This window comes from Protopterus annectens, chromosome 13.part0 (genome assembly GCF_019279795.1).
Source record: "Protopterus annectens isolate FY-2018-M chromosome 13.part0, PAN1.0, whole genome shotgun sequence".
Taxonomy (NCBI): domain Eukaryota; kingdom Metazoa; phylum Chordata; order Ceratodontiformes; family Protopteridae; genus Protopterus; species Protopterus annectens.
In genome coordinates this window covers 1029651064-1029723152 of record NC_056747.1, presented here as the reverse complement: position 1 = coordinate 1029723152, position 72089 = coordinate 1029651064, and positions in this window count along the sequence as shown.

The following is a 72089-nucleotide window of genomic DNA, read 5'->3' as shown; positions in this document are numbered from 1 at the left end:
ACACGACCTATCAGCACTACTTGAATCACTATCTAACCATAGCCTGCATACAAGCTTCATGACACATGAATGGAGCACTGCAACGGTCATCCCTCTGCACAAAGGTGGGCCATCTACAGACCCTAGTAACTACAAACCCACCTGGCTAATCTCATATGCAAAGCCATGTAAAGAATTATCATGAAAGCAATTAACAATGACATAGGAAACCTTTAGACACTGGAGCCCACTCAGTTTGGTTTCATTATGTGCAGACCATGACTAGTCAACCTGGTGAACATTTTTGAAAAGGTCACCAAAGCAGTGGATGAGGGCAAAATGGTGTGCATCCCAACCTTGACCTGGCCAAGGCACTTGACAAACTAATCCACTCAGAAATTTGTAGACAAACTCATGGAATTAGGTATAAACTCCCATGTCACTTACTGGATAGCCATCTGGGTCTCAGACAACACCAAATAAGTTAGGATTGAGGAGTCCACCTCCACAAATAGGCTGGTCACTCATGGAGTTCCTCAAGGCTCTGTGCTGGGTCTGCTCCTTTTGGTATGTACTTCACAAAAGTCAAGGTCAATGTCAAGGACCTCTGGCTGACCAGGTTTGCAGATTACTGCAAACTAGGTGCAGTCATAGAATTCCCACAAGACACTTATAACCTCCAAGAAGGAATGACACTTACAAATAACTGCTACCAGAGCTGCAGTTTAAAACTCAGCATTGGGAAATGCATAATAGTATTCTTTAGGGAACTGGCTACCCCTGGAAATTAGTGTATTGATAACACACCCTTAAGAGTAGACCCAGGAGTCAGGGATTTGGGAATGCATATAGACAGCAATCTGGCCTTCAACCATCATGTGACTATATTTGTAAGGAATCATTCTATGCTGTACAATTTATAAGCATGATTATAGCATATAGGTCCAAGGAAGTCATCGTTCCACTTTAGTCAGTCCTCAACAGAATAATAATTGCGCACAATACTGCTTTTGGCATGTACATGACCAAGCACATGCAACAAATGGAATGTCTACACAGGTTCCTCACAAAAGGAATACAGAGCATAATTAACATGTCTTACAAGGATCACCTCAAAGCCTTATCCCTCTACTCTGTCTCAAACAGACTGCTGAGAGTCGATCTATGTCTGGCAAACAAAACATCCTTGGATTCCATTATGATGGCCCTTTTGCATACCCACAAAACAAATTGCATTAGAATGACCTGATCTAGTGACCTAAGCCATGACTGCATCATTAATAGGACATGTTGGAGAGACAGGTATCACAGAGACTACTCTTTCTCTGAAGAAGGCTTCCCATCCACCTGAAGCAGAATTCTGCCATGATCCTATTCAAGCATAACCTTGACCAGTGTATGGGAAATTGGAAATTCATCCTGGTCTGGCATGTACGTCTCTAATGGAGAGAGACAGCCTATAAATGCTTGACCTCCCAAGTCCTAGCCTGCATATACCCCTTAAAATAACCATAGGGTATCAAAAGTTGTCAGATACCTTTGGGATGCATGGCTAGGCTTAAAGAGGCCTTTATGGTTATTTGTGCACTATACACATATATACCTATGAAACTATATTCCACACCTCTAAACTGTTGAGCTGCATTAACTGCAATAGCATATCTCTTTAATAGGCATTTCCATTCCTCCATATTTCCTAATGCTTTAAGTATGTCTATATCCTATTCTTTTCCCATAAAAAGTATATTGCAATTAAAAACTACAAACCAATTTAACATAACCTATTCTCTAAGCACAATAATGCTCTCTACAGTGGACATTATCAGGGAATTGACAGCCTTCCTGAGGTGGTAAGATCCCACTCCTGATGCATTAGGCCTCACAACACCATTAGGCATGCGTTAATTCCTTGATATCACTCAGACTTTTGGGCATTATTGCTTATGTAAAAGTAAGGACAAAATAACATGTTAAAGAGTGTATGAAGAACAACATGAATACTATAGTGCAACATTGTAATTTGTTATAATATTTCAGAAGTTAAGATGGATTCCATGTTATATTTCAGAATATATGAACAACTGTTGAGGGGAAAAAGGAAATATCTGACATTTTAAAGTGTAGTACTGTTACACCAAATGTTTAAATGACATAATGCCATGAAAGCTGTTAGCAGGTGATGTTTAAATATTTTCTTATGGAATTTCTCAAATTATTCTTTCCTGGGCCATGTACAATAATGTGTTCACCAACTGGTATGTTTAAAGTGGACTTCTTATATAAATTAAATGTGTATTATGGGTATATGATCCCTATAAAGATTTCATCCAGAGAATTAGAATGCATGCATTTTTTGCCCATAATAATTCAAATTTTCCTATCATGCATTTGGTTTATTTGAATTCTGGAGTATTCTTTTTAATGGCAACAGTAGTCATCTATCAAGGTAGCAATGTTAAAAAGTGATCATTTTGAATCAACAGGGAAATAGTTAAGACAATGACTCAGGCCCGTGGTGACTCTGGGAATAAAAAATAATTTTAGTGTTGACAGTAGCAGGGGGTTGGATAAAGTAAAGTCTTCTGTGAGTGTCAAAAGGGTATTACTTCAAGGAAAGTAAAACTTAAGGATCTGCCATGATTTCGTTTCCGTGTACATCTAGATATTGAAAAGGCATGATGTGGAAAACTCAGAAGCAGTATTAAAAAAAATAATTCAACCCCTCATGGATTTACTGCACATTCAAAGATCTTTACACTTTACCTCTAACAATTATAACATTAATTTAATTTGGTTTTATGACTGTTTGCCTACCTGCACTGTTAATTAAAGCAAGTCTTCTTGTATCTACATATACCCCCGATTTACTATTCTTCCCTGCAGGACTAGCTTAGTCCTGCATAGAAGCGGCCGTTTAGGAGCAGGATGGCAGCACGCTATGCATATTAATGAGGTATGCTGCCTGAGCTCCTAATCTTACACGGAGCATGTAAGAGTGCAGGGGGTGTGTCTGAGAGCAGAGCATTCAGAATATACATGCCCTCACAATGAAGAACAGCAGAAAGGCCAAAGGAATGAGCGAGACCGCTCATAGGTGTCCGCGTATCCCCCAGCAACACCCTCCCCATGTGTACAACAGCAATAGTAAATATAAACCAAATAAACAAACCTTTTTTTTATTATGAATCCGATTAAAGCTAACTGTAGGTGTGCAGGTTTGCCCATTGCTTAGCTACGGTTAATGCAGCTTAAATGGCTGAAGAGGATAACAAGGACGATCTATGCAAATGAAGCCGATAGTGTAGTGTAGTGTAGAGCATTTGCATTACAAACAGGCATTCCCGGTTCAAGTCCCACTGTAGCACATTCCATTTTCCATGTCGAATCACTTTATGACCAATATTTTAGTTGCATAACCTACTAAATAATATATATTTATGAACTGGAGTACTGCATTAAATGCAGATGTGAGGTGTCAGTGTCATAATGTTGCAAAGTCCACAGATAATCACATGTACCCCATACAGTATATGTACACAGGAATCATGGATACAAATGGAAAGTAAAATGTGTAATGAATGATAACCCCATACAGCTTCCAAATCCTCCTCCTTCCCAAGAACCATTAGATATTATTGTCTAAATCAGTGCAGTTGTAAGCGGGAGTAAGCACTAGTGAGCAAGTGTAAGCACCAATAAGCAGTAGTAAGCATATTTAAGCACTAGTAAGTGAGTTTAAGCCTGTTTGTGTGGGGGTAAGCAATGCACACACAGGTTGTGCAATACTGTAGCTAACACTCTGTAAGCACATTTAACCAGAGGTTAGCATTGCTTACCCTTGTGCAAACCCATGCAAACCCACTTACAACTGCTCAAAAGTGCCTTAATCACTCTGCATCCAATGGCCCTTGTTCTGCCCAGCAACAAAATAAACAGCCTTGCAGGTCTTGAACCCAGAACCCTATACATCATAGTCATAGTAGTTAACCACCAAGCCATCACAGCAGTACAGAAAAATGAGGTATCACCAAACAAATCCTCACTATAGTAAAATCAAACTGAACCTGTGAAAGGAATCAGTATGCAGTCATATGTTCTATAACCCACTACATAGCATAAATATGTGAATTGGAGTAAAGCAGTAAGCCCAGATGTGAGGTGTAATTGTGATAGAGTGTATGAAGTCCCCAATAAAACACAAGGACCCCATACAGTGTATGTACACATGAATCATGGATACCAGACATACATATAAGATGTAATGAATAATAAATCAATGCCATAAAGAAAATATAATGCAAAGTCAATTGTAAGCAATGCTAAGCATTGCACAGGCCAGCTTAGGAGGTGTAAGCAATGTGTAAGCCAGCTAACTCAATGTGCCCAATGGTATACCCCTTTAAACAATGCCAACCTTAGGTAAGCAGGTTTGCCCATAGCTTAGCCTTTTCAAAATTGGCCAATCATGGCAAAGTATGGGAAATTGGCCCTACTTAAACCCAACAGGTGGGAATACATCTTATAACTGGTTGTAGCTTCCCCTTGCAGGCACCATGGCAGAAAGGGAGAGGGTGTGCACTTCCGGGCACAGCACTGGGACATCCAGGAGTCCAGAGTCATGGCAGACTCCCTGTCAAAGACCATGAGCAGAGACTGCTGCAGGGCAATACCAGGGTTCCCAATATAAGGCAGAAGCCTGGGACTGTCTTGCCTGTGACCTCACCAGTGCCACTGGCACACCCCGAACTGGTGAGCAGGTCAGGCATCACTATACCGACCTGAAGCGGCATAAGGTGGACCTCTTGGAGCAATAGATCCAAGAGGCTAGAACAGCAGGGCCTGTCCCAGCTGTGTGTAAGTATCACTCCACTATGTGTGTTATAATTGCCAGCTCATGTATATCATGGATAGGTATGGCTAAGTATTCCTGTTATGTCCTTCACAACTGCAAGTGAGTGGGCCGAGCACCAGGAAGCCTATGGCTGTCACATGGAGAGGTTGTGACGTGAGGCAGGTTAGTAATACTCTTGCAAGTAAAATCATAGGAAATAAATCTAAATGTATTAGTAAATTAATTGCCAGTATAAAACCTATATTGTTTAAGGCAAGTACTGCATACACCGGAGAATATAGCAGGAAGAGTCTCATATAGTTTATATGTAAATAAAAGCATAATAACCTGACAATAAAGGTCTAACTGCTGGACTGCATGTGTACTCTGGTATCATATGGTAATGTAGATTTGCAATCACGTAATAGTACTGTTGTATTAAGCACTGTTACCCACACTGTACATCAAAAATAAAATGTGTAGGAATGCCTGTATATTACTGGTGTAATCCCAAAAGGTCATTTAGTACAACTGAGAGACACATGGAAAAGAGTGAAAAGGCAGACAACAAAATCCAAATGCAACTGAGATGTGAACTGTTGCATTTTAGCACACACAGCCATGGTTCAAATCCTGGCAGTAGTAGTAGTCTGCATACAAAATCATACCCCACAACTCTACAGATATATCCAGAATGTCCAGTAAAGTAGCCCATATCTGTTGCCTATCACCCTGTCCCCCTGGGAAGTCAGTGGGATGATCCCAGATGTTTAGGCAGCAAACAGGGAATGCAACTGATTGTCACACATCTATGAGAACAAACTTGTCACTCTAGCAACTCCTGAAACTGTTATGAGAGTAATAAGCCAAGCATGTCCTATCTACACCCCCATGTTGTCAAGCTGTGACCAGAGTGTGTACAGTAACAAAGAGAGATGTATGTGCATAATACTAATTTGTAATCTAATACTTTGTGTGGCAACATTCAGGTAGTGGTAACAAACATTGCTCCCACAGGTACGTCGGATATGAACACTGTGCCAAGAAATAAAAAGCTTAATACACTGTACTGGTACTGTTCACTCTGGTATTGTATGGAATTGTGAGTGTTGCAGTTGCTCTGAATAATAAGGTATCACTGATCACTGTCCCCCACACTGAGCTACATAATATAACTGTGTAGGAAAGCCTGTATAAGAGTGTGGTAAGTCACTAGAGGTTGAAGAGGGCAATAGTCTAGATATGTCATGGTTTACCTGTATTTGGTCAAGACATGGCCAGAGTCTGTGCAGAAAGAGATGGACAGGTATGTGCACAACATCAACCTGGAATCTGGGAATATGTGTAGAAACAGTCAGTGTTAACAAACATTCCCTTCACAGGTATACCAGGTAAGAGGTGTATACTGCAGGTAAAACCAGTTCATGTATAAAGATGGCGACACCCATATCACTGTCCAGACTAAGGCTATAGGGTAGTGTAGTAATTCTTGTAATGTACAGATAACAGCACTGACTAGGAACATAATGTGAACTACAGGAATATACTAGTTGTTAATTGACATCTTTCTCCCCCCCCACCATATCTCCAACAATAAACTAAATACCCTCCTCAACTGGTATGTAATGACTTCACTGTTCTGCTGGGACATATACCATATTGGTTGATAATTATTTAAATCTGTTTCCATGCCTGTGCTAGGTTGAAATACTCCAACATTGGTGGCATGGTGCCATCAATGTACATGCATGCTGTTGTTATTACCACTGTGGTCCCATATATGCATGTGTTCTGTTTGCTATGCAACTGTTCCGTATCTGGTGTCTGGGTTAATGGGAATATCTATGCATGCTGTTATACCTAACCCTGGAATGTGTTGACTATTACTAACCCACATATGTTGATACATCATAAACACCATAGCACGTATAGGAATGCGGGTCCCAGCGGACCCACCTGTCCCACCTCAGCTGGCCGTGGTACCAGGCACCAGCATGTCTGGGGCCCAACCCGGGACCTCCACGTCCATTGATCCTGCACCACCTTTGGGTGGAACCACCTCAGGGGATGAGGCTTACCCCCCTGGGAGCAGGCATGGACAGGAAGCTGTCACCCCTCGCCAGGTCTGGGTTGTGGTGCGTTGAGAGATTGATCAGCAGTTTGGAGATCTTCTACACCAGCTCGAGGGATGCATGTCATGACTAGAGGGTCAGCTTGGCTCTCTAACTCAGCCTCCAGCACAGCCACCTTCCAGGCTGCGAAGGAACAGTAGTGACTGCCCATGGGTGGGGATCTCAGTCCCACCATTTCAACTAGGGGGCTCATGGGCTTTCGATTTCCCAACACCCATCCCCATCAAGGTGTTTTCCCCCACATATGTCATATACCACCCCTGTATGAATCTTGTTTGTCTTGTCTGTTAATCTACCCAACCTACCTCCCAAATATACCTACTATCCCTCCCCAATAATCCACTCTCACCTGAAAAAAAAAGGGCAATCTGTTCCTCAAAAAAATATCATGCCATACACAGCTGTCCATTTGGCACACGTGCTCACTGGACACATGTAATCTGGTCTAATTTGCATCACAACATATTCATGTTGTCCTCACACCTTTCTCAGGGGTTTGAGTGTCCAAATCAACCTCCAACGTCAGTGCATATGCACAGCTGTTGCTGTAGAAGAAATGGGCAGCTATGGACATTCCTTACACCCTCTTGCACATCCCTAGGTTTTTTTCCTACTGTCTTTCCCTCTGTGTCCCTTCTTCTCCACTTTCCTATCAACCCTTTTTTTCTTTTCTTTTAAAGAAATTAGCATGGGGGTAAGCAGGAGTAAGCACTTTTAAGCAGCAATAAGCAGGTTTAAGCCAGTTTGCACGGGGGTAAGCAATGCCTACACAGGTTATGCAATTTAGAAGCTAACTGAGTATAAGAAACAGTAACCAGAAGTTAGCAGTGCTTACCTCCATGCAAACCTGCACAAATCCACTTAAAGCTGCTTAAAAGTGCCTTAATCACTCTGAATGCAACAGCCCTTGTTCTGCCCAGCAACAAAATAAACAGCCTCTGCAAGGCTCGAACCCAGGACCCTGCATGCCATAGCGATTTACCACTAAGCCATGTCAGATATACTTAACCCTGATGTTTTCACGAACATATCATCCAACACAGTCATTCAACAGTACAGGGAATGTGTTTAAACATGTAGATGTATGTGTGTCTGCAAAAGTAATGTCTATCAGCTTTTCTTGGTTAGGGGTCACCACAGTGGAACTTCGGTCTGCTAATGATTGGCAGTGCATTTTTACAGTGCAGAGTTTCCAGCCCGATCCCCAACCTTCATGGAAGGCACACCCATTCATGCACGCACCTACCTGCATATCTTTAAATGTCACTTGACCACGGGGAGGACATGCAGACTCCACACAGAAGGAGCTCCAGCCCAGAATTGAACGGGAGAACCTCTTGCTGTGAGGCAACAACGCTAACCACTGTACCACCACGGTCTGAATATATATATTTATATCTAAATAGATATAACATATCTACATATGTAGATATAGATATATAGATATATAAATAACTATATATATATATATATATATATATATATATATATATATATATATATATATATACACACTCACACACACACACACACACACACATATATATATAAATATATATATATATATATATATATATATATATATATATATATATATATATATATATATATATATATATATATATATATATATATGTGTATATATATATATATATATATATAGGGTCTATGTTAAATGTTCGAACATCCAAAATGTCGAACATTACATGGTTGAGACCAAATGTTCGACATTTGGATGTTTGAACATAAAAAAAGTAGAAAACACAGAAAAAAAACACTGTTCACCCCCTACACACCCCCTACTTACATATACCAACTTCGAGATCGCACTTTAGTGCAGAAAAGGGAAATTCTCCCTATTTGCACCATATGGTGCCATTGAAAGTCTATCTTCGAGCACTCAAAATTTTGAACGTTTGGTCTCGACGATGTAACGTTCGAAATTTTTAGCGTTCAAATATTTGACAGGTACCATGTGTGTGTGTGTGTGTGTGTGTGTGTGTGTGTGTGTGTGTGTGTATATATATATATATATATATAAAACATATATACATATCTATACATATGCATACATCTATAGATATATATGTCTACAGCTATATGTCTATATATACAGCGATATATATATATCTATATATATCTATATATATATTTGTAAACTTAAATATATATCTATATATGTATATACAGACATATATCTATAGATATATAAGAGAACATAACAAAAACATATATGTCCAGATGCACCATTAATGGGTGTGAGGCGGCCCAAACAACATACGCCTTGCATGTACAGATATTGTCCCCCCCACAGCCAAACACGTCTGCCCTGCAACACAATATCAACTGTTGCAAATCCCATAACCAGGACCTGCCACAACATGGGAGTACTCCATCCTACCTGTATGATGTCAGGCTAGTATAAGTAACATATCATGCAGTACAGCCTGGCTATCATAAGGGATGTACAATGTGGAAGCAATCAACATTCCTAAGATACATATAGACAGAGACATATATGCAGATATATATATATATATATATATATATATATATATATATATATATATATATATATATATATATATATATACATAGATATATATGTAACTACACATACACACACACTGAGATATGTATAGGAATATACATATGTAGAAGGTGCGCACAATATGGAATACCCACTATGCCTACAGTTGGCACCTTACCAACTGGACACTGTATGAGCCACCCATACAAATGACAATTGTTGCCTACAACATATACCCACAGAGAGGTCAAAGGATATAACACCACACACAGGTTTGCATACATGGGAAATCTTTATTTGTGTACTATTGCAGTTGTATATGCCATGTCATATAGCTGTATAGACTCTGACATACAGTTATATTAATACAGTATTCTGGAAAGGTTTACATATGCTGCTGTCCAGACTGAGGCCTTCAAGTAGTACAATAGTAAAGACAGACTGGGCCACAAGATAACAATCAATCAACAGTAAGTAATGCAGATGTATAGTCCAGCAGCCTCTATACTCTGTACACAATCTCTAGGGGGTAAGGACCTCAGCTGACAAAATGGGATGTATCTGTTACATAACAAGGCATAACTGATACCATCACAATCACAGTGAGAAACAGAACCATCTGTATGGCAGGAAGCAGTAGGCCATTATTTACCCAAGGTGAATTGTATGGTAATGTACATCCAGATACCTTAAGACAGCGTACACCTGATACCTCCACATGTTGTGACAGCCTAGGTTAGTTATGGTGCACCCCCCATAGACTGACGTACAGGGCCATATACCACTGTTACATACACTGGCCTCTGGAATACATAAGGGCACACATGTATTGTGTAGATGAAGGCCGCAAAATGTGTTGGGACCAGAGAAGCAATGGACTGATGGCAGAAATGGCAGCATGACATACTCACAGCCCACTGCATAACAACCCCTGACAGCATGTCATATGGACAAAGTCTAGTATGTAGGTGGAGGACAGAGGCTGGAACACAGACCCATATGTGAAATACTGTTGTCATACACTAAGCAAGTCGCTGGTGTTACAGGATAGTCTGCAACATGACCTTAGTCAGCATATGAAGTTAGAAACACAAATGGATTTAGCCATGTAATGATAGCACTCAAGACACATACACTGCCAGTGATATATCTGACACAAGATCTGTGTGGTGGAAAGACAAAAAATAATGGACACACCTCTGTCCATCAAGTGGATTGACTGACAGTTGAGACCTATGCAGACAGACTGCATTCCATGTTAAACTAGTATGTGCACACAAACCCTGTAACACCAGTGCTATACTATGCAAACAACACTACTCACACTCTGTCTTTATTTCTGGAACCTCATACAAATATGTAGCTGGCTCGAGTGTGCAAGTTCTCTTGTAAGAGGTATTGCTACCTGCTGTCTGTAACACTGCTGCTCACACACAGGAAAGATGTCCACCATACAGGAAAGGTAAAGGGACCACGCCCACATGATGTAGGGATTCATAGTAGTGGGTTACCATGACAATGGTAATTGGGAGTACTACACAGCATGCTGCATGTAGGTAGGAAGTGGAGGACACAGATTGGTGCAGAGGCCATAACCTGATCATGTGCATCACCTACAAAAGCCATGCTTCAATCTATCCAAAGCAGCTCAATCCATTTACTGGAGAGAGAGAGAGAGAGAGAGAGAGAGAGAGAGAGAGAGAGAGAGTGAAAGGCAACAACAACAAAAAAAAAAGAAAACAACAGAAAAGAAAAAACATCCATCCACCAAACTATGCAGAAGAGACGGCATTCCCACAACAGGTATGTGAAGTATATATGCATGTAATTGACAGTAGTACTTGGTCCATAATAATGGGATAGATGATGTGGAATGATTTATATGTGCCATCAGGTGTTGTTGTAATGATGTACAGCTGAACAGCTGCTAAGGACAATAGAGTCTGTCCCTGTGGGTAGTGGGCCATACCCATCAACTGTGCAGAGCAGCACTGACTGATAAGATGTAAGCCATCATACTGTGTGTTGTGTAATGGGAAGCATGTATATTACTGTGGCCAATAGCTGGTGGTGGAAGTAATGCCATAATGATGGACACATGGGTTCCACAGCCCACCATTTGCAGGATACCCAGGTTAACCTGTATTGTAGCATGCATTAATGCCATAGGTGTGTAATAGCAATCTGGCCCTACATATACCCCCTAATGTCAGGCTGTGTCCATATGTGGCACCTGCCTGTGTTGTAGCAAGGCAAAACAATGCAGCTGTGCAGGAAGTTGTTGTGAGATTGTGGACCTGATGTCTGAATGTACCCCATATATTGGTATGTATATGTGTACACACACACATACACATACACACACACACACACACACACACACACACACACACACACACACACACACACACACACACACACACACATATATATATATATGGTTCTACCTTACATAGTCGACTGTGCAGAACTCCGACAACGCAATCATCGACACCACATAATCGACAGTGCATAAACACAACACCTCACATGCCCGACAACGAAATAACCGACGGTTCACAAACACGAAACCTCATACGCTGCACACACCACAATAACAACAATCAACAAACAAAACACATCCCCTGTCCAAATATCACACACACAACACAAGCACACCAAAATCCTTACAAACCCACACTAAACCTCACATACACAACTATCTACAACCCTAACCCAAACCCTAACCCTAAGGTCCGTCACTATTGCACACTCAGCTAACACGCGCCCTAACCCTAACTCACTTAACCCGCCCCTAACCCAAAGACTTTCACTACCGTACACTTACCTAACCCATGCCCTAACCCTAACTCACTTAACCCACCCCTAACCCAAAGACTTTCACTACCGCACACTTACCTAACCCGCGCCCTAACCCTAACTCACTTAACCCACCCCTATCCCCACAGACCATCAATATCCACACTTACCTTACTCGCACCCTAACGTCCGTCACTACCGCATACTTATACAGCCTTTTCTCATGTCGGTATCCTCGGCATCGGTGTTTTCATCCATTGGTCTTCTGCATTTTCGATCTTCTGGCGATCGCGATTGCGTTGTCGATGTTCTGCACTGTCGACTATGTAAGGTAGAACCATATATATATATATATATATATATATATATATATATATATATATATATATATGTATTTGTGTGTGCATATCTATATGTATGTCCACAAATATACAGATACCCATGTGTAGACATATATATATATATATATATATATATATATATATATATATATATATATATATATATATATATATATATATAGATATATATATAGATATATGTATATATATACATCATATATATCTACACATAAATAGATATATACCTATATGCACATGTCTACATATATATAAACACACATATATATGTATGTAACTATATGTCCCCTATATTACCACCACAGTGCTGCATGCTATTTGTGAGGGAACAGCATACATAACAATACACACAGATATCTACAGCTGTCAGTGTGTGCAACATGGACGGGTATGTCATATGTGAACCCCTTGTTGGGACCACATTGTCCTTGTCAGTGAAGTATGGAATGGGAATATGGGGAAGTATGGCAGGTATAGTTGTGGAGGTGGTCAGGGTTGGTAGATATAGAGGACAGCCTACAAGGGTGGTATGTGACACATGTGGTGGGTAAACACCCTGGATGGTGTGTGTGGTCTGTGATGTGAAAGCCGCATGGGCCCCAATATGGACACAATGGGAACAAGCCTCCCACCCACTGCTACTCACAACAGCAGTCCTTGTCCCAAAGTTGCCTGGCCTGGATGCTGAGCAGGAGGAGCATGTGGACCCTGTGAATGTGTACTGGGTGCCTCAAGGTGATGTAGCACATCCCGCATGTGTCTGTGGAGCCCGCTATGGAGCATACCCTGGACCTGACCTTGAGGGACAAGATCATGTCTGTGTGTGCTCCCCCAGTGGGGGACAACATCCCTTCAGTTGGTTCCACCTGAAGGTATTGCTGGACCAGTACATGAGGAGGCCCCAGGGTGGGTCCGTCATGTGATGTGGCCTGGTAACATGGGCAGATGAGCTTGGAGAGGTGGTTCTGCTGGCTAATAGTCCATAAACATGCTATTGTGTCACTGTTATAGAACATATGTGGGTAGTAATAGTCTACACAATCCTAGAACATATCCAACATCATGCATAGATATCCCCAGTAACACAGAATTTCAGATGTGCAGCAATCACATAGCAAGCATACCACAGGCATATATGGAACTGTAGTGGCCCTGACAATGGCATGCAGGTGAATAGTCTGGAACAGGACAGCAATGATAGTGTCCACACAGGGAGCATGACTACAAACACATTGCACAAAGTGTGGTACAATACAATATCTGTCCCACTGGTAGGTAAGCGGTAGCCATACCTGTTGAGTTGTGTGTACTGTTTGTTGTTACTGATATGGTGGGGGGGTGACAGTGATGTGTATTATGAACTGTGGTAACCTTGCTGTATCACTTGCTCACACCTGTTTCCATCTTCATGTCTTTCAGGCAAGATGTCACATGGATGGCTCCCGGCTTACTCTGCTGCTGAGAATGACATTGTGGTAAATCACCTAATCAAGCACTACCCTGTCTTGTTTGACCAGGCTGCCCATGAGCAGCAGGACTGAACCGCCCTCTGGAACAACCTAATCCACAGGGTCAGTGATGTTGGACTGCACAACTGCAGTTATGAGCAGGTCTGGCATCATTGTTCTGACCTGCTTCGCAATGCCCTTCAGCGTGCTGCTGCAGACCGCGGGGATCAACTCACAACCATCCCCCTGACACGTGTTGAGGAGCTCCTAGCCAGCCTCATGGCATCTGCCCATTCCACATAGCTAACAACTGCCGGACACCAATGTGGAGGTGGGTGCTACCCACACACCAGCTGAGGAGCATGCATGTAAGGCCACAGGGCACATCATTAGACCACTGTTGTGTATACATCTGCATCTGTACAGGTAGATCAGGCATATCAGACATGTCATGGATATAGTTTGTTACTGCATAGTAGTGATAAACAGATGTGCATAGGTGGTAGTATTGTGGACATGTACTGCTGATGTATTGTAATGCTGCACCCACCCTGTAGCAATGCCACAGGTGTGGCCACTGACTTTGCATCTCTCACCCTCTTATGTAGGTCCCTCCAGTGTACCAGCAAGGCAGCAGCCTGTAGCTGGTAAGTATGGTTTATGCTGATGCTTGCCAATACACTGGGCATGTAATGGCTATGGCATATTCCATGCACACCTCTAACACACCTACCCAAAATTCATACTGTACATGTGCACATATTGTTGCTGTTAAATGCATGGCAAAGCAGTGGTGACCATGAAGGGGTATTGGAAGGGTATGCCAGACACCTGCAAGACAACTAACATCCTGTCATAGCAGAATGTGTCCAGAGGGAGTAACATAATGGTGGGAGACATGGCCTACAGTAGGGACATGTTAGAAAAATCACCTGTATACAGTGCAACTCCAGTGTATATACCATAGTACAATGGCAACTGTTGCAGAGTTACACTATGGCATAACGTATTATTGTCATCCACATTACCAGCTGGGACTAGGCTGTAACATGTGGTGTTCAGTGTATGGGACACTGCAAACTGACACAAGTGTAGGCCTTTCTTGTCAAGTATCTGCAAAAAGGCTGAAGGTGAGGGGTGTCAGCATGATGCACCACTGCAGCAGGGATGCTAAGGATGCTAAGAATGTCTGTATCTGCACACAGTCAGGTTCAGGAACTGTGGCAGATGTAACCCTAACCCCACAGCAGTAGTGACAGCATTGTGTGATCACCAAGGGATGTGCACATGAGTAGACCTTGCAATCATGCAAATTTGGGGGACATGTGTAGCACAGACTGAACATACACTGGCAAATGCAGATGGCCCATGCTAGTATACCCCTACAAGGAGTAGTGACTGCTGTACATATAACAATAGGTGCAACAAACTGTCAAGATAAGGGTGTGCACACATATGCACACACGGAGTGTATGCATTGCGGTCAACATCCCCACACTTAACACATTCCATAGACACTGCATGTAAATGTACAGGACATATGTCACATATCGGGCACATGTACTGTTAATATATGTGGTGATGTGGTTCCATGGCAGATTAAGGAAGGTTGTGTCATATCAATAAGGGTGTGTACACTGCCCATAGCCATGGTATGTTCTGATGGTTGTCAGTGTAATAGTATTGGACTGGTCATACATGGTCCACTGATGTTGAGAGCTGTAAACCAGACATCAGGCATTCACAAATTACATCTGTCCATATATCATCCCAGGTATGTGTTGCTGAAAAACATAGGGGCTGTGAGCATTAAAGCTGACATAAATGACACAGTACTACACATTCAGCAATGGGTTGTATACTGTGAGGTGCTGTGCACAGTACATGGCAGGGCGCAGAACAGGTGCAAGGCAATACAGTGTACATCAGTGCAGTGGTATCCAGGGGAAGGGGCATCACCTAATAACACAGCACATACATCACACACATGTATACTGTTGCTAGCATGGATTGACTATAGCTGCACTGCATGCTATTGTGTACCATATGTTATGCATGTTGACAGATGGGTAATAGGAGGACTGTGTGCACTATCATTGTTCAACCTCACCTGTATGTGTGTGTATGTGTCTCGGTGGGTGGTTAGTTTGTCTGTAAGGTCACTCTGGTGAAGTGGAGGGAGGTTGAGGCATGCAAAATGCATGTGTGCATGTGTTTGTGTTTGTGCAGGTGTCCATATATGCACATGTGTGATTGTTTGGTTGTTCATACAGCAGTACTTCCCTTTGGGATCGTGCAGTACATGGACATGGACTGACTCATGACACATCAGGAATACTTGTCATGTATGTAATCACAGGGTAGCTGATAGTATAATAAGGTCTGTAGCATGGAACAGGCATTGAGAGGGAAGGTAGACACCAGGTATACCCTTCATTTCACATTCAGCAGAGAGGTGACTGACAACCCATGTATGCAGCACTACAGATGCATTGGGGAATTACTAGACAACACCAGGGAGTGTATCCCTATATTACAGTTGTCACATGATAAGCTGATTGAGCAGCATATCTGGCATGTACTGAGCAATACATACACATGAACTCCAATGCGCGATATTATGGAGTGAACATAGTAGCCCCTCACATATAGGGGACATGCTCATGATGTCCAGACATACACAGGCTGAACACTGAATTACAGCAATGAGGCTATGTAAAACCACTCCACTCAGGTCAGGGAGGTAATGGACTAACAGGTCTTGTGTTGTGATCACTTGTCTAGGCATTTAGAGGAATAATACGTTAATGAGTGGTATTAATGAGTTTCTGTTACCAAGTGTGATGCAAGATGGAGAATGCATGGGAATATATGTGGGACTGTCTGTAAAGTCACGGACAGGTAGGTATTAAGGTGGTGTGTGTGTGTGTGTGTGTGTGTGTGTGTGTGTGTGTGTGTGCACTGTTATGCAATGCTGTACAGGTTTTAAAGTGTGTTTGTTGTTTTCCCACACAGTTGGCGAGGTGGGTCAGGGTCCTTCCTGCATACAATCTGATGTTGGTGTCCATACAGACACCAAAGATGATGATAGTACTGTTGAGGCATAGGTGGGGTTGTCAGGGGCTGAAACAGTGCCATCATTTGACATCTCCATTTTAGCCACCCCAACCCCGCACACAGTTTCAGTGCCTGTACATACCCCATCACCAGTAGCCATAGCGGAAGAACAGCTGGCATTTGGTGGCAGTGCACAGGAGAGTGTGGTAACTATGCTTCCTCTGTCTGGTCACAGCAGGCATAGCCAGATATCCAGCAGGGCACCACATAGGCAGATGTCCCAGGGCTCTTGTGGTAGGGCTGCTGGTCATCATGCCCCTGGCAGACATGACACAACTGGTACCAGCAGGTGCATGTTTCAGGCTGTCATGGTGGTGCAGATATGAATGGAACATTACACCAGACAGGGCCTGGAGCTGCAGAGGGCTGGTCTCACATTTGCAAGCAACAACTTCCGTAAACAGTCTGGTGCCATCTGTGCTTATACCGAGCTCATGGACAAAATGCCTGGTGAGATGATGGCTCTCATCGACCGTGGTTTGTCTGTGCTTGAACGTGTGGTGGGAGTGCGGCAATGGCCGCGTGGACATAGGCCAGCAACACCAATAGCTGGTAGCGAACATGGACATGCTAAGACACCAAAGTGCTCCTGTAGGGGCACTACTAGCCCCGGCACTGTGGTTGGGCACTGTCCACATCACACCACAGCAGGCCATGAGCACATGGTCCTGGCCAGTCCCAGGAGTGACCTAGTTCCAGCGGACATCTGTCATCATCAGGGGAGAGTAGCACATCGAGGCCTGTACCTGGACGTGCCCATTGAACCCCTGGCAGGTACAGTCCACGTGTCCATGGTCAGAGTCAGTGAACTACCTACGCTGCCAGGTATGGTCTGCAGCTGTCCATAAACATCTGTGTAGGGCAGTCACGTGGCAGAACTGTGTGCATGCATGCTCACACACTATACGAAAACACCTAGGGCAACCCCATACCTACACACATCACATCACCACACCCAGTTCACCTCATTATGCCCCTCACCCACACAGATGGTGTCAATTGTATGGCCCACCATCGACCTCTGACAAACCAACAACACACCCCTGTGCATATGATGATACCTGTGCCACATCCCTGTCATCCATAACATTGATGCAGGGACAGGCTATTATGGTTCTGATTCACATGGTGACTGTACTAGAGTGTACCAAAGTACTGCAGTGTAACATGTTGTCAGGAGTAAAGATTAATGCATATATGTCAGGGTAGTGTAGCCATCCAGCAATGATGCATTATAGATGCTAGTAATATTGGTTGATTGTGGTCTCTATAATGTTATCCATTTGTGTCATAGGTGTACATGTGTCAACACAGGGATGGTCTGCAGTCATATTCCACAACGGGGTATGGCACTGTGGTGACACCATGGCTGTGACATATCTGGGGTACAGTTGAACACATGTCACAGGTTTGTATAACAGTTATTGCCTGTGTCACATGAACAGGTGACCCACTGGGATGTGTATAATCTGCAACCTGATGTAGACCCATTCACATACACACACACTCTTACAAGACAACACTGGGATTAGACCCCCTACCTAGGTATGTAGTGTTACTGAAGTGTGTGGCTTTCATTGCACACACCACACAGCATTTAGGGTGAGGTGTGTTCCAGGTTACATGTTATATGCAGAACATCCCCAGACATGTACAGTATGCTAATGGGGATTTAATGGGTGTATATGGACAATACATAGTGTGACATACGTTCATATACACATTAACAGACACATAACAGGCCGACACACATCTGAGAGACCTGGGCCTATCGCTGTTAACTAACTTGACCATGTGTCCAATGTGTTACAGGTAAGCTGCACACAGCACATGCATAACTGGCCTGGATTGTGGTATCAGTTACCGGTATGGTTGATGGTGACAGTGGTAACCATAAAGTGGTACATAGGACATATACTGGATGTACCTTGGTGTAACAACAGCGTACACAGCATACACATCCCCCAGTGGATATTGTACACCCTGAAACCCATGATGACACTCTGACATACCCACTATCACATATTGCCCATGACTGCGGTACAACCCATTGTATATCCCAACAGTTGTACTACAGAGATATGCGTCTAATGCACATGCCACAGGCATAGTAGGGTGTTGCATTGTCATGCCTCACCTATGGGCAGCAACAACACTATCTGTACTACTGTGTAGCAATCGGTATTGTAATAGGAGTATATGGCCTCAGAATGCTGTACTCTACAGATATACAGACATGCACACATACACACACTTGCCAGAACTCAACGGGTATCTCATGCCTATCAACCCATTTGTACAACACTGTTGTGCTGGTACTGCAAGGCTCATGTAGCTGGTATGGAGAGGAGCATAACAGGGTACATGCAATGTCCCCTACAGCAGTAGCCACAACTGACTATGGCAATGGGTGTTGCAGTGGTTGTGAAGGCCCACGTGGAATTCCCAAGTGCAGGTGTGCTAACACACAGACACTGCTATCCTCAGTAATGCACATGTACACATGTGTCAGTACTGGGATGCATCACTGCAGGTGGTCATAGCTCTCTACCTAGCTATTGTCCATGGAGAGATGGATTGTGTATGGTATGTGTGTACAGTGGTATCCTGCCACCTGCCATGTGACAGAAGGCAATCTATCGACATACACTACTGTGGTGACCCTCAGGGTGAGAGTGACAAGCATCAGCAAACAATCTGGGTGCCTCCTGCACATGGCCACTGAGTTGATCAAGTTGACATGTATGAAACATGCATTACAACACATGGTTAGTGTCTGTGATGGAGACCTGTACCCAAGCATGTTCTGTTGACTGTGGTAGTGTAGTGGAGGTACCCATGACATGTGGTGCATACAGGGTCTTGTCTTCTATATGTGCCAGTTCTTACACAGCTGGGCAGACATGTCAGTGTCAATCAAGCTTTGGTTGCCTGTACATAAACCAGCTGGATACCTGCCATCTGCACATCGCACAGGGAGTGACAGTCATCATTTTGGCAAGTAGCTATGCAGTAGGATGAATGTGTTGACAGACAGATGTTTGACAACAATATGTATACCATAACTATATGTCAGAAGCCCTCACTAACATGTACTGTACAGATGCTAGTCTACAGTTGCATTCCACATGTCGGATCATTATCCAGTAGGGGTTATATACTGTGACACAGCTCACACAAAAGGGATACAACAGGTAGGCCTCAGGGTGCAGGTATGCCTGCAGGTATGCCTGTTTTCAGTACTACATTTAGCACTCTACTCTTGCCTGAGTAAGCACTGTCAACAGTAGTACCATCATGATACACTACATGCCAGTGTGACAGCACATACCCTGGGCTACTACCCCTGTATGTAACACATTCACATGGATAACAGTGCTGTACAGGCCTCATATATGTCTATGTCCCAGACATGACACTCATACCCCTTGTTAATGTAAGTGCATTTATAGTACATGGCATTACATACACTTATTATAGATGTCATTACCCTGCTATGTTATCAGACTGGGTGGTGTGAACTGGTTACCAGGGCTAAGCCATGCTTAGCAGGTATCAACATTGTTGCAATATAACAACTAAGTTAATTTGTGCACTGGTAAGTGAAGTCTACACTCTGTAAGTGCCCATACATTTACCTGTAGCTTAGCACTGCTTAGCTTTGCGCAAACCCAGGGAAACATGCTTAAAGCTGCTCAAAACTGCCTTAACCACTCTGTATCCAACAGCCCTTCTTCTGCCCAGCAACAAAATGAACAGCACTTGCAGGTCTTGAACCCAGGACCCGGTACACGGTAGTCACAACACTTAACCACTATGCCATGACCACTGTGAAAACAGCTGCTGTTTTTCCAATATATCTGTCAATACACATATTGATTAGTATTGAACAATTGCCTTTACTTACACAATTGTATAGTACTTGTTATTAATATTACTGTTGCATCACATATGTTGTTTTATCATAAGGTACACATATCAGATACATATGGTGAGATACATCTGAGAGGGTATACACAACCATGAGGTTTACACATGACAGGAATATGGATATTTACATATAATATGTTGATATATGTCTACATGTATATACACATGTATATTCATGCACGTCTGTATACACATCTGTATACTGCATCACATATATGGCCATGTGTAGATCTCTTTGTATATACATATAGCTATATATATATATATATATATATATATATATATATATATATCTGTATTTATATACAGATATATGTATATATTACTATATATGTATGCATATCCTATGTGTACAGATACGCCGATTTATGTAGATATATATGTAGATATCTATAACTATATGTGCATACATATCTATTCTGATATATCTATTACTGTCAATATATATGTAGATATCCATAAGTATATGTGCATATGTATCTCTATCTGTATATGTGTAGACATATATTGCTGTGTATATGTATATATCTGAGTGTTTATATGTATATATATATATATATATATATATATATATATATATATATATGTATATATATATATATATATATATATATATATATATGTACATATACATATCCACCTATTTATGTCGATATGTATATGTGTATATCTCTATATAGATATATGGATAATTATATATACATATATGTTCAACATATGTCCAGAAAATGGAGTGGAGTCCTACCTCAGCCCCAATAGTCCCAACCTCTTAGTGCAAGGGAATGTCAGGTATGTATTGCAGGTATATATGTAGACTGTTGCTACTGTAATAGGGGTTGACTTAACAGACATGTTGTATGTGGAAGGTCACATCTGCACCATTGGCTACTGATAGACATCCTAAAGACATCATAGTACAGTACCACTGCTAGCACAGTAATGATCCTGTGGTCTACAGCAGAGATATGGCCAATACATGTGGACAGTCTGACACACTCTGGTCAGTCCCGAGGTATACACAGAATCCCTAGTGCAAGACATGTGGACCAAGCCTGACAATGTGGATGTTAACAGCCATGTAGATGGGTATATCACGTAAATACTGGTATACATTTGCCCTCATAGGTTATGCATTCACACACCCCTGTCTGTCCTGACACATAATAACCACTGGTACAGTGGTGACATGGCCACATACTACCCACTAGTTAGTGATATACATGTGTACAGCTTCCCACTGCTTTGTCAGAAATACCTGACTGTTATGGTGGCCCGGCATCAGTACATCTGGCAAATATCTGGATATAACATCACACTGCGTAAGTACACTAAGCTGCTAGGCATGTAACAAAGTACTGTTCAGGCTACAGGCAGACTGCTGCAACACTGGCCTACATTTCTTATGGGGGAATACACATGTACCTGCATATATAGCAGGCTCTACAGGCATGTCACAGCACAGAGTAACAGACACCTGTGTGAAAGTGCATAACCACAACCAATGTCAACACAGCCACAGCCACATATGGTAAGTTAGCTTAATATTACAGTATACGGACTATCTGATCAACATCACCCTCATATGTGCCACTCACACACTAACCCTACATATACTGGGCCACCACAGAGTGTGGTCCGATGCTTTCTGTGGTATGGGACATGTGTGTGTTTGGCCCTACAAACATGTAAGCAGATAGGGTAACATACACTGGAGCAGCATGTGACATCAGATAGAACGGGACCAAGAACAATGATATCTACCACAGTCTGTACACAGGCCAAGGTACATATTCACAATACACACACTGTCGACAATCACCATAAGTACACAGACCTCAGTACTGTACACACAACCAGAGAATGCCCAGGTTATGTCCTCAAATATAATCCCTACTATACATAACATGTGTAGCAGTCTGATATCTCACTGGCTTGTTATCAGATATAATGTCAATAAATAGTGGTGTACAAAACATATGCACCTCTTACTGCATGACATATGTACAAAGGTTGACAGAGTTGTGACTGGAGACACAAATACAGGGCCAATATTGACATGTTGCTGTGATAACCTCATACATTTACCGTTGTAACATGGTTTGTTGTGACATATGTCCTGTGAGGGATATGAAATCAGTAACTCTCATGGCTGTCACCATGTACTGACTGCAATCCTCACACTATGCTTCTGCAGTTCTCAGATAGGTGCTCTGTGAGTAATATGAGAAACAAAAGGCACCACACACTGCCCAGTATGCAGATGACCCTACAGATTGGGTTTCTTCAAAAACATAGCACTGTCATGACAGGTATTAAAACATGTAGACCAGCCGTATTCACACACACCCTGTTAAACCATTACTCCAAAAGCAGAATAGCAACACTTACATTCTGTAGTCATGTCAGGCACATCCCCTTCTGTGTGTTGGCTTGTTTCCACAGTGTATGTTGTTAGAGGTAAATTCCCAATCCATCTGTGATGCTGTTTGCCAAACACCAGATCTAGGTACTGCTTACAGTGAATGAAAAGGCCCAACACCAACATGATGTTCCTAGATATTGGAGTGTGTTTCCATGCAATTGGCTATGGGAATGTTACCACAGCTGTTCCACATGCAGTCAGCTAGAGGAGGGCTGCAATTCATGCATAGGCCATCAGCTGATCATGAGCATCACTTACAAAAGACATGCTGCTGCCTAAGCAAAGCAGGTGTAGTTCTCCACAAATGCCAGAGAGGGAGTGAGAGAGGCAGACAGAGACAAAGTGAGTCAGGGATGGGGTGGGAAAGTAAGACCTAAGCATGTTTGTATCACACAACTACCATTGCAGGGTATCAAACCCCTGACTGACTATGTATTGCTATCACATGTCTATGCAGTTATTGCATGCACCACATAGCTTACATGTTGAGGAGTTGTCCAAACGTATATGTGATAGTGAGTGACACCTGCAACAGTGATATGGTACCAATACAGTAGGCATAGTACACATGCCTGTCCACATGAACAGGTGTCAACATCAACACAGCCACACTCTCTCAGTGACTCACCACATTGACACACTTGGCAGGATCAGGAATGCACTTCCTAACTAGTTAGTTTGCCATAGTACAGTACTGTGCAGGTATCACATGTACCACAGGGGTTATCCTGAGGTTATATGGGCAAGGGATATGTGAAGGTGTCTGACATCAGACAGCTTGCTTCGGTATGCCAATGGGGGTTGTAGTGAGTGTGAATGTGGTCGAAAGCATCATACACCACACACACAGACACAGGGTGCCAGTACTGACATGCATCTGTTCATTGCTTCATGGGTGTGTAACGGTTGACTGTGCCAGAAGGCTATAGAAGGCTAGGTGAAGGGTATACCTTGGCATCAGGCCACATGACAATGGTCTGCGGTGTGGCTCAGGGGTGTAGTGTCTGGATTGGCCCACACAGGTGGGTATTGTTTTCACCATCCAGTCACCTGGTTAACTATTGTGTGTGGCCATTGTTGTGCTATGCTTGCCATGCATGTGTTCTTGAGTCCATGACATGGATGTTGCCTGGGATGTGTACACATCCCACATGCATGTACAGTGACATGTGGAACTGTACCTGGGATGTCTGGCCCATGTTGTCTACACAGATTGTTATCATCAGATGTGCCTGTCCTGGCCTCATGCTGGGAACAGGTAATGGACAGCAGGTTGACCCTGCACCTACATTGATAGCATGATACAGGTATTCCCCGGTGTCAGTGGCATCTGTCCATACAGGGCATGTGTATAAGGCATGGTATGTCCTTTGTGGGTTACATTTGATGGCACCACAGGTGTTGCAGGCACACTGTCTGCATGTACATGCATATTGTACTGATGGACAGGGTGCCATGCCCTCTGTAGTCCACTGCAATCACACCATGGTTACTATCTGTGGGCAATATGCAGGGTGCTACCAACATAGTGGTTGCTACCCAGGGAAATGTGTTTGTGTATGAGACATGGGTTAAAAGCGTTCTCTGTGTAATACAAGGGTTGCTAACTTTATTCACCAGGCCTTGATGTCACATGTAGGGATATGGATTGCCACCCCAGCCTCTCAGCTATTTCACATCTGTTATCCTTGTAAGGTGGACATTGTGACATATAATAGGGCCACCATATAAGATATTTGCAAAACACAGTCCACAATGAGTCCAGTTGTTACACACTCACAGCCACCTCCACACAGGATATGAATGGCAAACACAGACACACACACACACACACACACACACACACACACACACACACACACACACACACACACACACACACACACACACACACACACCTGCCATGACTGGGATTAGAACTCCTACCTAACTAGTTTATTACACTAGATCATTATACAGTTATAGGAGGTGCTACAGAGATCACTGGAGTACTCCTTCCCCATCAGCAGGCTTGCCAAAGTAGGGCATTTGAATTGTAGTGAGTGTGACTAGCCTAAAAAGCATTGCTCCCTACACAGAGAAAGAAACACATACACACACAAACATCCACACTTGCCATGTGTGGGAATAGAACCCCTACCAAAGTACTATATCACACTACAGCATTACACTGTTACAGGACACACCATGGAGATTACTGGGCTCCTTCTTTCCCAAAGGTGTATTTCACAGTGAATGACATCAGCAGGTTTGCCAAAGTAGGGCATTTGAATTGTAGTGAGTGTGACTAGCCTAAAAAGCATTGCTCCCTACACAGAGAGTGACACACGCACACACACACACACACACACACACACACACACACACACACACACACACACACACACACACACACACACACACACAGTTGCCATGTCTGGGATTAGAATTCCTACCTAACTAGTTTTTCACACTACAGCATTATGCAGTCATAGGACACACCATGGAAATTACTGGGATACACCTTTCCCAAAGGTGTATTTCACACTGAATGACATCAGCAGCCTTGCCAACGTAGGGCATTTTATTGTAGTGAGTGTGACTAGCCTAAAAAAAACATTGCTCCCTACACAGTCATAGACAAACACACACACACACACACACACACACACACACAGAAACACACACACACACACACACACACACACACACACACACACACACACACACATGTATATATGGGTCTACCTGATATTGCCGACACTCCAGAATGCTGACAACTATATGGCCGACACCATATGATCGACATTCGGAATGCTGACAATGTGGAACCAGCATCTCACTATAGTGCGAAATGGAAAAATTTCCATTCCTGCACTGTAGTGCGATCTCGGAGTTGGTATATTAAAGTTACGGGGGGGGTGGATCCCCCCACATGTGATTAGAACTCCTACCTAACTAGCTTATCACACTACATCATTATGCAGTTATAGGATGCCCCACAGAGATTACTGGGCTACTCCATTCCCAAATGTGTATTTCTAAGTGGATGACATCATCAGGCTTGTCATAGTAGGGCTATGGGGATGGCAGTGTGTGTGCATGGACCATAACCCATTCATCTAGAGGCTGACACACCACACACAGGCACATGTAGGTTTATGTTCCGCAGGTACGTGTATACAACTGCTAGATGACTACTGCCTTGTACAGTCATGTTGCACAGCTAGCACTTGCACCACAGAGTCTGTAATGCTGATGGATACCAGTCGCTAATTTCTACAGTGAGTGACATTTACACATCATGTGGTTGTCGCCATTTGACTGTGTGCTGGGTGGAACAGGCCTCATGATGGAAGTTTCTTTGTCACTGTCACTCTCTTCCACACATCTGTGTATGTCTACTTTTGGCATATTATAGTGCATTGTCCTTGGATATATGTCTGTATTCCTATCCAATGTGCGTGCATAGCATGACTGGTGCATGCTGAGGAGTGTATGCACTAACATCTGCAACTGTCAGATATGTATGGTCCACTGTTGTTTGCAGACATGGGCTTCATTTGTTTAAGTGTGTGAGCATGCCCTGTATGACCTTTCAGTATGTTTTTGTCTGACATGTGTGAGCATGCCCAGTATGCCCTTCTGTATTGAATGTGTTGATCCATTCCAGGTAGTTTGTATTCCAGTGCAGACCTTTGTATTGTACACCTATAGGTAGCAAATGTTTTCTGCAGGATATCTTATAGGTTCATAGGTTGGTACTAGGCTATTGGCCCTAGGGCCTATACAAACCTAGCCATAACAATTCCCTGGCTATTTCTTCCCACACTATTTACTTCCCTGGACCGCTGTCTAGCAGGGCAACTGATGTGATCCCTGGGGTGAATTTACTTTCTTCCATCCAATCGTCAAGGTTCCTTTTGAAGAGGGCCAAGGAGGTGCTCTGCTTAACATGTATGGGCAGTCTATTCCAGAGTCTGGGGAGTCTCTATCTGTAGATCATTTGGCAATATGGGGTCAAACTACGCAAGGGATAGTGTGTTCTGTAGGTGACTGTGTCTGTCTGCTTCTGCTACATGGCACATTTGTTAGCAGAGATATTCAGACATATGTACTGTTATACACTATGATGTTTTATGTCCTCAAGTATTATCAGGTGGACATTCTTGCACACAGTGATGTTCTGGGAACAAGGGTGAATGCAGCTGTGTTCAGTATTGTGGGCAAATGCGTACATAGTCATTGAAAGTTATGCCATTCTGGAAGGGGAGCTGCAGACACTTGGTGCTGGGTCTGTGTAACTAGTTCAGCACTTTGGCACAGTGCTGGCAGAGGATTCCATACTTGTGCATCCATCGACATGACTGTATGGCCTTATCTTGCAGTGGCAATACCTCACAGCTGTACAGATTCACACAGGTTACCCAGAGGCAGGGGTCATAAGTCAGGACATTACCCCTATTGGGGTGTATGAGAAGGTTTGTAGCCACCCATTTATGTGTTTGTAGTCTGGGATAGTATGTCCACACAGCTGTGTGTTGGACCTTGCACATTCCATGTTGCCCATGCTCCCACACCACCCCATTAGTCTATCCTCTTCCATACATTATGCATACATTCTGATACTTTGCCTAAGGTTATCACCTCATCACAGCTGTCTTTTGGTGTTGGTCCACAGCTCATGCAGTAGGACATGGTAGACATGTTACTGTGGTTTGTCCACATGGCCTTGCATATGGCTTATGTGGAGTGTGTTATGTTGTTATTTGGGTGTCCTAACAGCAGGGATATGACCAGAGAGGTACCTGTGGGTGGTGTTTGGGTGAGCTGGGTGCATGTGTGCTATGGACATGACTTGCACCTGACTCACAGATATGCATGGGGCATTCCAGTTATGCTGGCATGTGCAGGTATGTCAGCCATTTTCCAATACATCAGTCCTATCACCTTTGTGATCTGCAAGTGTTCGACCAGATAACACCGGTATTCCCTACTACAGGCCCAGATAATGTGATGCATACCTGTATGTACAATTCCAAGGGTGTGTCAATTTCATGGTTACACATTATATACTGTACATCTGAGGTACTTTTCCCTGTGTACTGTTTGTATATCTAGCCCAACAGTCATGCCATGTCCATCTTTCAGATGGCGACACATATTACCACCATACATTTACAATGGCTTTCTGCTAACATGCTTTATATTGGGGGGAATTGTGTTTGGCACTGCAGTTGTGAGGACTTGGCCCTGTCATCGGCAGTAGTGGGCAATGGCCATCAGGTCAAACCTCAACATGCATACATACTGACCACTCTCACACAATATGAAACACACACCAATCTAGCACACACATAGCTGCATATTGTACCAATGCTATAATCTATCCTGCTACCTTGGCCACCTCTGGGAATCTGTGCTCTACTGGTATTATACCTACACATACACATTACTACATTTCTACAAAGGATTGGGGGGAGGGCACACCTGACTGTTACTACATGTCTACATAGGACCTGACTGTTTCTATATTGCTACACAGGATTGACAGGATTGGGGGCACACCTGACACTTGTACACATTTGCTATGACTGTACTGGTAAGTCAGATACTCCATTTCATTCTGTTTTCTAACCTATCATGCTGACTATTGGCACATCAGTGTACTACAGGTCTTAGGTTTGACTGACCTACATATTAGTTTCTGACTTCCTACCTTTCAGAACTAATATCCCACTGCCTGACCTGAAGTAGTCTGTCTGTGTAGGCCAGGGGAGATGTTACCTACAGGCATCATTCAGAGGCCTTAGCACAGCCTTTGTTTGTTTGTTTGTTTGTTTGCTGGCTGAGACTGTTATTGGGTATGTGAACCTCCCTGACTGGCATGTGTGTGTCATATGGACACATGTGACCCAGCACATTTCCTGCAGTGGGTTTTGTCACCATGTGTAGTACTGGCCACTATGGTGACACCAGTATTTGTTACAGATATCATGCTGTCACTCTAGGTGTTTACTATCTGCTGGTGTCCCATTCAGACACTCGATTCCCTTGCATGCTCACATCCATGTATTAGATACAGGTAACAACACATACTACTCCATTCAGCAATTGGTAAGGAGAGTGACTTACCTTGTGGGTGTGCCAGTATTGAGGATGGCGCTGGAGGGCTGCCTATGTCGGATGCACATAGGACACTCCCTTCACATGGCTGAGCACAGGTAGTGTCATGTTTGGCATCCCTTTTACTGTATGGGTGAGTCAGAGAGAGGTGTCATTCCCTGGGTCCCTCCTGTGTCAGTGTATGTGCTATGCATTGCCTCTTTGCCAAGGCCAGGGCATACTGGGCACACCTCCTTCTGCCTACTTGGACAGGCTAAGATTGTTCCTCCTCTGAGTCACTCTGTTCCTATGCAGGCCTTGGCATTGGTGGGAGGCTGTGGGACCCTACCCCATGTTGTTCCTGCTGCAGCTGTTTCCGCAGTATCATATTGTGCAGCATGGCACATACAATGACAATTTGAGTACATGTAGCTGCTGAGTACTTCAAGGCTCCACCAGATGTGTCCAGGCACCGTAACCGTGACTTGAGCATCCCAAACACATGCTCTGTTATAATTCTGGTCTGTGTGTGTGCCTCATTATGGAGTTCTTGTTTGGGTGTGTATGCATTTCTGATGGGAGTCATCAGCCATGGCTCCAGTGCGTAACCAGCATTTCCCACTAGGTGACCATAAGGGATGTCCCCATTGGTAAATCTCTGGTACAGCTGCCAGATGTGGGAATCATGATAGCTTCAGGGCCAGCACACACACACTCATTATTATGCCCTGGGCATCGCACATGACCTGGCAGTTGATGAAGGGGGAGTCCTTGTGGTTGATGTAGACCCTACCCCGCTCACCGGATGATGCTTTGATGCATATGTGCATGCAGTGTATAGCACCCACTACCTCAGGGTATTCTGTTACTTGGTGGAAGATATGCATGTTGCTGGCCAATACCTCATGGGTGTTGGGAAATATACATGCTCACTGGCATGTGCTGACATGGCATCCAGGAACTGGTGGAGTACCCTGGATGCTGATGCCTGTGAGATCCCCATGATATCCCCAGTTGGCCTTTGAAAAGTACCTGTAGCTAGTATTCTTAAGCCTACACATACCTTGGTATCCACTGAGATGGGTTCCCCTCTGTTAGCTCCGTGTGTGAGGAGTGGCCAGCATAGCTCAAGAATTTGTTGTAGGAGGTCCCTGTCCACCCTATAGCAATCCACTATTTCCAGCTCAAATAGCCCCTGGTAGGTTATCCAGGGTCTGTACACTCTTCTCCTGTCTCCTCGCTGTGGGTTGGTCAACAGCATTCTCATCCTCACCACCCTCAGCTTCTTCTACATGTTGTATGATAGCTATTGCAGCCCCTATTATTTTGTTTTTGCTTGTTAAAATTTCCCTACTTGTATACACTGGTGGTGTAGAGTAGTTGGGAAACCCAGAGGGAAAGGTGTTTGAATAGTTTATAGTAGTGTTCTGGGATGGACTGGTCTGCTGCTTGTGTAATTGACTGATTCTGATATATTTCACCTGCCAGGCTTGCACCCAAGCTATTCCTACTCTTTCACTGTTGGAACCTTACTCACATGCTGAGGAAGACTGGGATTCACTATCCTTCCCCACATTTGCATAGGGTTGCCTACTAATGCATAGTTACATATCTCACACTGAGCCTCCCCCCTTAGCAACCACTACTCACTGGCCAGGCTGTCTTCTGCCTGCCATTGACTTGCATGGCAGAATAGTGATTTTAGTTAGACTTCTTATTTTAGGTTTATTTTATTGTTTCCCCCCTGATCCCATTAGCATGCCTCTGTCCTACGCTTAAACAGCCACGATCGGTTAAAAATAATAAGTTGTTTTTTGTATTTTTTTTTGTTTGCAATGCCAATGGCCTTATACTTGGCCATTGGCATGCCTGCTTTATAATATGCAACCTTTATTTGGGGCTATCACTGCTCTGTTTTGGATTTTGCAGAAATGTACTTGGTTACTAACCGAGTACAGTTTTGCAAATAGCACTAGTCCTACACTGACTGTTGCAACTTCCTGGATTGCAAAATCACCTCATTTGCATAGATTTCTCCTGCAAATGGGGTGATTTTCATACCAGGGCTTAGTCTGTGCAGGATTAGTGCAGGAGCGCTCATGCACTCCCCTGCAGGCTGTTCCTGGATCGCACAGCAGACATAATACCTGCTTGAGCTCCTGCACTGATCTTGCACTCCGTGCAAGCTTTTGAGAATCCAGGGGCCTGTATTTTAATGAAAATGGGTGAGTGCTTTCGCAATGCTCAACATTGCTTCATCAGACAAATAAAAATCAATCAACTTCTACTTAAATATGCATTACAAAATTTAAAACAACCAATCAGGTACAAGGAATTCCAATAGCCTTCCTACCATACATTCAAGATCACTCATGCATATGCATCCATACTCATAAATATGCATATAACATATACAATGCAAAGAACTACATGTGCAAGTACATAACAGTAACCTAGCCTATAATTATGTAGACTAACATTTAGACTAATAATAATACTTGAACTTAGAATTATTTCATTTTCCTAGACTTTAAAACTGGTTTAAGGGGAATGGAATCATTTAGACAAAGCCCCATAAGTGCCCCCAACCTCAGGATCCACTGGAGTTCCACACATTCTGTTTGATTTACAAGGTCTACCATCCTGCTATTCGTTGCCTGAACTTATAACACCTGAAACAAAAATGTATGTTGTTCCTTTGTTGACAGGATATGTTTAGCATGGTGGTGCTGCGGTAGCGCTGTCGCCTCACAGTAAGACGCTGTCCAGTTCGATACTCAGCTAGAGCGTCTTCTGCATGGAGACATGCATGAATGGGCATGCCTTCATTGAAGATTTTGTGTCAGGACTGGTAACTCGGCACGTAAAAATCAACTACCAATCATTAATGGACCGGAGTTCCGCTGTGGCGACCCCTAACCGGGAAAAGCCAAAAGACACAACAACATATGTTTAGCCAAAGCACTATACTCCAAACCCCTTCTTGTACAATACAGATGGTCCCTAATTCATTCTCATCATATGTACCCTCCTGGAAGTTATAGATAGATGACCAGATGATTGTGTTTACACCATGTGCAGGGCGCGGTCCACGTACACTGTAGCACACCGTGTCGGATTCAGTAAGCAGCTCTACATAGTGTGTACATACATACATACATTTTTGTTTCAGGTGTTACATGTTCAGGCAATGCATAGCAGGATGGAAAACCTTGTAAATCAAACAGAATGTGTGGAACTCCAGTGGGTCTTGAGGTTGGGGCACATAGGGGTGCTGGTTCTAAATGATTCTGTTCCCTTTAAACCAGTTTTAAAGTCTAGGAAACTGAAATAATTCTAAGTTCAAGTAATATTATTAGTCTAAATGTTAGTCTACATAGTTATAGGCTAGGTTACTGCTATGTGCTTGCACATGTAGTTCTTTGCATTGTATATGTTATATGCATATTTATGAGTATGGACATATATGTATGAGTGATCTTGAATGTATGGTATGAAGGTTATTGGAATTCCTTTTACCTGATCGGTTGTTTTAAATTTTGTAATGCATATTTAAGTAGAAGTTGATTGATTTTTATTTGTCTGATGAAGCAATGTTGAGCATTGCGAATGCGCTCACCCACTTACATTAAAATACAGGATTTTATACATTCGTGGATTTGCTGTCTTTATTCCAGTTACCTTCTGCTTTGGGTATTAATTTCTTTTTGAACTTTTGTCTACCTCACCTTTGGGTCTGTTTGGGAAGATTTATTGTTGTTTACACACACACACATATATATATATATATATATATATATATATATATATATATATATATATATATATCCAGTAGAAAAATGGAACTTTTATCTGTATTCACTTCTTATAGTTCATCGTTGGATTAGGCATTTTTGTAGGCATTTTTGGCAGGAGTTTACATTTCTCAGATAGACAGGTTATTAACTTTCATCACAATTGTTATAATTAAAATTGTTATTTTACAATGTTCTGTTATTGCAGGGAAATGAAATGTACCTTGTCAATGACACAGGTGCTATCTCTTTGAGATGGCCCAGAGAGACACCTCCATGGGAGTTGTGGGCATAGTGAGAGGTGAATGACAATCATATAAAATTGACTTTTTTGTTGTAAATGTGTACACATTGTGAGAATTGTGTTGAAAGCATACATACCAATTGAATTATGTGGTATTCCTTGGTTTGTACAAACCTTCATTAGTTTGTTGCTTTGGGGGGGTGGGGTACCACCTACCATTTGTGTGTTGCCATAAGAAAAATGTGTTACAAGTGCTTTTTTCTTGAAAATGTGTAGTCATCCTGTTATTTCAGCAGGAAACATAATACATTATTACAGTGGTATTCCTTGGTTACAAACATTGGTTCGTGTGGGAGCATGATGTTTTAGAAACACATAACCTTTAGTTTTAATAACTGATATGTGTATTCCCTGTGCTTAATGTTGACAAATATGTGTTTATCAGCAGGAATGTAACCCCCTCTTTCAGTGACTCAGAACATTATATCATAGTGCAGACATTCAGGCACCATGGCACCTTTCTTCTTGAGAGAGGAAGTGAGAGTATGGCTGCCAGAATGCAGAATTGGAACCAGTTAGACAATTATGTCAATATAATAGGGTGTCACCTCATGCCAGGACTTACAAACAGGTGTTTCATAGGGTCACTAATATGATTTCATCAGCCTGGAGGAGAGAAGATGCAGTTACACATGAACATATGGCTATAGGAGAGGCCTGCTACCAAGCCCCCACTGACACCAAATGAAGAGTTCCTGTCCACTGTTAGAGATCCAGAGAGCTCAGTGGAAACTCCATACTGACATCTGATTCATGTTACTGCTGATGTGTCTGGGAGGGCAAATATGTCAAAGGAAGAGCTTCCGGGTAAGCCTACATATGGCAAGTTTTAGATTTGCTTGCATAGTAAAATATATATACAAATTTCAGCAATACTTCCTGGAGATTTTTTATGAACCTACTGATAAATTAATTGATTTTTATGACACACTTATTCATTACATATTGGCTGTGAATGGATGTCAGCCAAGTTTCTGTTAAAGCTATTCTCAATGGACATATAAACAATTGTGTATTCACTGCCCCATGTGTTATTCCCATTGTGATGTTTAATTTGTGTCTTCCCTTGCTTCATTTCTTCCAGGACCATCCTCCCTAGCAATTGTGGAGTCATCTGCACATGGTAAGCATTTTTTTTTATTATTGATGACCATTTGTCAGATATATGCATTTATCTGTATGTGTGAGGTGGGTATAATGAGTGTATTACTGTACCATCTTCGATAGTGTGACCAGTATTAGTTTGTTATCACATACATTGTTTTAAATATTTAGTGCAGTATTAATTTATTTCCTGTGTTTGTTGCTTATTATCACAGGTGATCCTGACAATAGAAGTGTTAGGAATCTTAACACCTGATATCAGAGTATCGGTAGACTCTCACTATGATGGTGGTCAAACAGAGGCACAGTTGGGAGGTGCAGAGGAGGAGTCTGACACTGAGATTGACATTCAGCCATCCTCTGTATTTTCCTTGGGCACGGTCAGTAGGTCTACACACACCTACTCCACTGAGACATCAAATAATGAACAGGTAGAAGTTAAGACACTAGATCAGGGTAGTGTGGTTACTGCAAATTCAGTGCAGATTGACTCTGGCCATAGCCAAAGTGTGGATGAAGTGCCATGCAGGATGGTTTCTGGGGTGCTCAGAGGATGCCTGCTGACCACCATCAATCTGTTCCTGGTGTGTCATTAAATGCGACTCTATGTATGTTTAGGGCCATCATGGAGGCACAAGCATGTTCTACTAGAAACTCCGAGGATATACGTAGGGTTTTAGATGTGGCACAGGCTGACATGCATGCCTGCCTCACTGTGTGACCAGTTCAATGGATCAGGTGAATAATATGATGGAATGGGCAGTGTCTGTGATGGAACATCTGCTGGGAGAGGGACAGCATCCATGTGGACATAGGTCAGCAGCATCATTTACTGCTAACCAACATTGCAGTGCCAATCTCGCTCCTGTATTGGCAGTGCATCTACTGTTCCATCAGTGGTTAAGGTGTCTACACCCAGACATGGTAGGTGATAGGTTCATGGTCCTGGACATACTCGTGAGGAAAACCTATCTAATAGACATCAGTCACATTCAGGTAGCAGCAGCACATCTGACCATGGGCATGGACGTGCCAGTGCAACTACTGGCAGAGCCAGTTCTTGCAGTAAGGGGTGATGACAATGAACTGTTACCTCTGTCATGCATGGCTCATACCTGTCCAACATGCCAGGATGTAGACATAGCACAGAGCTTGTCTGTATTCTTGCAGACACTCACACACATGTTTCATCTTAAATGCCCATACAGACACACACACATAACAGGTACATGGGTCATTTGTCAGGCTTGCAGCTTATTCTTTCTCCTTGACCATTTAATAATTTATCTAAATTTCTGCCTGCCTGTCTTTCTTACTCACATGCACTCATTACCTTTTGTGCCAGCCTTGGCCTCCTGCCCCCCAAATAATACCCTGTGTAAATGATGATAACTGTGCCATATCCTTGATTCTATCTTTTGGATTCAGGGATACATAAGTCTTTTGTCTGATGCACATGGTGCATAGCTGACTGAGTACTTAGTATATATGAGTTTGTGATGCTCTTTTGAAAATTGTACTGCTGTCTTACAGGTTTTTGTATTGTGTGTATCTTTAATGCGTGAGGCCTATTATTTGATAAGCAGCACACATGTGTTGATATAAGTCAGTCCTGTCACATGTTGATGTCATTGCTGTGAAACTCACAGGGTCTATATTATAAGAGCAAATGATCCAAAGATCGAACGCTGTTATATCGACCACAAAAGAACGAAAACAAAAAAGAGCGAATAGCCAGAACAGCAAATTTTTTTCCCAGGGGAAAAATTCACTGTTCCCAAAAAAAAAAAAAAAACACTAAACACACCCCACCCCCACTTAAATATACCAACTCTGAGATTGCTCTACAGTGCTGAAAACGGCAAAGTGACGGAAGCGGCCAAGCATCTTCTTACCCAGGGAAAGAATTCACTTAAAAGCTGCTTCATCATTTTGTGTTTTCGACATTTACAGTTCAACGAAGACGCATTCGACATAATGCGTCTTCGTTCTTCTGACAGGAACCTAAACTCACACACCTTCTACTTAGGTACATTAGCAAGTAAGAGTATGCAAGGATTCTTTTGTGTTCTCAGCCATTTATTGTCCTATTCTAGGTTCCCCACCTGCCTTGATAGTCCAGCAGTGACAAGTGTTTTAATGCAGGGCTGACTCTGTGTGATGTTAGCAGTACACAGCCATTACATGGGTAAGTAAAGGTTGTGAGCATTGCCTTGCATCATATTTACTGTATGTATGTGTACAAGATGAAAGTTGTACCCTCTTAGGTGGTCAGCATGTGTGCTGTTAATTACCTCTTGTCCAGGCCGAGGGCATATTGTGCATTCTTACATCTACCAACACCCACAGTGGCTGAATCATCCAGAAGGAGGCAGCCATGTGCATCAGCCTGTGCCACATCTACAACCCTAAGAATGTCCTCAGAGGCTCTAGTGGGACATGTCTGGCACATAAAGACACACTAGGATCAGGTGGATGGTGGACAGCAGGCATATTCTGAGCACCCCTAAAAACCCTCCTACATTACACTTCGCCCACACTTTGGCTATGGCCAGAGTCAATCTGCACTGAAGCCACAGTAACAACACTACTCTGATCAACTGTATCACCCTCCATCTGTTCAATAACTGAGGACTCAGTGGAATAAGTATGCATAGGCCTACTGATTCTGTATGAGGGAACTACCGGGGATGGTTGAATGTCAATCTCGGTGTCAGATTCATCCTCTGCATCTCCCAGTTGTGCATTTGTTTGGTTACCATCATCATCAGGGTCTGCCAATAACTCTGACATCAGGTGGTAAGAGTCCTACACTTCCACTGTCAGGATCACGTGTGATACGCAACAAATATAAGCATGAAATTAATACTTACACTAAATATTTAAAGCAATTTATATAATAACAAACTAACACTGGTCATGCTATCTCAGATAGGACAACAATAAACACACTCATTACACCCACCTCACACATACAGATAAATATATGACAAATGGTCATCAATAATCAAAGAAAAATGTTTGTCTTACCATGTGCAAATGACTCTACACTTAGTAGGGAGGATGGTCTTGTAAGAAATGAAGTGAGTTAAGGGTGGAAATTGAACATCACAATTGCAATAACACAGGGGGGACAGTAAATACACAATTTTGCTTATAGGTCCATTAGCAATAGTTTTAACTGTAACTAGGCTGACACGTCCACCCACAGTCCATGTATAATGAACAAATATGACATTAAGTCTTTTAATTTATTAGTAGTTTCATAAAAATACAGGAAGTATTAGTAAAATTTTCCTATATTTTACTGTACAAACAAATCTTCAAACTTGCCATATGTAAGCTTACCTGGAAACATCTCTTGGCACATATTTGTCCTCCTAGACATATCAGCATTGACATCAGTCACATGTTGGTGTGCAGTTTCCACCAAGTTCTCTGGATCTCTGACAGTGGACAAGAACTCTTCATTTGGTGTCAGTGCTCGCTTGGTAGCAGCACCCCCCCCCCCATCCAGTTGTTCATGAACAATTGCAGCTGCTCTCTGCTGGGCTGATGAAATCATATCAGTGGCCCTATGATGCACCTGATCATAAGTCTTGTAGTCCTGTTGTGACTCCCTATGGCATTGACATCACTGACTATCTGGTTCCAAATCTGCATTCTATCAGACATATCACCATATCCTTTCTCAAGCAGAAAGGTGCCATGACACCTGAATACCTGCACAATATATTTTCTGACACACTGAAAGGGGGATTACATACATTTTTATGCTTAGGTGGGATAATCCTATGTAACATAAAACAGAGAAAGATACAACATATAAATATCAGACATATAAATTCCTCTTCATATATACATATTTTCAACATTAAATACTGGAGACGCACATTTCACTTATTAAAATTGAAGGTTGTATAGTTGTACCATAGCACACTCACACACAAACCAATGTTTGCTCCAAAACAAAGAATACCACTTTAGTAATGTATAATTTCCCACTAAAATAAGAGGATGACTACACATTTTTGAGAGAAAACCTCTTGAAACACAACTTTTGTTGTGGCAACACACAAATGGTAGTTTTGTCCCCACCCCCAAAACAACAAGGAAATGAAAGTTTGTACATAGCAAAGAATACCACGTAATTCAATTGTTATATATGTTTTCAACCCAATTCTCATAATGTGTACACATTTACAACAGAGAAGTCAATTTTATATGATTGCCAGTCACCTCTCACTGTGCCCTCCACTCCCATGGAAGTGTCTCTGAGCCATCATAGAAGCATAACACTGTGTCATTGACATAGTCCATTACATTTCCCTGAAATAGCAAAAAAGATTGTAAGATGACCAATTTTAACAGTAACATTTGTGATGAAAGTTAATAACCTATGTGAGAAATGTAAATGCCTGTCAAAAATGCCTGTTCCAACAGTGAAATATAAGAAGGGCACATAGAAAAAGTTCAATTTTCTTAATAATAATAATAATAATAATAATAATAATAATAATAATAATAATAATAATAATAATTTTCTTTGTAACACGTTACAAAATCTATAATGTACTTGAACAATACAATCAAACCTTAACAAGATTAGAACCCTTCTCTGCAGATAAACCAAAAGGATTAGCAATCTTCTGTGTTCTCCATATGCACAAATCTCCTCTCCTTCAAGTTCACCTAGCTACATGGTTACCTTTTTATAGTGTAGATTCAGGCCTCTGAGTATGGTGATGATGCAGATGAGGTGTGAACTCATTAGAATTGCTGAAATGAAAACTTTTGAGTTCGTGTTGCTGGGGTAAACATAGTGTAGGCACTACCTCATTGTTAGTTGTTAATGGATCACAACTGTGAATGATTAGTGGAAGGGAGAAGAAAGGCACAACAGCAATTCAGACTACCTTACATGCATTGGGTGTGTCACCCAGGATACACTGGCAATGTGTAGAAGTAACTTTAGTAAGCTTTTAAATGGAAGTGAACAGCACACATTTATCATTTTTGATCACTAACAGCCAAACCCTTCTGCCTTTGCTGAAAACTGCTTTCCAATGTTGTGTAATTTTATTATACTTTTAAAGGACAATGATACAAAATGCACTACTGATGACATGACTGACAGTACAGCACAGATAAAAGAAGAATGAACACAATACAAAGAGAAGACAGAGCTGCTTTGGTGCAAGGAATAGTCATAAATAGTTGTGTGATTACTCATTGCACTAAATATGTAAGCCACACATGTACAAACAAAATGATAGTGTACAAGTTTACATGTTTTGTTAATACTGTGGAGGAAATGGGAATTGCTTAAATGCACATGATTTGATTTTCTGCTGCAAAGTTGTTTCTGTGGCAGAGATAAGACACTCCTAGTGTGTTTTCTAGGTTCATTAATATGATAGTTCAAATCCAGAGTTGTGTAAAAATCTGTAACATATATTAAAATGTATTTTGTAATGTTTTATGTTTTTTATTTTTTTAAAATATTAATATTTGTACAACACACAGCTTAGTGTAAATATGATGAAAGGATAAATACTTTAAAATTAATGGAAGCTGCATCTATGATAAGGACAGCAGAATAAGAGCTGTGAATCAACTGTATGTGTAATACACATGGTTAAAAAACGAAGCACGCAGCACATGGGATATGTAGATCATGGTGCAAGTCCCACATTTTTCTTTTAATGATGAAAACTAATGAACACTTTTTACAATATTAATGCATGTTGAGCTTTGCCTGTCTCATTTGCACATTGCTCACCTCTGCGCAAACATGGTGTAATGCCGCAGACAATAAGCAGACATTGTCAATTTTAAAAAGATACATCGTTGCATCTTTTGCCTCCCATCACACAAACATGCTAAGCAGCATTGTGTGGCAGTCAGCATGCTTCCCCAATAGCTGCAGTTCCCCAACACTTGTAGACAATAAGCAGACATTGTTAATTGCAAAAAAGATACACTAATCAATTTTCTGCAGCTGTCAGCACTCATACACAGCAATGAGTGTAAAAATTACACCTGCTGCTTAGCTGTCCCTGTACCAACAGATGTAAGTTAATGGCCCTGATACAGATAAGCTAGGATTCTAATTCAACAATCTCTAAATTTTATTAATGCTGGTCCACTGTAATTTATATAAAATTGAGAATATAAAAATAATTGTACATAAACATAACTATGTATAGCAGGTGGTTTGAGCATGCACATGATATCATCTATATTATATGTCTAACTGTGGGTTTCAGTACAATTATTGTTGTACAACTAAAAATTAATTTTCTGAACTTTCATGTCACACACATACATGGTTAACAACTCAGCTCTTTAATGTGCATATATAACTAATGAGCATGTCTGACAAACAAATCCTCAGGGCAATGAGCTCTCTGGACAGTAATGAGTGTAAAAAATACAGCCGTTACCCAGCTTTCCCTGTGGCAACTGGTGCAAGCCCATGGCTACAACATAGTTGAGCCAGGGTTCTAATCTACCACAATCCAGATTTTATTAATGCTCTTCCACTCAGTTTTTAAAAATAAAGAACAATATACAGATAATTATACATAATAATTATGTATAGCTGTGGATATCATATAAATTATATGTGTGACTGAGGGTATGCTGACAATTATGTTTCTGTAATTAAAAGTGTATTTTCTGCCCTGGGATGAACTTCAGACTTCAATGATAGTCACATACATATGAATGTATAAACTAGGACATTGTCAGGTCACACACATGCATGGTTAACCACTCACTCTTTATTGTGCCTATATAATTAGTGAACATATGTGACAAGTGCTTCTTCTGTGGCAAGGAGGAAAAAAATGCCTCTGGGAAGAATATGCATTCACTGTTTTACATAGGTTTGAATCCCACATTGTACAAATTACATTTATCAGTGTTTAAAGCCACACAATAAATGTGTCAGGTCATAAAATGTATACCCCAATACATGTCTGAAATGTTAAGTCATCTAACAGGCGCAGCAGCATCCAACCCATAAACTAATGCCAACTGTCACATTACCTTTCCTATTTCATAAAATGCCATCCTCTCTGTTTGGCAATGTTGCTCTCTGCTTAACCATAATCAAACACAGTTGGCATTGTAGTGCAGGTTTGCGCAGTAGCTGTAAAATGCTATAACATGAATTGGTGGGAAAACAATTTAATTGTTGTTGTATAACCTGTACAAACATGGCAGAAGCTAGGAAGGAAGATGTCCAATTTAGGGCTCAATGATGGTGTGTAGAGGAATCCAGAATATTCATTGGACTCTTTGTAAAGCACCACAACCATGGGTCTCAATATAAATCAGAGACTTGGAATAGTCTTGCCAAGGCTGTCTCCAGTGCAACTGGCATTTCACCCACTGGAAAGCAATGCAGGCACCATTACAATGGCTCAAAAAGGCACAGGCAGGAACAACTCAACCAGTGTATGGATGAGTTTAGGACTGCTGACATTCCACAATTGTGCAAGTATACAGACAAAGTTACAGGTATACGCTGCTTAACATCCTTATGCACAGAACAATGTTCAACCACATTTACATCCATACTATACAGACGGATGTAAATGTGGTAAGCTGTTGTGCAGATGGATGTTAAGCGAAGCCCAATACAAAGTATAGGGTGTTCGCTTAATGTCTGCGCACCCTACCGTTCTATGGGATAGAACCTATCTCGGATGTTAAGTGGTGCAAACCTGTACTTTAAATTATATACAAAGTTGGAGATAGCCAAGTGTGGTATGCATAATGCTCTTCTCTTTTTCTCTCCTCTTTATTTTACAACAGCCAGGGGAGAACATGTAGAAAGACTGGAGAAGAAAGGGATATGTAGGCAGCACAGATTAATTATAATTTTATTAAAAGTATTGCTCTTCTATATATTTGCAGCAAATTAAGCATTCATATCTTAACTATAAAAGCAAGCATACATACTTCATTCTGGACCTCAAGGTAATTGTAGGAGTCAATTGTAAATGTGTTTTCAGATGATGTGGATTCTAATTCCACAGGTAACAAATGCATAATAAAACAATTAGAAATATTAATTTCAACAAAATTGGCATAAATACCATGCTGTTAGTTTAACCTGTTTTATTTTTAAAAGCATATGTGCAATGTATGCATATTGCAAAGTATAGCTAACATAAAACTAAAAATTTTATGTGACATATGATGGATCTAATTATCTTTTTCTTTTTTTTTCTCTTACCCCACTCCTTATCTCTCTCTTTTATTTTTATGTGTGTGATCAGAATGTTCTGATGTCATAATTTTCTGACAACTGACAAAATGATTTCCAGCAAAGGGAGGAAGGCCAACTAATGCGTCTCAGCCTGCCATCCCTTCAGTGGATGCCACACCAATACTCATTACATCTGGGACTCAACCTAGCAGTGTTAACTCTGCAGCCCCTGCACTACCTGGGCCCTCAACATCATGTAGCATTTCCTCAGTAGCTGTTGCAGTGGTACCCTCCAGGAGTAATGGTAGAGGTGGGAATTTTGTCACCTGCCTGGAGCTGCTAGGCATGGTGCATGAGGTTGTAGAAAGTACTATTGGTGCATGCTTCAGCTGTCTGGAGAAGATGCTCATTGGAATGCTGAGAAAACAAAAACATCAAGCGCTCAAAGAAGGGGACAGTGATGACAGTTCTGAAGGTGAGGACTAGATTCTCACTGTCCCCATGCTTGACGGACATGGGGCTCTGATGCCCCTTCCCTATCCCCAATCATGGTGTCCCCAACGTTTTGTCTCCCTCACCATCCCTAGCTCTGTTTTGTTTTTTCTGTTTGTCTGCACCCATTTTCTCACCTACCCTACTTACCTGCCCCTGACATACCTATGTCCCATACCCAGCATTCCTCTCTTACTGAAATAAAAATAAAAAAACTTGGCACCTGTCCCACAGAAAAAATGGTGTCCCATACATACCAAGCACTTTGTATATGTGTCTTCTTGACACATTTGATTTGGTCCAATTGGCTACACAACATTATTGCATTGTCATCCATCTGTGTTGTGGTGGCAGTCTAAATTCATCCAATTTTATATACATCCTCATATTACACTGTTGAAGAAGTGGATAGCTATGGTTCTTTCCTAATTCCCTCCTGCAAATTCCTATATTGCTTCCCCTTTGTTCTTCCCCCCACTTGGCCCCATTTCACCACTTTTCTATCTACCCCATTTTCATACCTTTAAGCTGGTAAAGAAAAAATAGAATCACAAGCCGCACACATGACAGAAATCTCCCCTAAAAAGCCCTTCACTTTTTGTCCTCTGGATTTGTGAGGAGTTTCACATTGCACACCACTGCTGAGCTACAGTGAATGGCTTTTCATGTCCTATGGCATGGTGTGGTTGCCTCCACACAGTACTGCTTAAACTCACTGCATTAAGGGAGCACACAGTTACAGGAGAGAAAAGGCACTAATATTAAACATTTACTCTAGCATTCATTTAGACTGTTGAATGTATAAAAATGCAAATCCATATGTGTACTGTTGACATAAATCAATTGACTGATGTTCATTTTTATACTGTACTTCACTGTAGTCTATGCCTCTCATATTTGCAAATAATATCACATTTACTTATGTAATACTGTTCTGACAACATGTGTAAAAAGATTAGATTGAGCTGGATTTGAATCCTGTGTCATCTGTCCTCAAAATATGAGCTCCCTGCTCTTACACCTTCTGCCACAGAGAAAGCTTGGCAGCAAGTGCTTTTCTTACACTCAGTACTGTCTAAAGTGCTGATTGCCTTGCCTCATCATTTGGCATGATTGCATGATTGCATGGAGGAACATGAGCCAATATTGCTATTTTCCCAATTAAGCAGAGACCCGCAGTTGCTTGTTGCTTAACTCTGCACAATCAGGGAAGGCAATAGCAATAGTATTTAATGTCAAAAAAGTTATGATACAACATTTCCACTATTTCTCCCATAGTCTACATGCATAAGTACTTCTCAAGTTCAAGCTGTATTCATTAAATGTGAATCTCACATGCGCAAACATTTTGCTATCATTCAAGCAAACCATTTGCTCAGTGGTGCACTATGAAAAGAGCTGTTTGCCATGTATTACTACATTTACTACCCAGTTAGTCTTCACCCCATTATAATCCACATAAAAACACAAACAAAGAGAAGGCAATTGTTACTGACTGAACACATATTTACTCAGATGTGTGCCCTGCACCCATGCACTTGAAAATGGATATGTTAGTAATAGTTCCCAGATGTCAACTATGCTATAAAAATAAATAGCACAACTGCATTTTTACATCATGTAAAGCTTTATACTGACAATAGACAATGAGAATGTCTTATATGAATCTTAATGTGGATATAAATTCATCACAAATATGAACACATGTACATACACAGCTGCATCCATCTGATCACAAAACATGTTTGTGTGTGTGACTGTAAGTGTGTAAAGTACACAACGTATTGAGAAACAGGTGTGTGAATGTCTCACTTCTTCAACATGCATTCCTGACAGCTTATTGCATCTAGTTTCAGAAGCTGCCTTTTAAATTGTACCTGCACATTGGAAAAAAACAGAAAATCCAAAGTCCACACTTTGCACACCACTCTCATAACAGAATATGTTAACTGCATCATATAATAATTGTCATTGTCTATAAAGACCACTATGGCAAGGAAAAATCAGACTTCAGTGATGGCACAAATATTAACTTCTGTATTCTGCAGATGGGAACAACATAGTTAGGTAGGGGTTAAATTACCACAACAGCCACATTGTTTGTATTTGTATGTGTAAGTGTGTGTGTGTGTGTGTGTGTGTGTGTGTGTGTGTGTGTGTGTGTGTGTGTGTGTTTGTGTGTGTAGTCAGAAGAGCATAAAACTGCATTTGAATGTGAGCAATCGAGTCTCATGAAGAACAACATTTCTATATTCGTATATGCCTACACAGGCATTTTGTCCAGGCCCTCCAATCATCTTGTGATGATGCCATCAGCTATAAAATGTTGTACACCAACCTACAGCTCAGACTTGTGCTGTGGTGCTTGCATTAGGTACTGTGTTCTGTTGATAAATAGGTCTGGGTTTTAGTCTCACTGTGGCCACCTGGAGTATGTGTTTTTGTGCTGACATTCTGAAGACCACAATCCTACCACCTTCTTCTTCTTACCAGAAACTGATGATATTATAGTTATGAGACCTGTGTTTATTATATGTTCAGTGATAACACCAATACTATAAACTGTGTAACTGTGACAAAAAAATAAGATTCATTTATTGTCATTGCACAAATACAATGGAATTTGTAGCAATCCCAATGTATATTCACATGCATGATTGCATAAAAAATAATACAATACGATAAAATACAATGGAATACAATAAAGCAACTAAGTTATGGCACTTGGGTATATTGCACATAAAAAAGAATAAAATAATGTGCAAAATAATGCAAACATGTATCTTATGCTGCAAAAATGGCTATTATTTGTACTGGTCAAAATCACTCAATGTGAGTGTTTAGCATTATTCAATTCTCATATGGTTCTGGGATATAAACTGTTCTGTCTACTAGAAGGCAACAACTCAAATATGTGATATCGAGGATGGGTGGGTGGGGTCTTTCAATATGTTGACTGCCCTGCTGAGGCAGTAAGAGCTGAAAAGTTCCTCCAAAGAGGGCATTGTGCAGCCAATGATTTTCTGGGCAGAGTTAATGATCCTTTGAAGGGCCTTCCTGTCTGCTGCTGAGCTGTTGGCATACCTCGTAGAAATTAAGTCTCTGCTGTGCCTTCCTGACTGCCTCTGTGGTGTTTATGGACCAAGAGAGATCTTCTGCAACATAAATACCCAGAAACCTGAGAACAGAAACCCTTTCCACACAGTCTCCATTGATGTATATTAGGTTGTGGTCTGCATTGTGCCGCCGGAAGTCTATTATAAGTTTTTTGGATTGGCAGAGTTCAGGGCAAGATTGTTCTCAATACACCATGCTGTCAGTCTTTGTACTTCATCCCTATTCGCTGTCTCATCTCTTCCTGAAATTAGTCCAACCACTTTTGTGTCATCCTCAAACATAATGATGGAATTAGTAAAATAGGGGGAGACACAGTCATGGGTGTAAAGATTATACAGAAAGGGGCTCAACACACAGCATCGTGGAATGCCAGTGTTGAGTATGAGCGTGAAAGAGAGGTAAGGGCCTAGTCTAACCATCTGAGGACATAGCTCCCCTGTGCTCAAGATAGTAAAGTGTAGAGTTTAAGGCAGTGGAGATTGCATCTTCTGTAGATCTATTTGCTCTATAAGCATACTGATATGTATCAGGAATGACTGGGACACTGTCTTTGATGTGTCGCAGAACCAGTTGTTTGAAACACTTCATAATGACTTGAGTAAGTGCCACTAGACAGTAGTTATTAAGACTACTGATGACAGGTTTCTTTGTAGTAGACTTCAGGCAAGACTGAATAGTAGCCTTAGACAGATACAGATTGAAGATGTTTGTAAATTGCAACCTTGTTGAATTCATCCTCTGTACAATTATATTGCTCTTCCCAAGGATTATTGTGGTGCCCCCCCAACAGCATTGTGTGACTGACAGCATTTGTATCAGTAACTGTTCTGCATGAGCCACATCCACTTCATTTATAATGTATCCATATATGGCATTAGGGTTCTCACACACAGCTTTACAGTGAAAAACATAGGCATATGATGTGCAACTGATGTAATTAAGTATCATAGGTACAGTTGTATAACTGTGTGAACAGTGCCACTGTGTGACATGTGATGCATACCCAAGGTTGCACTTCAAGATGTTGCCACAAATCATTTTGTAAACAAGTATGAGATGTTAATGGGAATACACAGCTAAGTGCAGAGCTGTTTGTGGATGCCACCAGCCATACTGAAATGGAGAAAATAAACAATCTGCTAGCTGACAGTTTGGCTCAAACATCACCCACCTGTCTCCACTGACTATCAGACAAAGTATACATGCAAACATTACTCATCTTATTTTCTTAGGACAGCAGCATATATGTGCACTCTCTAAGGCTAAAAACACAGCATCAATGAGCCATGACAACATCTCAGGTTGCCTTTTCAATAACTTAAACCCTAACTAGCAGACACAGTTGGATCCCTACTTAAACACAGCCTCCAGACAGCCTATGTTCTGGCAGAAAAGTGTACAGCTAGAGTCATCCATCTGCACAAGGGGGAACCATCACCTGATCCAAGGAATTATAGACTGAAAAACTTGACTCACCTCATATGTGAGGTAGACCAAAGAATCATCATGGATCTTATCAAAAAGGACACAGGTAATCTCCTGACTGCGTAGCCAGCACATGTTTGATTTGTTAAGGCTACATCATGTTTGTTAAATCTGGATGACTTCTTCAGGAAGGTCACCAAGGGCATGGAAAAGGAAAAGACTGTGCACCCCAACTTCCTTGACCTGACCAAGGCATTTGACACAACTCCACACTCAGGTATTACAGAAAAACTGTCTCAAGTGGACATAAAAACCTACATCAACATGTGGGTAGCTAAATGGATCACAGGCAGGACATGTACTGTCAAAGTGTGTGAATTGTGACTTTACCTCTAGCAAGAGGCCATTGACCAGGGCTGTACCTCAGGGCTCCTGTTCAGAATTTCATTCACAGAAGTCAAGACAAACCTAGTCAGCCTTTGTCTGACTCGCTTTGTGGTTGACTGCAAATTGTGGGCAATCTTTGAATCCAAGAACATTATTGATAAACCTCAGAAAGCATTAATGTACAAAAATGATTGTTGCCAGAGTCATGGAGACACACTACAGGAACAAAAAATATAATTATGCCTCTTTTTAGAGCAAATACACAAGCTAATTACAGTAGAGACAGCACACCCCTATGAGTAGACCCAGTGGTATGTGATCTGTGGTAGACAGTAACTGGAATTTCTACCAGCATGTGTCCACAGTGGTGACAAATCCTTTGTATGTAGCACAACTCCTAAGTATGGGCAGGCCATCCACATCAAGGAAATTATAATTCCATTGTTCTTGGACCTCCTCACACCAATAATTGAGTATAATGCACCCTTTTGCATGTACTTCAACACACATCTGCAACAGCTGGAGCAACCCCAGAGTTATTGCACAAAGAAGATACATGGTATAAACAATAAGTCCTATGCAGAGAAATTGAAAGCCCTATGACTGCATTATATATTCTACAGACTACTAAGGGTCGATCTATGTCTGATCTTCAGGGTAGTCTCAAATCTGGCTCTGATAGAAATGTTGCACATTGTTAATGCAAACTGTACAAGGGTCAATTGTTCCATGGATGTTAACTGAGCCTTTGACATAAATCATGTTAGAGAGATAGATACATCTCTCAGATGCTACCCCTTTTCTGGAACTAGCTTCCCAGTCACACAAAGAAAAGGCCTTGCCTGATTCTCTTCAAGTGCAGCCTAGATCAATGGATTGTTAATCATAATTGTACTCCTGTTGTTACAGCCATGTCCCTCATAGATAGAGGCAGTTAGCATGAGGTAACATAACATAGGCACATACTTGTGCAAACATTTTCCACATAGCTATTGGAAATTGCGTAACTCGTTAAATATGGCTAGGGTTTTATGGGATCTTTGGACATTAGCCTAGTACTCTCCTAAGCAACTATAAACCTATGATGTACAATTGTATCCTAGGTGCAGCTATAGTGTGAGAGTACAGCATCACAGATGTACCAGCACATCACATCAGTATTACCACTTGATAATTTGCATGAACACTTATGCATGTATGTCAGGATTTCATTATAGTAAAATGTTTCTATGGCAATGTTAGGGTTGCAGTGATCATGTGGTATATGTCTTGGGTTGCAGATGTGCTGACTGAAAGTATGCTCTGTGTATCATTTGGTATGTGAGCAGTATCATAGTGACAGCATCCTCACTCAGTGATGCTACACTGCAGTCCTGTAGTTTCTGTACACATGGGCTTACTGATGCATTGCCATCAGTCTCACATAGTGCTGTATAATTCATTATAACAGATCACTTCTTAATTCATACATCAGTTGCAGATGTTGCAGGCATCCATTACTATTATATGTGGCAGATGAATGCAATACACAGTTGTGTATAAGGAATCCACAAATAATGGTGTTTATAAAACCATATGGCCAATACCTATGTCTTCCAGGGATACTTACTCAAGTGAATTACTTTTAATACAGTGTGCTCCCACACATCTTGTTGGCCATATATAAGTATTCTTTGTGATGCATAACCATTAAGAGTTGATGGTGCAGACTCTCCTTCAAGGTGTTCTACAAGATGCATGTGTGATACATCTCTCTGTGATGCACCCAGTAAATAGACAGCTCAGTGACAACATTGATGGCATAGGCTACATTATTGAAAGGGTGGATTGTAGCATATGTGCCATGCAAACCTCTCAACTAGCCAGTATTGCTCTATTTTGAACTACAGGTGTAACACTTTCCCTCTTAACACCTCCAAAAAGTGGTCATTTATTAAGAAAGATGTGTTGGATTCCTCTTATACATTACTGAAAAAGCATTACATGTGTACATGTATGTTCCTGCACAATCACATATTTTATGTCAATGTCACAGATTAATGGTGGCATTATTTTGATGTTGTCCATGATTGTGCCTGCTTCTATCTACTGTTTTCCATGAGCCTGTTGCTATGTGTCCCTGATTGGTTGAGAACTATGCTGACATGTCAGTCATATTCAAGCAAGTAATTTTGCACACCTTCATAATATGCACATACCCCTGCTGTATATACTGTCCTTGCTAAATTTCCTCTCCAGTGATCATGTCAAGATGTTCATATTACAACCAGTCATCTCCACTGATATGTAACCTTGTGTGACAGTCACATAATATGCTATAATCTCTGATGGTACGAATATGATCTCACAGGAGGTATACACAGCAATATGTACTTTAATATGTGCATATGTGATTATGTTTCTTATTACTGTCATGTCTTTGGGGTGTACGTACATTGACATGCTTATATCTTTTGGACATTACCATGTTTCACATGTCCTCTTCCTCTTTTTTCATTCCTACTATTCATATTTGTGGCCCTTTTCAATACCCACACTTCACCAGACTAGTGTATTTATACTGCATTCTATGTACCCTTGATGATCACTGCAAAGCATTTCACTATGCTAAAAACAACTTGTAGTGTACACTGGACTGAGTACACTTTCCTGTAATGTGTTATTACTGCATTCATTGCATTAATTTTATCCCTGATAGTCATTGTGGCTATCTTGCAGAACATGTTTGCCCATAGGTAAATATGTCTACTTGTGTTATATGTCTGTGCGCTGCTTACATGGTATAGCTGGCAACGAAACCTCTCTTGTATCTGTGTAAGCACAATGAGTGGTATGCATATGTGATTAGCACTGCTGCTCATCGCACAAAAACTTAAACTCCAGGTCGGCATCACACAAAGCCTACATGGAGTTTATTGAATCCCTGGGACAGCCATTTCAAGTATTGTGTACTGTTGAACATGCATTTGACTGATTTTTTTGTTGGTGCTTTTCTCTAACTGCACAGTTTTCCAATTGCACAGCATATTGACTATATTAAAGGTGATTATTTGTGCGATCAGAATGCTGTGCTGCTGGCTAGTGTGAGGTAACTGATTGTGTGTAGCTGGTTAGGAATGTGCTTGAATAGGGATATTTTGGTAATGAAATCATTTTCATTGTTAGTTTTCTGATGTGCACTGGCAGTGATTTCTCTTTGCAGGGATATCTCCATTCTTCAAGTTGGTACATCAGTGAAGTTGCACCCCGCACCAAAAATAAAGTGTAGTTCTGTATTGTTTGGTAAGCAATATTCTAGGTTTTGGAGTTTTATACTATTGATGTTTTTTTTTTTGCATTTGGTGTTATTGTTTCAGTATTAGCATGCTCAATATGTTTGTAGTCCAAGCTTTGCCTGTACAGTTTATATATATATATATATATATATATATATATATATATATATATATATATATGCATATATATATATATATATATATATATATATATATATATATATATATATATATATATATATACATATATATATGCATATATATAATATATATATATATATATATATATATATATATATAGCTTCACTTTATAATCTCACATTACTGAAATCTCGAATTTCAGTAACCCGAGACTATAAAGTCGAATTGTCATAATGCCTAGAAGGCACAAAATTTCAAATCATGAACGTTACGGTTTACTAAAGGAATACAGTTTGACTGCAGAGTTTCTAGCCAATAAGATTGTGTATTTGATATTTAACATGCATACAGACTGTCTTGTGCCTGGGACTGTTGGCGCTGTTTATAAAACTAGTATGTCCTAGAAATGCAAACCTGTTTTCCTCTTAGACAGGTACGTGTTGCAGAGGGAGAAAGTTTTAAAAAGGAAAACTTACTGGAGCTGCAAACTGAAGCGATCTGACAAATGCACATGTAGTGCAGTCTGAATAAGTGTCCCAGATGGAGAAAAGTTGCTTAAATCTGTAAAACATATTCATAGTGGAGATACAAGTGAGGTAGAATGGTATAGGATGTGTGCTGAATTAAAGTTAAAGTCACAGTTCTCTTGAGATACACCTTGTCTTAAAGTAGACTATGTTTTAGCTTCAACATCTAGTGCTGTGACCCCTAGTTTACCTGCTCGTAAAGCACTTTTACAGCAAGGAGGAAGGGTCCATCAGAAGGAATCTAAATCAATATCTGAAAAGTTGGTTAAACTGCAAGGTATCAACATGGATGATTTTCCTACAAAGCCAGGCATATTTGTAAGCAAATGAATGAATGATTTATCTACTGACACAACTGTTGTAGTATTTTCTACTAGTCAGAATTTACTTGATGTCAGTACTGCAACCATCTGGTTGGTAGATGGAACATTCTTTTATAAAGGAATACTTTGTCGTTAGCTTTACAGCATACATGGTTTGCTAAAGTATGAAGAGTTCCATAAGAGTGTGCCTCTACTCTTCTGTTTAATGAATAAAAAGTCATTAAAATCTTACAACTTTATGTGAAACTGTGCTTTACAGCTGCGTGATGAACATGGGTTTGACATAAATGTAAAATATATTTTGAGTGATTTTGAGATAGCTGCAAAAAGAAGTGTTGCTTTAAATTTACATGGTGTAATACTAAAAGGTTGCCTCTTCCACTTTGGGCAAAATATTTGGAGAAAGGTTCAGCAATTAAGTTTGGCTCATCTCTATAATATTAGTATGGCTTTTCAGTTACATGTCAAATGTTTGGTTGGTTTAGCATTCTTGCTGGAGGCTGATGTCTGCAATACATTTAATGAACTTAAAGAAGTCTTTCCAATTGAAGGGAAAGAGTTATTAAAATACGTTTTGAATTGATACATTTTGGGAAGAGTTTATAAGTTTTGCGCCAGAACTACTGGTCTCAGCAAATTTCCTCCCTTATTCCCTGTTTCATTTTGGAACGTGTAAGATCTTAATACTTTATTTTTGCCCCATACTCAAAATAGTGTAGAAGTCTGGCATCGCCGATTGAAATCTTTATTGGGGCATAAAGCAACAGACTTAGCTGTTTTAATGAATGTCTTAACCAAAGCGCAAGACAAGAGTTGATGAATTACGAGTTTGCATGACCTGCGGAAGCCCGCCTTCTCCTAAAAGACTTAATGTGGTTAAATGACATAGTCATTTTGAGAATGTACTGCAAAGTAATGCATGGTACACTTCTTTGGAGTTTGTAATGGCTATTTCCATGCTGCTAAAAATGTGAGAGAATTTTCAATAATTTTCTTTTGAAAGGCAGATTGAAAGTGCTTTTCTTAGGAACAGTATGTCTTTACTGATAGTCTAAAGCAGAAATGATGATTTTTTATGCATCTCAAATATGCTTTTTGTCTTCAAGTCAATTGTTTGGATGTTCAGAAGTGCCTGCATTAGAAGTTATTGAGCTACGGCAACTATTCAGATATGCTGGATTGCTTTCATTTACTTTTGGATGTATAAGTGAAGGGTTCCAATGTCTAGCAGGTATTGTGATACTACCAATTGATTATGATGCTGTTTATGATGGTACTTTGGATATTTTACATTAAGAAAAATGGAACTGGAAGAATTTGCTAGTCAATAAAGTCATGTAGGTTTTTTTTGAGATTTCGAGGTCTTTACAGTTTTGATGTTTTAGTTGCGAGATTCTGAGCATCGGGATTATCCAGTTTCGTGATTTTGAAGTTTCAACTTTATAGTCTCGGGTTAGTGAAATTCAAGATTTCAGTAATTCGAGATTATGAAGTGAAACTCTCTCTCTCTCTCTATATATATATATATATGGATCTATCTTACAACGTCGACAAGTCAAAACGCCGAAAACAAAATCACCGACACCACATAACCGACATTTCACAAACACGAAACCTCACATGCCCGACACACCATAATCCCGACAAGCAACAAACAAAACAAATCCCCGGTCCAAAAAGCACACACACAACACAAGCACACCAAAATCCTTACAAACCAACACTAAACCTCACATACACAACTACCTACAACCTTAACCCAAACCCTAACCCTAAGGTCCGCCACTATCGCACACTCACCTAACCCGCGCCCTACCCCTACCTCACTTAACCGGCCCCTAACGCACAAACTATCGCAGTCGCACACTTACCTATCCGCCTAACCCTAACTCACTTAACCCGCCCTAACCCACAAACTATCACATACGCACACTTACCTAGCCCGCGCCCTAACCCTAACTCACTTAACCCGCCCCTAACCCACAAACTATCACAGTCGCACACTTACCTAGCCCGCACCCTAACCCTAACTCACTTAACCCGCCCCTAACCCACAAACTATCACAGTCGCACTTACCTTACTCGCACCCTAACGTCCGTCACTACCGCATACATACACAGCCTTTTCCCATGTCGATGTTCTCAGCGTCGGGGTTTTGATCCGTCGGTCTTCTCCGTTTTCGATCTTCTGGCGTCGGTGTTCTCGCTGTCGGCGTTCTGACTTGTCGACGTAGTCAGATAGATCCATATATATATATATATATATATATATATATATACATATATATATCTATATATATATATATATACACACACACACACACACACACACACACATATATATATATAAATATATATATATATATATATATATATATATATATATATATATATATATATATATATATATATATATATATATATATATATATATATATATATTAATCTATATCTGTAAATCAACCATGAGCTGATTTAGCTCAACAGGTAGGCCTCTGAGCCTGAAGTCTGGTACAGAGGACTAAGACTAAGAAATGTTGATGACCTACAGGGTTTGATTCCTACAACTTTCATTTGTTTATTGTGTGACCCTGAACAAGTCAGCTTGGATAATTGGAAATTTAGGCTAGACTCTTTAATGATCACCTGGGATGCATGCCTAACTTCCTATGAACCTAAAGAGGGTGAGAGAGACATAGATATTTATATAATTATAAAATGTATGTATGTACTACTTTGCACTGAAATAATGATGCCAGGGTCACAGTCTATGCTGCTACAGAATTATATTTGCCTGTCTCCATTCAGTATACCTCCATAACTGCAACTTTATGCAGTTTTGCAAACAGCATACATAGACAGTGCAGTTGTCTCTGAACTGTGTTAGTGTTGCTCTGCATACATATTTGATGTATACCAACAGCCGGCTTGGTGGTCAGCAGCAGATTACTCCTGCAGTCACACACCACACGGTTATCTATGTATTGCACGGTGGCATTTAAGATGTAGTTTGTATATAATAGTCTTAAAAAGACTGGGCTGTGATTCTAAGCATCATTCCAAGTGCCTACAGTTTATATATCAATTTGTTAAGCACACAGTCTATTGACACTTGCCTGATAAATGCATTTGAAGCAGAAGCTGGCATAACTCACTTATTCAAAAACCTCTTAGTTTCTATAAATGTTATTACCTTACCTTTGCATATTTAAGTAGTAGTCATTAATCAAATAATTAGCCAGTACCTACCCAATTTTTTTGCTGTGGGGGACTGCAGATACTTGTCATATCCTTTACAACTGAAGGCAAAATATCTGCCTGCCTGTCTGCCTCCTGTCTGTCTATCCATTTATATATCATCTGTAAGTAAGCTGTTCCTGGGATCCCTTTTCAGTTACAACCTGGACCAGAGGAAAAGAAATGTGAAATTTATAAGAATCACTATATATTGTGCAGTAGACAGTATTTACAAATATTAACAAAACACTAGTAAACATTACAGAGCAAAAGTACTGCAAATAAATTACGTAGTCTGAGATACCATAATATTTGTTGATATAAAAATCATTTGCAGTGCTAAAAAAAGAGAAGCAAGAGCAATAATAACAGAAAAGGAATAAAAATCAGAGGAGAACGTAGAAAATGATTGAAAAGTGCGGCTCAGGCAAAAGTGGAGAATTAAGTTGTGACACAGCATCTGCTCTAAAAATTGTAAGACATTACAAGAAGTTTAAAAGTGAGAGACATGAGATTTCTTTTTTATGATGCTTCGAAGACTACTCTGCAGTGCCAGAATGAGTTTAGAGAAAAACTCATTCAGTAGAAGAAAGAGTGTAAGTTTGCCTTTAGAAGGTGAAAGTGTGAGGTTTAAAATAATAATCATATTTAATGATACAGACTTTTGTACTGAGGGGAGGACAGAAGTCAATGTTTAAATATTTATAAAAGTATAGAACAGATCAGGAAGATGAATTGTCCATTAATTGTTGTGGTGTTAGTGGAAATAGGAAGATTACATTGGTGTGTCCAAGTGTCAGCTTACTTAATACATCTTTATATTTATTTAGGACAATTTGAAAGAGTGCAGAACAACTGGAAGTTACAAGTGCCACAAGGAAGTGAGAATATTGTCACAGTTAGTTTTCTTGTTTCTGGAGTCAGCAATTTGGGACCTCAGATTATATAGACCAGCCCAATTTAGAAAGGTCTGAATTTATAGTAATATCAGTATGTTGATGGGCAGCTAAATGTGATAAAGGCTGATGGACAAATCATCCTCATGGTTATCTGGATGGCTTGGATTTTCTTTTTCTAGATATTTTTTTCTCTAGTGCTTATTGAATATCAAGTCAGTACTGGTCAGATTTGAGCCGATTTGTTCCCCCAGTACTATGTATCCCTAGCACAGGAGCAAGAGCCTTCCAGCAGGGCCATCATCCAGATAGCCATGAGGATGATTTGTCCCCAGCCATCTATATACTATCAGCCTTTGTCATATTCAGCTGCCCACTAAATGATTTGGCAGCTCAGCCATGCAGACCTTTTCTGTATAGCAGTCCATGGGCCCACCAGGGTGGAGGGGGCAGCTAATATCCCCACTGGATTCCTGTAGGCAGCCAACTGCCCAGTGAATGACTTACCAGTCACACACTACTGAAAATTCCCCAGACTGATAATAGGCCCATGGCAAATCCCTCATTAATTCAGATAGCTAGGTTATTTCTGATAGACTGTTACTCTATTTCAATGTGGCTGCCATAGGCAACAATGCCTTCACCCCTGACATGCTGTCACACTCGCACATACTCACATAGCAATCCTGTCACCAGCTTGGGATACGAATTATACATCATCTTGGGCACTGACCCCTGGTGCAAGCCTCTGTTTCATTGGTGCACTAGCCAGCGGTGAGCTGGGTGAGCCTGCATATAGGACTCAATCCCATCTCCCCTAACTTGCTCTTTCATTGCCCATGTCAGTAATGTAATTCAGGTCATCTGGCTCACAGTCGGGGCTTTATATCTGGACATTTCAGAGATGCCATGATTTAGACTTTTCAGACAAGCTTATAATAATATTGGTCTTCCATTCCATAGGGATAATAACAGATGTATAAGACAATTTGAATGTGCAATTTAGTGGTTTCACCATGTAAAATGTGGATTTTTGAGGCACTTCATTTGCTGGATATTAGAGTGGATGAGTGTATTATATTTAACTGAGAAATAAAATTAAGAACAATTGCACAGAAGATAACCTTAAAGTAGAAGTCTGCTCGAAGGCTGGTGCTATCAGTTGAGTACAGTAGAGTGGTGGAAATTTGAGTGAGAGAATATGGGGCACTGATTATAGAAATAAGGTAATCCCTAAGGATATGCACACTTTTCTGAAGATCATTTAGAAGTTGACAGTGAGGACAGAAGAAGTTTAGCATTGAAAGTGTTTTTGTAGTCATGTACTTTTAAATACATATTATATAGCTGTTGACCATTCATGTGTTAGTCTGACAGTATGAACTAACTATATAACAGTAAATCAGTTGCTGGTGAGACTATTCACTGCCCTTGGTTCTCAATAATGCCACTTAGTATAGTGAGTGTGTGTGTGTGTGTGTGTGTGTGTGTGTGTGTGTGTGTGTGTGTGTGTGTGTGTGTGTGTGTGTGTGTGTGTGTGTATGTGTGTATGCAAGAGCATGCATGTGTGTTAATGTGTATTAATGTGTGTTAATATGTCTGTCTGTCTGACTTCCGGGCTGTGTCTGTGTGTGTGCTTGTGTCCGTGTATGTGTTTCTCCTAAAAACATGACTGTTATGGAGGAGACAACAATAAAGGTAAAAATAATATAAAACAATCTAGAATGCATTTATTGATTTGAAAAAAAAAAACAATACAGGTGTTAAACCAAGAAGAAATTTATTATCAAAATATATGCAGTTTTTACATTTATACATTAAATAGTGTAAAGGATATATGACATGCAGTGCTGCAAAAATCATACTCACTCAATGGTTAATACAATGATAGAGTTGAACTTTGAAATCAAGATGTCCTAAGGCAGTTTGACCTCCAGTGATATTTGTACTTCCACTGCCTCCTGCCTCCGTCTATAGGAGAAGCACATCTTATCTCTATAGATCTCTATAGGAAATAGAGTACTATGGGTATTTTTTAAAGCTGTGTCAAGTCTGAAAAAAACTTTTTACATAAGTGTCTGAAGGTGTGATCCATGAAAAGGCAGCTGATGTCACTTGCAGCAAGGCTTCAACTGCTCTGTGGTTCACCGTCGAACGGGGATAAAAAAATTAATCTGACAGAGGAAATGGTGGTAAACCTGCTGTCAGTCTGGATAATGAGACAGTCAATAAATGCCAATTATTTAGGTAATGAGAACATGAACACTGAGCTGTCACTGGAGTTAAGACCATACCCTGTCACCAGCAGGATCTTCTTAAGTGACTTAGTTGTTGGAATGGATAGGATAAAATTTGTCTATTAAAAGCAACGACAATGTCTGCAGTGAGGTGTAAACAGATAGGTGGAGAGAATGGAAATGAATGAGGGTTGGAGGACTGAATTAGAGCTCTAGCATCATACAAGGCAGGTTATCTAAAGCCACCTAGTCGGAGTGGTCAGCACCGCACATCTAGTCGGAGTGGTCAGCACCGCAACACTACGGCCACTCATTTCTGAAACAAAATCAATGTGTCTGGAATGCTAAATGCTGGCCCTACCAGCTGTTTAACCCCAAGGAATGATCTGTTTCTAAATGCAGGTTGCTTACAATATAAGAGTTTTTGTTTTAACTGTACTGTGCCGGTAAGCTATGGGTTTTCCTTCTTCACAGCCTGATGCTCAAAATAAAGTCTTTGCACTTTGAACATTTGCTCAGCTTTGTTCTGAAGAGACAGCCTGTGCAGGACTAAGTCTGACTCAGGCAGACACCTAGTAAAATTGAAACAAAATGGTCAATACATTTAAGAATGCAAGATAATTATATTTTTCTAATGTCTTACAGTATCTGAAGTACATATTGGATTGTAATCTGTTCTATCCTTTTCAGTGGCAACTTGAAAATAATATGATAGAATATAAAGCTAAATAATTATTAACAGAAGCCACTAGAGAATGTATTTCTTGGCATTGTCCCTTGTCTGTGTGCTGTGAATTCTAAGCCCCAAACTGTGTATTCAGTCTTACTAAGTGAGCCTGTGAGAACGGAGTGTGTGCATATCTGTGTGTGTTTTTTTAGTGGGGGGATGTTGCTCTGCATCGAAGAAGAAATACCAGAAAGAATGTACAGTGAATACAACTTTATAAATGCCCTGGTTATATTTACATTTTAGTTTAAGTCTTGAATCAGTCACTAACACAGTTTATACACTGACTCATAATATCACATATAGTAATCATGACAACAGCTCTGCACAAAAGCTTAATTAACAGAGAAAGAGCTTTGCTTGCCTTATAAGATGCATAGCAGATAAATTCTCCCTTGGCACAGCACTGCTTGTTATCTTGTTTCTATGCCTTGTACAACTTCTTGTACATGCCGCTCATTCCATTAAGTAAACAACTATATGATATATAACTGCTTACTCCTGCTCTAAAGTCTTAAGCAGTGTGTTTTTTCTGCAATGTAAATTTTCATAAAATTAACTGCTAAAGAATTAGATGTTCATTGTCCTTGAATTTAACAGGGTGCTCCATGCCGTGGCAAAGTCACCAAGTGAAACCTCATGGATCCCACAGTGCACTACTCTCCCTACACTGCAAAATATCAGGGTGTTCTTTAAGTCTATTGAGGAATGTCACTTTCTGGTGTTGAGACAATGTGTTCATTAAACTCATTATCATCCTGATGGTGCTGTTACAAGCCCTGCTTGTGTCAGGCAAGGAAGTGTAGTCCCATTTTTCAATACAGTCTTATTTTTATGGCTCTCCCAGTCACCTGACAGGGGAGTTACATGTGTTAAAAATAATAGCTTGAGGTGTTACAGGTGTCTTAGGTGCTTTTAGTCACTGAGCATGGCATCTCCACATAGAAGACTTCATCTTGGGCTAACATTGTAAAGACGTCCACATAAGGACACAAATATTCTGTAAGTCTTATGATTTTGTGTGGCAAGACAGAATCAATCAATTACTTATATTGTTGTTTTATTTCTAAAGTATGACTATTCTTGCTACATCAAAAATAAAAAAAGTCTCTATTTAGTAGATAAATCATTGCATCTCTTATTTCTAAGAAAATAAAGAGTTCTCTGTTTTACATTACAAAACATTGCATTTGCTTGAAGACAGAAGGAAACAATAAAACTATTAGTCTGCATACATTTGCTTGAAGATAGAACAAGCAATAAGCTCATCTAATTTGCTTTTTAATTGCATTTAACATTCTACCTCCCATCCACCCAGACCTTCCCCTCACCCACAGACAAAATTAGACTAGGTGCTGTTTAGGACAGACACTCATGATAAGTCCCCATCTATTAAGCCTGGTCAAAATCCCCATAGCTGAGGATATGAAAGCTGCAATATTCCAAGAAGGTCTGATAGGCTTAACTTTCTCTTATGCATTTCATGCCTTAGTTTTGAAAGATAATTCCTTAAATGTGTTGTTTTACTGTTAACCACAAGTTATTTATGTACTTATCCCCAATATTATGTGTGTCCACAGAAAGAAATTGGTGCTATTCTTTTTTCACATGTGCACACACATATTACTGCTGCAGACAAGCAAGGTCTATTACAGTGCGCACATGGACAACACACACACACACACACACACACACACACACTCACACAAAATCTCTCTCTCTCTCTATCTGTTTCTCACACACAAACTGCATGCATAATGAGACATAAATTGGAGGAGCACCAATTTTCCTACAGTATGATTTATGGTGTTGGAGGAAATTACAGCACCAAAATAAAAACCTCACACACAGAGAAGGAGGACACACAGACTCCACACAAAATGAAACAAAGCCAAGAACTCAATGAATGAAGCAGGCACTGAGAGGCGGCGATGCACTCCCTGTGTCAAAGTGCCAATGATCACTTGCTTTATTTATTTTATTTACACATTTGTTAAACAAATAGGTGTGCTGAGTAAAAGATCCTTTTCAGGGAAGACCCTGCCCAAACTGCCAAAAGATAGTCACTTATTGTGTACAATGCTGATGTCTGACTATAATGAAAAGTGAAACAATTTATGGTCAAATTGGTGCACTTAGATATACTGTAGCACTCCCCAAACTTACATTCATAAGCCATAGCAATGATGCAGTTATAATGATTTCAGCAAATACAGTATGTTGTGTGACACTGCTCTTGCTAATGCTGGCCAGTGACTGTTTAACTGTGACCAAGCAACAGCAGGTTTAAGTCACTTTTATCTATAGACAGTCTTTGTACCCATCAATTATAGCTACTTTATTGACTGTGTACACCTCTGATGTTTCATTGTGATTAAAAAATAAACACAGTAAAGTATTCTATCTTGATCACACAAATGTTCATTAATCCTGCAATAGTAGAATAATGCCTGATTAACCTGAGTAAACAACAACAATGTCAGTCATTTTCATCCACAGTCAACCTCCATACTAAGAATGCATGGCCATGTTTTTTACTGTGTACACCTCAGATGTCTAATTGTGGTAAAATAATGGCCACAGTAATATATTTCAACTTTGTTAGCCAAAGTAAAGTATTCAAACACGCTTCACATAAATTCCCAGTAGTCTATATTAGCCAAATTAATGATTGTTTAACTTGATCAAACAAGAGCAGGGTTAATTATTTTCATCCATGGTCTCCAAGAAAGTACCTAGTAATTATATTATCTTTATTGATGCTCTATACTACAGATGCCTTATTGTGATAAAAATTATGGCCACAGTAATGCACTTCAACTTTGCTTTATACAGACTCACAGTAGCCATATTAAAGTATTCCAGCTTACATCACACAAATGCACACTATTCCTGCAAAGTCAGATTAATGCCATTTTAAGGTAAGTAAATGATAACAATGCCAGTCACTTTCCTCTACACAAACAGTTCCCTTATAGCCACTTTGTTCACTGTGTACATCTCAGATGTCTGATTGTAATAAAATAAAAGAATAAAATATAATGACCAGAGTAATGTATTTCAACACTATTTCAAGCAAACACAAAATACTCACAGTAATATATTCTAACTTACTTTTAACAAATGCCAACTAGTTCTGGAAAGTTAGATTAATGACTGTTTATCTTGATCAAATGAATGAGAGTACAGTCAGTCATTTTCATCCCAAAGCAGTCTACATACCCAACTATTATAGCTTCATTTTTGACTGTGTACACATCAGGCGTGTAATTCTGATAAAATAAAGGCAACAATAATGTATTTCAACTTTGTTTCACAGCAATACTCAGTAGCTGCAGAAAAGTACTCCAATTTGATTAAAAAATACACACTACTCATGCAAAGCCATATTGATGACTGTTTACTATTATTAAATGACAGCAGGGTCAGTCAATTTTACCCAGTGTGACAACCACTATATCCATTAATTACAACCACTTTGTTGACTATGCACATCTAAAACATCTGATAGTAATAAAAAATAAAAGTGGCTAGAGTACTGGATTTTAATACTGTTTTCACACAAATAGTAAGCACAATCAAGGATTCTAACTTGCTTCTCACAAATGCACATCATATCTGCTAAATTACTGGTGGTTGAACTTGCTCTACCAGTAAAAGTCACCTTTATCCACAGATGACCCTCTTATCTAGCAATCATAGCCACTTTTTGACTGTGTACACCACAGATGACTAATTGTGGAAAAATAAAGACCACTGTGATGCAATTCAACAAAGCACACAATAGCCCATGTAAAGTATTTCAAATTGCTTCACAGAAGTACATAATAGTCCTGGAAAGCCTAATGACTTTTTAACTTGTTGAAACAACTGTAAGCCCCATACCCAGCAATTATATGCACTTTGTTGACTGTATACACTTCAGGTGTTGGATGATAATAAAATAAAATATCACAATTAATGGGCACATTAATTTATTTCAGTTCTGTTTTGCACAAAGGCACAGCAGTAGCAGTACAGTATTTTAGCTTGTGTCACACAAATACACCTTAGTCAAATAAAGACAGATTAATGAATGACCTGATTAAACAACAGCAGTATCAGTCACTTACACCTACAGAGACAGCACCTCAATCTAGTAATTATATCAGTTTTGTTGACTGCGCAACCATCAGATGTATGATTGCAATAAAGTAAAAATAATTTTATTTCTGTTTCAAGCAAACTCTACTTGTATAGTGTAATCATGCCAAGCCTTGTCAACTTAGAAGCAGATATAATACAATTAATGGCATTTTGTCTCTCATGTTACCTAGTTTATTCTTTGGAGTACTGCATACCCAAAATAGTCAGTGTATCCTGAGTGTTCAGTCCAAGACCCCAGAGATAGGGTGACCTATTCAAACTTCTGAAAATTTGTATTGGTACTTCCAAAGTAAGCACAAGCAATGAATGCAGATAAAGAAGATGTGAATTATTATAATTAGATTTCCATCATTTCCAGATGCACATTTCATGCTTCATTATGAATAGTGGCAGTTGGTGAAGAGGATTATGGCTGTGAGCTGTTAATGAGCGACTTCCTGTGGTACAGGGTTTGATTACCCCAGCCTTCATTTGTCTACTGTGTGACCTTGAGCAAGTTACTTAGCCAGACAGTGTCATGCGGCAATTTGGAAATTTGAGATAAGCTCCTCAGTAGTCCCCTGGACTGCTTACCTAGTAACTATCTATGAACTTATCAAATGCACGTTTTGCCTGCTAATATGTTTTCTTGTAACTTGGACCCTAAGAGGGTTGGGGAACTGAGTAGCTGACCAGTTTGTCCCCCATTGCTGGCCTGACCTTTCCCATGCCTGCTTGAATGCTTATTTGGATCCTTATTATATTAATCATTCTAATAGCACATGTTATGAGTCTACAGGTCTTTCTGTGAAGACGCATCCTTGTAGATCCAGAGAACAGTAAGTCTACACTGTGTTACTTGTGCCATTCAATTCTTCTCTGTCCTTCTTGTCCAGGATGACCTCTTCACATGTCACTGCCATGATCTTATCTCAAATGATAACTTCTTTATTCTCTTCTGTATTCATATCCCTTCCATTTAATCATTTATATTATCCTGATAGCTTTCCTGTGGAATTCACCCAACAGCCCAATAACCATTTATTTGTAAAGCCTTGAAGACTGCAGATAGTACTCAAGATGTGTGGTCCTTTATAATGAAAGACATACCCCTTTGCATCAGGAATCTATCCCCTAAGGGTATGCTCCAGCATTCTGTTTGTTGCTACCACTCTGCTCACAGTTGGCCAATCAGTATTAATTAATGTATCCATATCCTTTTCCTGCTCTTTTGTCATCAATTTCACTCTCCAGGATGATATTCTACACTAGAGTTATTGTGGTCTAAGTACTCTGTACTCTGTACTTCTTTGCACTAAACCTTAACTGTCACCTTTTCACACACTTTGTAAGCATTTTCCAATGCTTCCTTCAACCTTTTCCCATCTTCCAATGCTGCAGCTATATTTATGTCATCAGTAAGACATCCTCTTCCACTCTCCTCCCACAAATATGTGTCATACAAACATAATGAAAAGTACTTGGCCCAACAGACAGCTCTGCAGTGTTTCACTAGTCACTTCTCTAATCTCAACATTGTCTATCTCATCACAACATTCTGTATCTCAATTTAATAAAGGTGTTTAAAAAAGAGTTATAATAACATAATGCTAAAAACAAAATAAACAAACAAAAAAACCCCCAAAAAAACAAAACTAGAACAAAAAAAAATACTCCATGTCTCACAATTTAAATGTGAAGCTATTCAGTTCCAGTCTTTGTCTTGCCTCCATCTACTCCAGTTTTTTCTGTCAGTCTGCTGTGTGGGGCTAGGTCAGTGAACTTGCTGAAGTTCAGTTAGACTATGATTACTGATACTCCCCTGTCCATTTGTTTTCTATCCTCAGTCCTAAAAAAAGGATTCAGACAGCTTATTCTGGCCATGAACCTGTCTTGGTTGCTGGCACAAAAATTGCTGTCTTCCTTAAATGCTATCAGCCTCTCACTGAGGATTTTTTTCCATGACTTTTCTTGTAACCACTTGCATGGTAACAGACCTGCAGTTCCTCAGATACCCCCCCCCACACACACACACATGGATAGACCATGTTTTCTGTCTTTCAGCTCTCTGACACTTCTTCACTAGTCAGTTATCTGTTGAAGATGCCCATATCTAAAAACAATAGACATGCAAGCACACAGGTCTTTGAGGATTTTCCGAGGTAGCCCATATTGTTCATGTATTTTAGCAGCTATAAGGGCAGCCAGCTCCCTCTCTACCTCTTCTCTCTATATTCTGTTATCTACATGCTGTTCTACTAATTCTTCCCTACCTCCTTCCCAGCATAGCACCCTATTTTTGCTTCCTTTTCTGAAGAATGAACCAAAACATTCATTCAGTAATTTTTTTTTTTTTTTTCTAATCTACTGTAATCCCCTTTCCATAGTTACTCAACGTAGGCAGTTTTGTCCCTTTCCTACTTTCTGTTATGTAACTAACCCTTAGTCTCTTCTTGATCTCTTCTACTAATTTTGTTTTAATTTTCACTTTTGCTCTTCTCACTTTGTTGCCCTTGCCCTTGTGATTGATTCCTTGAATTTACCTCTTCTACCTCCCCATCCCTTCATTTCCATATCTCGTAGGCCTTATCTTTTATCCTAATTGCTATCATCTTATTCCATAGTAGTTGTACTGGCCTTGTTCTCATTTTGCTTGTTTTATTTTTCACTGTTGCAAACACCTTGTTTATCGACCTCAGTGTTCCATCCCTGACACATTTCCATAGCTTATTTATTCCCACACCCTGCTCTTAGTGCAACATTGACTCTTACCTCAAGCACAACATAACCCATTCTCCTAAAATCCCACATCACTGTCTTTGTATTTGTATTCTTATCTTTCCCAGTACTCTGAACCACACAGTGGCACAATTACTAACAGGGACATAACGTAGACATCCATGGCTCCCACTGCATTAGTTAGGACCACATTGAACATTCTGTCTTTTCTGATACAATTCTGCATCATTTGGCTAAAACCCCTTATAGTTCATGATCTCAGTCAACTTCAGGTCCTTCTCTACCATGGAGTTTAGAATCTCCAAGTCTGCCCCTTTTCCCCCCACCCCACTCCTTATTTCTTTCCCCCAGTCTTTCATTATCTTCCTTTGATGTGCAGGGTCATGAAACATTGTATAACTCCACCAGTTATCCCCACTTCCAGTTATCCTAGGTTCTGTTTCTCTCTTGCCCCCCTTTTTTGGTGTTCTTCTTCCTTATACCATAGGCATTCTGCTCGGTCACTTTGTGTATGATATATGACTGTTTGGTGCAACATTAAATTAGTACAAGTGCTTCAATCACAGTGTTTTGGAAAAATCATTTTCCTCTTATAAATTTACAAAGCAATGAAGACAGGAACAAACCCGTGTTTCATCAGTCCTAGGTAACCCATTTTTCTCCACTGTGGTGCAGTGTTAGAAGTTATATAAAAGTTAACAGGAATGTGGGGAATATGGGAAGACCCCCTCTTATAAACATTATTATCAAAGTCTTGACTATCCTCAGATCACAACTGTGTGAGCCTGGAACAAAGAGTGTGGTTTAATATGTTCTTTACAGCATCTTATAGAGAGCACTACTGTTTATGTCTATATTGGTAGATCCTTTTTTCTTGACTTCATGTAGGTTTGTGAAATAATACTAATTTATCTGCACCTTTAATAAGACCAGTACCTTAATGCATATATTGTTTTTTTGTGAAGGAAACATAATATGGTGGATTATACACACTCATTCTTCATAACCTGACAAAAGTTAGGGTACTTATGCAAGGAAATGATAGGAACAAAGAAGGGAAAAAAGCATATTTCGCTCCTCAAAGAGTTGTGGGGTAGTATCAAGAGTAACACGTGCAGTTCTGGATGCCACACTTTTAAAAGAGCACTAAAGTAATTAAAAGCTTCAGAACTGGACAATAAGTATGGTTCAGGAATAATTTCTCAGATAAAGCAGGCTAAGGTATCTGAATATGTATTCCACAAAAGAGAGGAGGAGTCAAGCATAAGATATAACAAAGATATAAATATACCTAGTAAACAGGAAAACAATGCAAAAGCATACTGTTTTCTAGCAGAAATAAAATGTATTTCAAGGTTAAATAGAAAGGGAGGTGTAAAAAGGGGGAAGGGAAATTCAGAGAAAATAAGAATCAGAATTGTTTCAATGCTGGAATTCACTGACAAATTACATAGTACAGAGATTGCAATTGGTTGGGAACCAGCTACATATATGTTGGCACTGCATGACAGTGATTCGCAGTCTCATGCTGTGTTACCATACAGGAAGCACAAATGAGGTATAGAAAATATATGCAAATGACCACATAATGATGTGAAAATTAAACTGGGTAGGGAAATGAGGCCCCTATGATCTGCAAATATATACAAGGTGAATATAATCCTGATCAGTAGTTATATGTGGGAATAATTGCACAGTACTATGCACATGGCTATGAAATATAAAGCATACCAACAATATCAGAGCTACAGACATCAGTGTTACTCACAATGACAGCATTGCTCGGACAGTCGCATATGTTAGTCATTAGCACTGAAGTTTCCCACCAGTATGCAGGAAGTAGTAGATGGTAGCAAATTATTCAATACTACTACCACTGGATGACAAACAATAATTTCACCAAACAGGAAATGATCACTTTAGTGTATATTCGGAAACTGTATAGAATTTAGATGACATAAGGGAGGAGCTAGAAATGAACATGATGTTCGTATGCCTTGTTGTAAGTGGTGAACACACTACTGGCAACTGAAACAGACAATGTCCAATATAATATGTAAATCCTCTTCTTTTAAGAAATCTAAAGGCTCCAAGTGAATGTTGACTAATACCAGTCTGTCTATAGACAAAACTATCCAGACATTCATGCATTACTGTGCTGAAGCATCACAAGAAAACAGTATGGAGGTGAATAAACCTACCCCGGGATTCATGAAGCTTGTGCCAGGCGTAGCGTAGGTGGTATAACACCAAATATGGCCGCTGAGCGATTCAGGTACGATCCAATTCCACGTGCACTACCAGTGTATGCCAGATCTGCGCAGCCCTTGGCTTAGGTATACTAATCACCCCATGCACAGTGCCGCACCATGCAAATGAAGGTACATAGCGATTCATGAAGTGGTACAGGCATAGTGTAAGCCCACAGAAATGTAAACCAAAAAACACGGTTTACATCTTTCCAAACAGAACATCGGAGCTATGAAAGCAGACCAGACTCATGTATTACAAAGTTAACATACGCCAATGGCTAAATATACAGCCAATGGCATAAGAAAAGATGCACAACACCTAAAAAACAACATTTAATGTCATGTCCACAGTAACACAAAGTACAACCGCAGGGCATGTGTGTGCAAACTGGAACACAAAGAAAATATATACAAATGTCATAAAATCGCAATGTAATACAAATCATGATTTCACCATAATCCTCAATGGTATGCATGGTACACCACAACCAAGCTGCAAGGGTTGCTAAGGGTCTGTGACAGTGTTCAGCACAGTAACTAGGAATTAGTAGTCAATGCCATGCAAATAAGGCAAGTAATAGTGAATCGCAAACGTCCCGCCGGACTAAGGATGCACCATACGGCGCAGCGCTACAACATCGAGGAGTGGTTTAGAGGTATACATGACATCAGCAGTGGGGTGTGCCACCGTAGCTGTAAGCACATTGGAGCAATGCAAATCCGGCCTGGCCATTGCTAAGCAAAGACACAGGACAGGGGTGGGGAGGTAGGTATAGCATCGCTTAGCTGAGAGCACATATGGTGCCCGAAAGCGCATGTGTACAGGTATGAAAATGTGCCCAAAACCAAGTAAGTGGATGCATGCACCGCGCACCATAGCTCAAACAGGAAGGTCAGGGGAAGAAAATAAGGAAATGCCACAGAAGGGTAATTGGAGTACAACTGAGCAATTAACACCTATTAACTCACAGCGGGCAATCGATGGCAGCTGACAAGTCTGCTCGCAGAAACCTGCAAAACAGGATAGGGGAGGTGTCGGATTGCAAAGAAAAGAGAATTGTCATAGCAGAGCAAAGCAAACCTGCAGTAGACCAGCCATAGAACACATTACACAAGATAAGCCAGGTTTAGGAAAGTACAAATGAAAGCAGGCTGCTGGATGCATGCCAGAAAATGGGAGGTGAAATGATAAGAAATGTAAAGGGAAGGGCAAGAGGTAATCCATGGCAGCCAAATGTAATTCAACACCAAAGGCACCACAATAGTAGTACCTGTCATAAAACACATAAGATACCCTGTAGCTACAATCATACATACACACCCTATGACATCATCAGTGTTCACAGCACAATAGTATAAAGTGTGAAAGCACCTCACACACACCTGTGTATTCCCAAACACTGCACCATTGGTGTAAACATACGGGGAACTTTTACAATGTACATGTTGGGAGCTGCCATAGCTATGATTCATCACCATGTGTTAGAGACTGAAGGTGTTGTGGAGGATGATGCTGACAACCACCGCAGGCCCCAGAGGAGGAGAAGAGTGTTCAGACCAAGAGTAACATACCAGGGGCTACATGATCTGGAGATAGTATAGCATTACAGGGTGGACAGGGACATCTTACAGCAAATAGTTGAGCTGTGCCGGCCACACCTGAGATCCAGAAACAACAGAGGGGAACCCATCCCAGTGGACATGAAGGTATGTGTAAGCTAGCGAATACTAGCCACAGGTACCTTTCAAAGGCCAGCTGGAGATATAATGGGATCTCACAGGCATCAGCATCCAGGGTACTACACCATTTCCTGGATGCCATGTTACCACATGCCAATGAGCATATATACTTCCCCCGAACTCAGGAGGAGTTGTCCAGCAATATGCCTCTCTTCCACCATGTGGCACACTACCCGGAGGCGCTGGGTACGATAGACTGCACGCACATACATATCAAGTCACCACCAGGTGAGCATGGTAGGCACTACATAAACTGCAAGGGATACCACTCCATCAACTGCCAGGTTGTGTGCAATGCCCAGGGCATTATCATGGATGTGTGTGCTGGCAGCCCTGGAAGCTACCATGACTCCCACATCTGGCATGCCTCACAGCTGTATCAGGTATTTGCCAGGGGGGACATCCCACATGGCCACCTTGTGGGGGATGCTGGCTATGCACTGGAGCTGTGGATGATGACTCCCATCAGAAATGCACACACACCCATGCAATAACGCCATAATGAGGCACACGCACAAACCAGAATCATCATAGAGCATGTGTTCGGGATGCTGAAATCACAGTTCCGTTGCTTGGACATATCTGGTGGAGCCTTGCAGTACTCTCCAGGCATGTGTGCCCACATCTTCATAGTATGTGCCATGCTACATAATATGATGCTGCGGAAACAGCTGCAGCAGGGACATAATGGTGAAGGCCCTCACAGCCCACTGCAATTGCCAAGGCCATCACAGGCACAATGGGATTCAGACCACAAACACCCTGTGCCAGCCCCAGTAGGCAGACAGAGGTGTGCCCAATATGCCTACACCTTGGCAAAGAGGGAACGTATAGCACATACTCTGACAGTGTAGGCCCCTATGGACTGACACACCTCTCCACCTGCACACACAGTAAAATGGATGGCACACACACACGATCACCTGTAAATTGTAATGTATAGGTGGCCTACTGTGTGAATCCTACATAGGCAGCCCTCAACCATTGCACACACAACAGCTATTGGAACAAGGAATGTCAACACCTGAACAGTACACGCACCTATCAGCATATGTTGGTACTGCATGTATAGGTTCCTAGGTACATCGGTAGGTACACACCCGATTGTCAGAGGCCATTCATCAATTGAGGCAAACAGTGTCTGCTGTCACCACCACATCGAGTAACCAACTGTCCCTCAGTGGAGCAGAGCCAATTGCAGGATCCATGTGTGTAATCACTGTTCCCCACACACTCTGCATGGATTCCCTGGTGTGTTAATGAGGGGCTCCATGCAATGTAACCATGGATCTAGTGGCAAAGCATGGGGTGTACCCATGACAGGTATCTGTCACCCCAGCATGCTGCACCTATGGTTGTGTGAAGGTGTAGCACATTATAGTGTGTGGCTCACTG